Source organism: Arachis hypogaea, chromosome 12 (genome assembly GCF_003086295.3).
Source record: "Arachis hypogaea cultivar Tifrunner chromosome 12, arahy.Tifrunner.gnm2.J5K5, whole genome shotgun sequence".
In the NCBI taxonomy this organism is placed as follows: domain Eukaryota; kingdom Viridiplantae; phylum Streptophyta; class Magnoliopsida; order Fabales; family Fabaceae; genus Arachis; species Arachis hypogaea.
In genome coordinates, this window is record NC_092047.1 from 4,659,584 (window position 1) to 4,715,180 (window position 55,597).

A 55,597-nucleotide genomic window follows, 5' to 3' on the forward strand; every position below is an offset into this window, starting at 1 on the left:
CGGCCGTACATGGATCATCAGAGATCCAGAAAAGTGGTCTGGACCACTTGAAAACTTTCCTATATTATATATATCATGTTAACAAAAACCAACTCGATACGACTGTATATAGTACTTCATTATCGTCCTTTTTTTTTTCCTTTATAAATGTTAAAGTTATTATTTGATGTAAACAAAAAATGTTTTTTTTTATCTCTAAATGATTTAGCGCCATGTTATTTTTATACACAAAATTAAAGTATATATATTTGACAAGAATAATATCTAATGCCATGAAGGGCAGTTTTTCAAAGAATGGGTAGTTATATGAAGCAGTTTTTTTTTGAAGAAGTATAGGGAGCTAATGGAGTATCTCTACAATGTGTAGAATGGGATTTTAGAGATGTTCGATTCATATCATATGTTTATTATCCCTGGTATCCGGATGGTTATTCTGAATAATATGGGTGTATTGTGTTTGAGAAATTAATAGTATTTTATCCTGAATGTTCATTTTTTAACTCATATTAGACCAAATAAATAGTTTATTATACACATTGTACAAATATTTTATTGGCTCTCTAACGGGATTTTTTTTTTCATCCTTTGGTTGCCTATATTCACATTCCCTACAAGTTGCCACCATCGACATCTTATTAGTTATTAGATAACAAATAAAATGTGAATCTTGCAATGGTATCTACACATAGATACAACTTTTTAATGATTGAGCAATCAAGGTGCACTACTAGACATGATATCATGAAGGGGATGGAGTTGGAGTGTTCCTGCAAACTGGGCATGTTGAATTCATTCTAAGCCACTCATCAATGCAATCTGAATGGAAGCAATGTTTGCATTCAGGGATGCATCTAATGGTCTCTTTGGAGTTGTACTCTGCCAAGCATATCCAACATGTTCCATTATTGGGTCCTGGCACCCTCTTACTCTCACCTATGTTCCATAATAATACAAATATGATTATTTTCTTATATAAATAAAATGTAAACACCAATATTGCAATATTATTAAGTCGAGTTTAATCTTCATAGTACTGTTAATATAACAAAATTTTATATAATCATCCAATTAGATTCATATATTTAAGATAATTTTTTAAGTAATGTAGTTAAAAATTAGTTATATTCACTGAGGTGATAGTACATGATTAATTGTTTGTATAAAACTCTCCTACATTGACTGTATATAAAAGTTAAATTTTACTATGTAGCATGATATTGAATATTTATAATGTTCTTAATCAAGCTTTTATAGCATTGTCTTAATTAATAATTATGATATGTTATATATAATGAATTGTTCTAAATAATAGATATAATAACAAGAAAGCAAAAAATATTATCACTTTCCCTTTTATAATGTTATTTTCAAGTTCATAAGATGTTGTTATATACATATTTGTATTGAGTATAATATTTTTTAAGTTTAATTATTTTATCCGTTTTTATAATTTCATTAAATTTTTAGTTAGTTCTTTATATTTTTCTTTCTTTTCAATTGGATCCCTATACATTGAAACTAAAGAAATATTCCGTTAAACAAAACCAACTTGCTTAATACTTGATTGAATATTTAGTTTTGTTTAACAAAATATTCTATTAACATGTTTGTCATAATAAGGACTTAGTTACAAAATATAATATATTAAAAATTTGATGAAACTATAAAAATTAGGGACTGATAAATTAATTAAACCTAATTTTCAAATATACAATCTTAGAAAATGTCTAATGTAATTGTAACCTAGTAGCTAGTAACATATGAATACTGGGCAAAATTGAAATATTTATATATGCATTATTATATAAATTCTCACCCAGCACAAGCTTCTCATAAGAGTCAATTGTAGTTTCATCCAATCCCAAAGTTGTGGTAATGGGAGGTTCAGGAGGATGTGGTGTTATTGCTGCTAATTGTAGTGCTCTCCTTGCAGCATTAGCATTGGAAACTCTATCTCTGTAGTACACACAGCATGCTAACACAACAGCAAAGATACAAGCTGGTCCAATTATGCATAATGTGATTATTCTGAAGGCTAAAAGTCCCTTTGATGTACCACCTAATAAAGATTCAAACCAAATAAACATAATACATAAGGAAATGATATTTGCAACTTTAATCTTTAGGCATCATTTGGACACACATTTTAGGAATTGATATATGAATAAAACGGAAATATTTGGTAACCAAAGAAAATCAGCCAAAAATAGCCATAACTTGTCTTATTTAGCATTAATTAATTGTTGCGATAATTAATTAATGCTAAATAAGGCAAGTTCTGGCTATTTTTTTTTTTTTTGTCTCCCTAGCATTACCCTAAATAAAATTCGACAATTTAGTTGTATTTGTAAATAAATGTAATATTGTAACTATAAATGATTTTTTTTGGGTAATGCTAGGGAGACAAAAAAAACAGCCAGAATTTACCTTATTTAGCATTCATTAATTGTCGCAACAATTAATGAATGCTAAATAAGGCAAATTATGGCTGTTTTTGACTAATTTTCTTTGGTTACCAAACATTTCCATTTTTTTTTACACTATCAACTAAAGTTTAGATGGATACAGTAATGATTATTATTCTATCAAAATCTATTTAAAAATTAGCTGTTAATTTAGATAATGATTAGCAGTTATATTTTTTTTTTTTGGTGACGATTAGCAGTTATATTTAATAAAGTACTAAGTATTGTTATATTTTTATTGGAATTATTTCTTAATGCACGGACAGGTAAAAATTTTCAGTCAATCATCTAATCTATTTCATACATTTAGATAATTATTAAAGTAATAAATTTAATAATTATTAGTTACTTTTATTAATGCGATAGTACATAATTAACTGATCATGTAAATTTTTTTTATAGTGACAGTGTATGCAAATGAAATCATTCTTTTTATTGTATATACCTATTTTTTAAAATGAAATGAATAAATATCTGAGTATAGTAATTAGTAATGTATTCTCTTTCTGTCATAGGTTGAGTTACTCTTATATATATGATTCTTATATATCTGATTGTATATAACTTTAGAAAGCAATGTGATGGCTAGCCTTTCCTAATTATGATATCACCAATAGAATTTGGTTATTGTAAAATCTTATCATAAGAACGAAGTAACGTAGCTGATAGATACAGGCAAGTTTTTTATTGTATGCTTAGTAACTTGCAATCAAAATAATAATATAATAAAACACGGTAAGCAATAGAAAAGTATAGGATATCAATATATTATCTACTAACTTATTATTAATAATAATTAATTGTTATATTTTAAATACATATATAAAGAGATACATCTAGAAAAGTATTTTTATTAGATATATCTACAAAAACATTTTTATTAAATACAGTTATAAATAAGAGTTGACAAAAGTTAGCAGAAATGATGTTGATAACGTAGCGGAATTGGTAAGCAATAGGCTGGTGGGTTTAATGTTTAAATTACTAATCTGACTTTGTTACTTTGCTATTAAAAATTTAGTAATATAGTAGTACTGTACTACTGTGTATGTATAGGGATGAATTTGATTGAGAAAACAAATCAACATATTCATTAGCAGCGATGATTTGACTTTTTTTATTTGAATATGTACGGATGTCACTTTACCTAGCAATCTAGCATAATTTTTCATTAATTTAATGCCAACATGCAAATTAAATCATAAAGTCAACCGTTATAAACAAACCAACAAAAAAGAAAACTCCCATTGTTATCGTTAGTGATGGTAAACCATTGACCTAAATTTTTGGAATGGATGTTTGTAACTTGAGCATGTAAATGAATACCATGTTTATTCTTGCTCTCTTTATTAGGAGTTAAGTTAATTAAACATAAAACAACTAATCAACCACTAAAATCAACTACCATTATAAAATCAAAAATACTATTTGTACATCAAAATCAGTCACTAAAATCAGCCACTAATATATTTGTATATAAATATATGTGTGGTTTAATTTATTTTTAATGTATATTTATATTCTAACATGTATTTATTATTGATAGCTGATTTTGATGGTTAATTTTAATGTACATGTAACATTACTCGTATAAAATATATGTTAAAATATCAATATATATTGAAAATAAATGAAACTACCATATGTATTTATACACAAATATATTAGTGGCTGATTTTGGTGTACAAATAACATTTTTGAACATAAAAATAATGGTGGAAACTCATGTGCAGTCGACTTCACGTGAAGTTGATATCTAAGAGCGTTAGATGATTAGACTAATTTGACTAAATTTTAATCTAATGCTCTCACCTATCAACTTCACGTGAAGTCGACTGCACCTGAGTTTCCACAAAAAATAATTGGTAAAAATAATTCTCCTGTGTTAGTCCTATGAATATGTTATTTGATTCCTACGAGAATGAAGAATGAAGAACAGAAAATCTTTACCTGTATTGTAATCATCGGAGCAACGAATTCTATCACTGGTATTGTTCTCAAATTGACACAATTTTCCTTGTGATTCACATACTCTGCAATCAGGTTTATTCCATGTTAATTGAAGATCTTGGATAAGATCATCACCAAGATTTCTCACAACTGTTGTGCTTGAAAATGGAACTGAAAGCCTTCCAATAACTTTGCATGAAACTGGCAATGAATTATTGGCCAAGTCCCCTGAAGGCACAGCAGATACAAAATATGTTGAATTGCTAAGACAATCAATGGGAACGGACCGCGACGCTGCGTTGCGAGAATTGCAGCTTAAGAAAGTGTAGTTGCGACTCAACATGGCAATGAAGGGGGTACCCGAAAGATTGAGGCTTAGAAGACGTTTTGGAAGGCACTGATCAGGGTCATAGACTTGTATCTGCTGTGTTAGATAGTTTATGTTGCGTACATAGAATTCTCCAGAGAATGGAAGATCTAGAACTGTTTTGGCGTCATTGGTGCAGATTAATTTGAAACCAGGGTAACCACAATAAGGATGTTGAAGCTGGTTGCTTTGAAGTTGAAAGGGGAAACGAATGAGCATGCTTTCACACCAAGAAAATTCGCAGTCAGAAGCTAATATTACAGGGTAGATGAAGAAAAGAGAAAGAATCTTCTTCGTTAGGGTTCCCATTTGCTCTCTAACTTAAGGTGAACAAATTAGGCAATAGGAAAAGGACTTTATAAGAAGAGAAAGAAGAAGAAACTGTAGTCAAAACTCAATCGAATTTTATATAACAAACTTGAAAGTCAAATTATATTTTATATTGCGTATTAATGTAATAAAATAGACTGACAGTGAGTGACAGAGATATATAGAAGGTAAGAGTATGGCTTACGGCAGCTATGTGAAGAATTACTAATTCTTTTTTTTTTTACCAAAAATAGGAGACTCGAATTCACAACTTTTTAATTGAGTATGAAAAGACTATGTCATTTGAGCTATAACTCATCGGCGAATTACTAATTCAATGTCAACCTAAGTTAGTAAATTACTTGGAATTACTAATTCAAATCCTTCACATGATACCTTTCAACATTTCTTGATTTTCTTGTTAAGTCATCGTTAGAGCAAAGTGGAGGAATTGAAATGGATTTGATCCGAACGTGCTGCATCTTCTAGATTTCAATCCTCAGTACCAACCCATCGAGGATAATCATCTCCCAAATTTCTACTTAGGGGTGTGCATGGCCCGGCCCGGCCCGGTCCCGAACACTTTAGGGGCTAATTTGATGTGATTTCATCGGGTCTAGGGCCGGATATGGGTCTCAAAAGTAGACCCGGTCATTATTTCGGGTCGGGTCCGGGCCATAACTCGGGTCACCCGAAATCGGCCCGGTCATCATACACAATTAATATTTTGTGTTATTAGTGATGGATGATGGCTATTATTATGTGAAATTTAAGTATTGTAAACCTTAATATTTTGTGTTATTAGTCATTATATATAACACTATAAGTTAATATTTTATGTTTAAAATGCATAAGACTTTAGACTAATGCATAATTTTGTGTTATTTGTATTAATTTAAATATTTGGTGTTATTAGGCAATATCAGTATTGATTATGGTTATACTTTAATTTTAGAGATGAGTTACTTTTTATTATATTTTTCTAAGTGAATTTTACCATGTCAAATAATGGTTGGAGTCTTGGAAATTTGGATATTTTTACATGCTAACTTACAAGAAAGTATCAAGGTAATATAATGTTAACGGCCCGATTTTCACCTAGTTTTTACCTAGTATAATCGTGGCCCGAAAGTGTATAGGTTTCATCGGGTCTAGGGTCGGGTTCGGGTCTAACAAATAGGCCCGGTATATATTTCGAGCCGGGTCTGTGTCACATCAAATCCGGTTTCACCCGGTCCATGCACATCCCTATTTCTACGTGAATTTCTGTGAATTCTCACTGTGTGCGATGGCGGCATATGTAGAAGTGGGAGTTAACAGTAGCTGTCTCTTAGTTATGATTTAATATCCCATTAAGAAAGATGATTTGAACATGGTAAGTGTAACGATGATTCTAATGACGCAGCTGGAAAAGAATATAATAATAGTGTGAGGTCTTTTTTGAAATTGTTTATCCGGACCATAGTTTTTTCGGTCCGATGGCCCTGTACGAAGATGGCCGAGTTTGCTCAAATTGTGAGCATATACCGTCAGAAGGGATAACTTCTCGCCAATTTTTTTCGAAATGGATTCAATTCGGCGTGTTATGCAGCATTGTGAGTGAAGTATTGGTGTACTTTTTATATATAGAGATAGAGTTAATTTTGTTGAGAACAAATTACATAAATAAATCAAATTGATTTAAAATTTATGCAATTGCAACTTTTTAAAATAGGTTTGTGGCATGGGAAGAGGTTTGCGACATGGGAATCCATTGTCTTCATTTCTATTTGTTCTTGTTGCTGACGTTCTGCATAGGATGTTCAGGGAGGCGGTAAGAAATGGGCGAATCTCACCGTTATTGGTGGGTAGAGATCACGTTGAGCGGTCACATCTTCAGTTTGCGGATGATACTGTTCTGTTTTGTCTCCCGGAGGAAGAAACCATAAAAAATTACAGGAAAATCCTGCGTTGCTTTGAGCTCATGTCAGGGCTGACTATTAATTTTGATAAGTCTAGCCTGATTCTTGTTAATTGTGATGTTCAGTGGATACACCGTATGTCTAGAGTGCTGGGCTGTAAGGTGGCCTCCCTTCCGATAAAATATTTGGGGATCCAACTATGAGCGAACTTGAGGTTGATGAAGACTTGGAAGCCCGTTATAGAAAAAGTGGAGCAGAAGCTGAGCATTTGGAACTTGGAAGGCCAAGGTTCTAAATAAAGCCGGCAAGCTGGTGCTTATTAAATCTGTTTTGAATAGCCTACCAGTTTATTATTTGAGTTTGTATAAAATGTCAAAGGCTGTTGTAGAGAAACTGATTTCCCTACAGAGAAGGTTCCTATGGAGTAAGGAGGATGGTAGGTTTGGTATGGCAATGGTTAGGTGGGAGGTGGTGCAGGCCCCCCAAAAACTAGGGGGACTACGTGTCGGGGATGCCATGGTGCGTAACACAGCCCTTCTCTTTAAGTGGTGGTGGCGGTTTTCGAAGGAGGATTGCCCCTTATGGAAGAAGGTGATATGCTCTTGTAACAACCTCAACCCCAATGTGATGTTGTCATCCCAGGTGTTACCTACCCGGGGGCCATGGAAGGATATCTGTCAACTACAGTTCAAGGATCAACACTAAAACAGAAGATGATCAATGGGCTGTCTATAGAGATTGGCGATGAGAGAGGAACTCGGTTCTGGGAAGATGTATGGTTGCGTGGTGGGACCCTAAAAGATCATTTTTCCAAGGCTCTTCTCAGTTTCAAACCAAAGAGGATCCGTCATAAGGGATTGTGGGTTTTGGGACGGGTTAGAGTGGAGATGGAACTTCCAATGGAAGCGAGAGCCTTTCCAATGGAAGTTGGACTTAGTGAACCAGTTGCATGAAACATTAAGACTGGTTAATCTAGTATATGGGGAGAGGACAGAGTTGTGTGAAAATTTGATAAACAGGGTGTATTTTCTACTAACTCCTTTGTGCAACTGATGCAGGTGGAAATGCTTTTGGAGGATATAGCGAGCTACAGCTTTACTAGGACAGTTTGGAAGGGTTTAGTCCCACCTAGAGTTGAATTGTTCATATGGTTTGTCTTGACTGGAAAGGTCAATGCGAAGGAGAGGCTGAGTCGGCTGGGAGTGGTTAACCAGGAAGATGTTGTCTGTGTGTTGTGTAATGAAAGTGTTGAATCTGGTTACCACTTGTTTCTTGGTTGTGGATTTTCTTGGCAGGTGTGGTGTGCATGGATGTCTTTTGTTGGAAGGCAATGGTCATGCTCGGGAACGCTAAAGGAACATTTTCAATGTTGGACTAAGTTATCAACTAGTAAACAGGAGCGCAACAGGTAGATGGTATGTTTCTGTTGGAATATTTGGCTGGAAAGAAATAGGCGGATTTTTCAGAAGGAAGAAAAATGGGTTGACGATATCATCTACCAGTCCTCCATGAACTATAAGGATAGGTGTGGATCCCTTCTGTTGCTGATGACAATGTCAAAGATGACAGGGGCATCAATTAGTATTTCTTATATGGTACTCCTTTAGAATTGCGACTTTTCTGTTTGATATTTCTATGCTCCACTTGCTGTGTTGAGCTCTTCCTTTCAAAAAAAAATAGGTTACATAGTTATATTTTTTTAATCTATATGTAACCGATTATAATATGCATGTAATTCGCTATTGAAATGTGTGCAAAATAAAAACTACTACAAGTATTGTGATTTCTGAAAGAATTAGACCATAGATTATAAAATGCAGCAGTTTATATAAAAATAAGGTATAAAGTAATCCGTTGTAACAAATTATAAAAAAGGAGACATGTCGTATGAGCTTAACTCTTTAAAGAACAAAATCTCTAATATTAGATATTTTTCAAAATTTGCTTGTTGAATACAGGTTATAACTTAAATAAATAGGAGCATAACAAAGACTATGAATAGTAGAACAAGTTAGAGTAAATCACTGAATGCAAGAAACTCTATTATATAACAATTTGTCAAATATTTAGTAACAAAATATATATAGGGTTATAAAATGTGATTATTTTACATTAATATATAATTTTTTATTATAAAATATTATAAAATAAAATAAATTTAATCTTTTTATAATAATTTTGTTACTTTTGTTGTAAATATAACTGATTCGTATTCTCAATAGAGGGGAAGGTGAAAATAGGTTCCATAAAATTTCGAGAATTTATTATGCCAGTTATGAGCGCTTTTTCTCTCTTTCTTATTTCAACTTTTTCTTTCTTTTTCCTTCAATCGACTGAGGAGAATACTCATCTCTTGAGGGTCGTTTTTCAAATAGAAACCTACATAAAATTCAGATAAATTAAAAATTTTGAGAGAGCAGTGTTAGGTAATTAATGACCTTTTTGAACGATATGAACAACGGATGTTCAATTTATTAAGTGTATGGATGATTATCCTAATATTAAAATTTAGGTGAGTAATTTAAGAATGTAATGTATTTTTACTTTATTTAACTCATTATTCACATTGTTCACAGAAATTATTGTCTACTTATACTTTTTCATTTTGAGAATACAACTCTCAGAGACAAATTTAGACATTTTGACATGTAAAATTTATACAAATTTTTTAATTATTATTTATTTTTTTATTATATAAAGATAAAAATTTATACATGATATGTAAAAATTTTATGCATGATATGTAAACATTTATAACTAATGGATAACTTGCTAATTTTTTTCGTAATGAATCTGTGTATTATGGAGGATTACGAAGTGTTGGTATATTTCTTATATATGGAAATAGAATTAATTTTTTTTAATTTAGAAATCACAAATCAAAGACTCGATTTTGGATGGGTATAAAATTGATCTTCCATTTTTTAATTTTAAATTTTTACATGAGAAGGTAAGGTGTGATCTCTCATTTTTAAATTTTTTTCAATGTTCTGAAAATCGGATCGGATCGGCCGGTTCAATTGGATTAATCGAAAACCAGTCACCTAGCCAGTCCGGTCCATCTACAAAACCGCCCTATAAAAAATCGGTGGAAAAATCGGGCGAACCAGTGATTAACTGGCGAACCGGACAAACCGGTCCGGTTTTTGAAAGCACCGGTTCTCTCCCCCCATGTTATGAAAACGGCGTCGTTTGAATTTAAAAAAAATTAAAAAATGCTGAAGAGCTCCATCGATACAGCCACTTGCCCACTTCACGAAAATCCCTAATCCCCCAAAAGGCCAAAACCTTCCAAGACACTCACATTCCCAGTTTCCCACCCTAGGCTCGAGGCTGGAGCTGTTGCAGACGGCAGTCAACGGACGCCGTGTATCGAAACAGACGCCGGAGCAAGCGCCACCGTCGCGGGTCGTCGCTCACCGTCGCGGCCATGATCGAGCAGCCCCTCTTCGCCACCGCATCCCACCGCCATTGCCACCGCATCCCACGGCCACAGCAGCGACGGCGTTGACCACGGCAACCACCACGGCATCCCTTCTCCCTTCTCCCTTCTCCCTCACTCTCATCAGTCTCACCCACCCAAATCCCTAACCTACTACGGCGCTACTTCCCTCTCTCTCTCAGCCAGGCGCCAGCAGTCCCTCTCTCTCTCAGCCAACAGCATTCACCGCCTCCTCGTCTCTCTCTCAGCCAACAACAGCAGTTTCCGGCGACCCATCGTCCGGCAAGCTGACCACCATTCTTACCTTCCCTCTTCTCTTCTCGCCTCTCCTCCTCCCTTCGAACGCTTCTGCCCTCACTCAGCTCTCGTCACTGCCACAGAGAGAAGCTGAATCTCTCTGCCCTGCATTGTTCCGCCACTCGCGCCGCCCTCTGCGCCGCCGCGAGCTCAGCCGGCCACCACCAACTCTGGGCGGCACTACTTCTGCTCTTCTTCCCCTTTCTATTTCCCAGTCTGTCTCTGCTACATTCCAGGTCCCTGCCTCATCCCTGCTTCCTGCTCTGTTTCTTTATTTTCTTTTATTAATTCTGTTATTAATTTTTGTTAGATTGCTGATTAATTCTGTTTGTTAGGATAGATAGATATATATGCTGTTAGGAAGCTAGGTTGTGGTTAGAGGATTCTAGGCCGGATAATTGCTCAGTTCTTGATTATCCAACATGGCTTAATACTGCTTGTTTGCTGAATGATGTTGGTGTGATCATTACTGTGCTGTTTCTGTTTCATGTGACCTGATTCTACCTGCTGCCTTGCTGAATTGTACATGTGAAATTAAGTTTGATGCTGCCTCTGTACATGCAATCCATGCTTTTCTCATGTTAATTGCAATTTTTGGATTCATGTGCTTATATTTTGCTGCTACTTGCTACCCAAATTTCTAGAAATTGCTCTGTTTTTAAACTTGCTATTAAGAGTTGAACGTGGTACTTTTCAAATTCTTAGTATCACTATATTTCTCTTCCTTAATGATCTATGAAATTGTTTAGTTATAAACTTTGATATTTGAAGTTGTTTGTGAACCTCTAATATTAAGTTATGGATAATTTATTACGTGAAATTTTAAATTTTATTAAGTTATAAATTATTGAATTTATATATTTAAAATTATTTTTAGATTTTTTAATAATTTTATTTAATATTTAATTAAACCGGTTGAACTCCGGTCGAACCCCGGTCGAACCAGTGAACCATTGAACCAGTAACCTCATCGGTTTATTGACCGGTCCGGTTCTCGCAACCTTGATTTTTTTAGTCTCATTTATAAAATAAATAGTAAAAAATTATACTTTATTCTCTAAAATAAAATACAAAATTTAAAGTATCAAAATTCCAAATTTTTAACATGGTGAAATCAAATTCTTAGCACTAATTTAGATTTTTATAATTTAAAATTTTTTTAACTTCAAAACCATCTTACTCATTTGTTGCAACTTAAAAAAATTTACTCCGGCCCACACAAATTGAAGCCTCTAATCTATGCTAACCAAAAATTTAAATTCACCACACCCAAAATCTAAGTCTCTAATTTGTGATTTTTAAATTAAAAAAAATAATTTCATATCCATAAAAAAATATGGTGAAAACTCAGATGAAGTCGACTTTACGTGAAATTGATACCTAAGAGCCGTTAAATAAAAATTTAGTCAAATCAGTTAAATCATCTCACGGCTCTCAAATATTAACTTCACATGAAGTCCACTTTACTTGAGTTTTCACCAAAAAATATACCAATATTCTATAACGCTGCACAACATCCCATTGAATTCAGAACAAAATTAACTAATTAATTTTTAATTTAAAAAGAGTTGAACCATTATAAAACTATAAACTAATAAAAAAAATTAAAAAAGTTTAAACAGTTAATTAGTAATTACATTCTCACACTCTTCTATTATTCATCTAGTGCATATATATATATACACAAACAATCACACTTTATGACACACAATATTTTAACTAACTCTAATCACGCTCACACATTTTACGCATGATCTAACAAAATCCATCATACAAATATTTAATCTATATTTTTCAGTCACAGTATATACTTCACTAACATTTATAACATGAATATTTACTTAACCGACTTGGTACAATATCTGTCATACATTTCACAAAGAATTAACTCAAAAACATCATTTTATTAGATTAAGAACCACAAAAAATTTTATATTCATTTGAATTTATTTTATTTCCTAATATTATATTTATCTAAAGAATTGTATACACTAAATTTTATTTTAAATACTCTCTCTATTTTAAAAATTCTTAGTTAATTAATTATATATATCTCATTTTTTAAATCTAAATTTTTAGAACTTTTCGGATTATTGATAAGCTACGAAACACGGATACTTCGCTGAGTTATCGTATCTGCGTGTCGGACACATTTCGGACACGACACTCACCGACATTCGTCCAACACGTGTGTCTGCTGTGTCCAACCGTATCTTAACAAAAAAAAAAAAAAATTCTTCTCCGGATATGCATACGCCTGGACACACATAAATACAATCACGTGTCCGCGTGTCCAGTTTTATTCTTAACATATATTCTTAAAATAAATTTAGATATAGTATATATTATTATTTATTAAAACAAAATATTTTAAATACTTGATATAATTAAAATAAGACATTAAAAATAATTAAAAATTTTAATTTATATTTTAATATTAATAAAATATCAAAATATCATTACAATTTATCTAAAAAATACTTTATATTTTATATATATGTGTGTCCCCGTGTCATGTATGATTTTAAAATTCGCGTGTCGGTGTGTCCCGTGTCGTGTCGTGTCCCATGTCCGTGTCAGTGTCCGTGCATCATAGTTGATAAGTCTTAAGTTAAATTAACTCATTTTTTAATAAAGTCAATATTTAAAAAAAAAAACTAATATTTTTTATTTTTATTTTTATTTTTATTTTTCTTCTGAACATGAGGTAAATTTAGGCATTGATAATGAATTACTGAAATACAGTTAAACCTTCTAAATCAGAATGTAACCCTAAACTTGATCTTGGCACTAAACCACTAATCCTAACCACATTCTTAATCCTACCCTCTGAAAATTCTTTATGAATATACCCTAATTCTAAGCCCATCTCATATTTCTCCTATTCTCTAATTCTATGACAACTCTTTTCGTAAGTCCAATCATAACTGTAACCCTAAGTACAATCCTAACCTTAAATCTATCCACGGTCATAGCCGTTACTCTAACCCTGACTATAAACTTAATCCTAATCTTAATTTTAACCACAAGTGTAACCATAATCCGAATGTAATCCTAATTTTTTCCCAAATCAAACTAATTAATTGCTAAACCTAAACACTAAATCCAAATCCGAACATCGTCCCTAATTATAACTACAACCATAAACCTCTTTCCACTAAAATTTTTCATGACTACTCCAAAACTAATCTGTCGAATTGCTATGAAGTCACTAATTAGACTCACGTTAAAATATTTGATAACCAAATGTCCCAATATTTTAAAAATTGAAATAACCAAATGTCCCAATATTTTAAAAATTGAAATCACTTTAATTATACTCTTAATGCATCAATCATTGTGTCTGTCTTTTTCGACTTATGGCCCTTCACAAACCATCAAACTTTAAACCCAAATAAATTTATTGTAGCTATACACACCATGAATTGTAATAACTACAGTCACTTTTAATTGATAACTAAATAATAATGTCAGTTCCATTTGTTTTTAAATACATGCGTTTTAATTGGCAAATAAATGACAAACTCTTAGGAACTATTTACTTTGTCACAGGCTCATAGCCTTATTCAATTTTTTTTTTCTTTGGATCATAGGCTCATTCAGTTTTTAGAAACATATCTTCGGTGAAAAATTATTTAGTGTCTCATGTTGAAGGTTGTGGTAAGCTTAGAGAATAGGGGTTGAATCTATGCCTTCCTTTTAAGTTGCTGTTACTACCATTTTAAAACAAACTTTCAATTCAAGTTTTGTTTGAACTCAGCAGCGGAAATTTATGAGACAATTTATTTTTGTCTCATGAATATCAGAAAACAGAGCTCAGCAGAGAAGAGAAAAGCTAACACCAGCATGTATCCTGGTTCAGTTGCCTTGTGTTATGCAATCTACATCCAGTCTCCTAAGAATTTTACTATAGTTAACAGTATTACATACACCAATTTCACAGGATTGACTCAATCCTTTCACATTCAAATTCTAACCTAACTTGACATTGGCTATGCTAATACCTAACTATTCACTCTTAGTGCTAACCCAACTAAAAAAGAGATACCTCACAGGTACAAGATACAAGACATAAACATACCTAAAGAAATCTGAAAATAACTTTAGGCTTTTCTCTCAAGTGTTTCACTCAGCCTTTTTCCACTCATGGCTTTTACTTGAGCTTTCTCACAATGCCTTTTCTCTCAAGAAATTACAGAAAGATAAACATTGAAAAGTACATTACAATCTGTAAAACATGAAGGAGATTGATTTCATCAACAGCCTCTGTGCTATGCGAAAAACCAGATTGGCAAGCCTCTGATTCAGTTCTTCATACTGGCGGAATGCACCTTTGATTAAGTTACACTGTCCAGTTAGTTGAACTTCTTCAAAGAGCTCTCTCAGAACAAAACCTCTATTCACTGGTTTTCTCTCCTTGCTTCTAAATGAGCAGAAGGTCTTCTTTTATCTTCTTGCATGTTGCTTGGTTCTTCTTCTAAGGTCAACACCTTGAGCCTTGAGTTTCACCAACCCACAGATTCACTTTTTCACATTAAACCTTAGAGTAGAAACTTTGCTTCTGACTTCTTCATCTTGACCGAAAGCCATAAAACAGTAACTATAGAAATCTTCTCATAATCAACTTGATCTTAGCCATTGAGAAACTACTTGGTCCCCAAGTATCACTTGTGACCGTAGATGTACACCAGAATAGGGCAGAGAACAACTTTTCCTTGAATGCCATTTTCGGATATAGCAAAGAGTTGGGAAGAAGAGAAGAAGATCTGATGCATGCAAGATGAGATGGATTACCTTTAACCTAAGCTTGATTTGGTTTGGATTTTCTGTTTTAGCTTCTGTGTTTCAAGTTTAAACTTTATTTCTCTTGCTTCTTTGGTTACTAGCTTAGGGAAGAAGCTTTTTTCTCTCTTTCTCTTTCTTACTTTTCTGAAGCTTTGATTTGACTTGATCAGAGAGGAGAGTAACGTTACTTTTGGTAAGGCAAGATGGAGGGAATTGAAATTCACTTTGGACTTAGATCGGTTTGGTTCATGTAACCCGTTCAGCCCATCCGATTCCTTTGGCTTCTTTCTTTGCTTTTTTTCTTGGGCTTTTGATTTTTGCTTTCAGCCCATCATCCTTGCTATTTGTTTTGCATTTCATTTGGGCTGCTTAATATTGAATTAAGATCTGCAATAAATAATTAGAAATAAGTGATTAAAATTAAACAACACTAATTATTTATTTTGCCCAAAAATAATATTTGTCATCACTAATTAATTTAGTTAATTTCTTAATTCAACACATGTCATAATGAGTTTTTTTTATTATGGATCATCTTATGTCTTTCTTCCTATAGCGCCCAAAGAAAATTCTCTAAATAAATCTTTAATACAACATCTTAGGCCCACCTCACCAAAAAAAATTGTTAGGGTTCACTTGGTTTACACACACCACCTATTATTAAATTCATTTTTATAGGAATCATTAACACACTACAATGAATAAATTCAATCCTAATTACTTTTTTATAATGGATAATTCACTTGAATAAATTATTTAAAGATTAAAATTATATAGACATTCTAAATTTAAATTGATTATATGTCTGTGCTAAATAATTTTATGTAAATAGAATCTAGTTAAATAAAATTATATCAATACACATAAATTGAATCAATTGAGTTCGCTTTATATTTTTATATTATATAATACAATATGATGTATACATAAATACGAGTATTTAATAAATAAATACATATATTTGCATTGAAAGCAATTGAAGTGAAAAATAATATAATAATTAATTGAAGTTGAATTGAAGGATAGGTCTTACCATGTAAATTTGTTCCTTTGCTCTCTTTCCTTTTGTCTTACCGTCAGAAAAAAAAAATGTAAATCCATTCGATTTATATTTAGTGATATAAATTCAGCTAAATCGAATTTATTTGTGTCGATTTATTATAAAACTTTTTTCTTTTACCAAGTCAAGTTTAGTTATTTCAATTTAGCATAAAGTGTAAATTAAATTCAATTGATTCGATTTACTTGTATGGATATAATTCAATTACTAACTTCAATTTATATAGAATTATTTAGGATCTACCTGTAACTAATTTAAATTTAAGACATTTGCATAATTTTAATCTTTGAACAATTTATTCAAGTGAATTTCTTTTTTTTTTTTATCTACTGACAACAACTCTTTCTTGTGGGACCCTATACTAACACAACACTCAACACTTCTTACAGTCAAAATACCTATGGAACACGTCTGAAGTATAACATTGTGACACTACATCATTAGCATCAGCGGATGCTTTTCTCTTTCAGCACCGTAGAAAAATCCATACAAATAATTGTTCTCAGGTATAAGCCTATAGTAGTATAAAAAAATGTCAAGAAGCTAAGGCAGCTTAATGGCTAATGTAGAAACTATGGAGATTGAATCACAGGAGCTGCTGAGAGATTCTTATGGAGACAACTTCTCCATCAGGTCCTGCCCTCATGGCATGGTATTTCACATTAATACCTGCTTATATTAAAAGAAAGATGAAAAAGATCATGAAAATCAAGGTAAGTGTATTAAAAATAAAAATCAAATGAAACTGATAAATTGCTAAGGCCTAAGGACTAAGGACAATGTAATTAAGAAATTTGGGATTTTGGTTTTGCTGAGATTGAGATTCATTCCAGTGATAAATACAGGAATATATGAAATCTTAAGCCTCTTACCTTCATTTTCTTGTAAATTAGTGTTCACAGCAACTGCATGAAAAGCAATCATGGCCTTGGGCTGCCAGTCATTTGGTTTTCCAATCCATGACTTGTAATCAAATACCGCTGTCATATAATTTTGGAAATTAATTAAAAACAGATTGTTTGAGGCTAATAATATTCTTTTATTATGGATTATCTGTATATGAATTCACTCTTTTTCTGCAAAGTTAACTTTTGTAATTGAAACTGAAAATTTCCAAATAATTCTGGTCCTATAAACCGAATGTGATTTCCTTATGCACTAACATTAATTTATCCTTAAGAACACATTTGATGAGGCTTGAAGTATCAAAAGGCTACCAGATGTGGAAGAGTCCTCCAAGTGTTTGGCGTCAAAAATGGCGCCAGCAGCCCCATCTGCTCGCTTCTTGATATCATGAGATCCCACCAACTGGTAATCCCAGCTCCCATTTTTGTACCCTTCACAGAGGAATAGTTCTATGTGCCTTGCATCTAATGTCTGCATTGTTCCTATATCAAATAAGAAAAATCTGTCAAATTTATTTTTAATCTTGTCCACCCTAATGGCAGAACCTAAGTTTTCGTGAAGATTCTATTTATCATGTCCAAATTACAAAGACAATTGCAGTATAATAGGATGTGCAGTATTTCATTCATAATATTCAATTTACCATCACAAGTATTCAGATCACAAACTGGGCATCGTACAAGCTGCAGGTCTGAAAATTTAACCGTATCAACAAATATAAGTTCTTTTCAATAGGTATAAGAATGGCACCAACAAATATAAGTTAAGTTTTGGAACCTTTTTCAGCCAACAAAATAATGGATGAGTAAAGATTAAAGGGAGAAAAAAAATTAAAGGGAAAGATATCTTCAATGATTGTTGGCTGAAAAAAGTTCATTCTTAATTTTTTCCTGATGATTTATTTATTTATTTTGAAAATGATTTAATTTGGTTTCAATACTATAGTCCTGAGATATAGAAGTTGGCTTGGTTGGGAGGTACCAGCTATCCAGATTCCAGGTTTAACGTTTTCTACCACGCAACAACCTTGGGACCGCAACATCTTTTCCAAGGTTTCACGCTCCTTGATCTTCCCCGGAAAAGAAAGCCTCTCAGCCAGGATGGCTACTGAAGAATCAAAAGAAAAAGCGCCAATACGCATCCAATCTGATAGCACATTGGAAACAGTTAGTTACAAGATCAATAATTTTGCTTATGCTCCCTGTGAACACATTAACAATTGTGCATGGAATCTACTACAATTTGTTGTGAGTTACACGGCCTTTGCAATAATATTATCGTCTCCTACGTTTAATTCTTGTCTTCTTCTGTGGCAGTATTTTTCCATCGCTCCTTGAGAAAATTCAAACCTCTAGTTTCATTAAATAAATACAAAAATAGATAAATCCTTTGGCGACTGGCGTGGAGTGATGTCAGGGTAACATAGAACCGACTCACCAATGTGTTTCTCCTGCTGACGGAACATGTAGGAGTGGCTTCCATCTGCATAATTCATTTTAAAATCCAAGTAAATTGGGCAGTGACAATGCATTGTAACAGGTATTGGATCAATATAAGTTGACTTAGTTATAATAGGAAGTAGCAAATTTCCTTTTTCTAAAGAAATTTCCCTTTGACTGTACACATTCATATTTTCTCGAGTTCCCAGTTATCCTACTCTGAATTCCTTACCCATTCTTGGCCAATCGTAATTCACTCACTTAGTTCATTATATAGTAAAATTACAAATAGTAATACTATGACTCGTATAATATACACTATTTGTTAGTGTATTGAAAAAACTTTTTTGAACTTTCAAGAAGGGTAAGGGTTTTTAGATCTTACCGAATACTGATTTATACAGCTGACTCCAACTGAATGCCACGCGTTGAGGGGGTGGGACCTGAAGATCACGAATGCAAACGAACTTCCATATACCATCATCCATAATTGCGCGGCTGAACCATTGGTTTGTTGCTGCCAGCATAATAAGAGATTTTCCATCCAAAAACTTAGCAATTTCTGTCCAAATGTCCTCGTCATACCTTCACGTTAAGCATTGGGAATTGCAAAATACTAATTCAGAGAATAAAATAATAATAATAAATTGAAGTTATTCACAATCATTTATCGAAAAAATAATGATATTTATTATTTTTACAACGTTAACCAATCAAGAGTAGACATTAAAAAGTATACGCTATATACGTTAAAAGAAATGAAGTATTTAATTGTAGTGAGATTGGTATTTATTTTTAAGATTCAGCTAAGATGTATTTTTAAGACATACTAAGACTAAGGTTATCAATGAAAAACAGTTTTTATGAAAAAAATAAGAAATTTAAATTTTTAATATATTTATTTTATATTTATTAAAATAAAATATTTAAAACTCTTAATTATGATAATCTTAATATTTGTTTTAAAGATAAATATTAGTTAAGCTCTATTTTTATTGTATTAGTAAAAATCTCACAAAATTATTATTAACGAATAGTATTACTCTCAGGTAATAAAGATAAGTACAAGAAACTAATCTTTACTTAGGTAATATTATTAATTTTTTTATTATAAAATTATTTTTTTAAATTTTTAATTTTTTTTACAGAATTTAAAATTTAGAGTTTAAAATTTAATATTAAAAAAACATTAATGGGCGAAAAAAGATTGACTCGGTTAGTAGATTGCATGAATTATTTTGCTAAAAGTAGAAGCTATAGACAACGACGATTTGAACGTTTCTATTAGCATTTCTATTTAGAATGGAAAAAAAAAACTGCCACAACCAAACACAGATTCTAACACAAAAACAGAGTTTAACGGGATCAAGCAGTGTAAATTTTTCAAATATTCAAATATCCACAAACAAGATTTGGCAGAGTGATGGTCTAAAAAACGCGCGTGCATTATTGAGCAGATAGCTCTCACTGATAAGGGAGATGAACGATCTACACATTCGGAATGAAGCAAATGTTTCAAATCACAAAAATCATACACCAGCTACGGATGATGCGATCTCTCATCAATTCCTCTTCCCTCAAACAATCTCACAAGAACACGATATATTCAGCTAGTAATTTCAAAATCCGAATCCGATTTCCGGAATCCTATTCAAAATTTCATCGAGCAAAACGAGCACCATATCATAGATCAAAACACCGCATATTCAAAACCAACCGAGATATCAGAATTAACGTATATATATCATAAATGATATTTTGTAAGAGCGAATCTCATAAGTCATAACAAGCACAGTGGTTCGTTCTATTCAAAGCAGAAAAAACCAGCTAACAGAACAAGAACGATTGAGAATGACAGAAGCTAACTGAGCCAAACGGATCATCGCTACTAAGAAAAATCACAAACAGCAACAGATCCAGACGAAAATCCGATCGGTAACTCGGAGATGCATACATTGCAAGCAGCGACCACAGATCCACATTTATAATTCAAATTCCTATGAATATATAAACGCGCGAAGTTGCTGAAATAGAAATTTCGAAGTTGAAAAAGATTTTAGAGAGCGAAAGAGAGAACCATGAGAAAGTAGAATGAGCAGAGAGGAAGGGAGGACGAGGAGAGGAGCACGAGCAGATAGTCTTGCTTCGCCGGATTCTCTTTGCCGCCGGCACATCCACGGCGGGGGAAGTAGTGTCACTGCGAAGTTGCTTCCCCATGCTTGATCGGAAATCAAAGCTTAGCTCTCTCTCTCTCTATCTCTCTCTCTCTCTCTCTTCTCTCTTTCTCTGAACTTCACAGAAGTTGAAGCTGCGGAAGGAGAACCACCACTCTCTCTAAACACAACGGTTCTCAGAGCTTCCCACACTTTATATAGTCGCGCCAAAACCTCTCATTTCAAATGAATAAATAATTTCATAAGAGATATAACCGTAATTTGAAATCGCTACGTAAATAACCCTTTTTTTTTTCTTTTTGGTCGGAGATAGTATTTTATTTTAATTATTAAATGAATATTATTTTAGGTGGTGTAAAATTGAATATGCTTTTTATGCTCATCGTTTTAATTTAATTTAATTTTCTTTTTTGTAATTAACTTCCTGTATTATGCTTTGGTAATGTCATCACTTAAGTATTATGTTTTAACATACGACAACTCAATATTGATTCAAAAGCTGTAGAAAAATAATAACATAAAGATTATAAGATACCTGTCAAGAGAATTATGATAGTGATAATTAGTTGTACCGTTTGTCCAATAATATTAAGAGCATAATTTTATTGTACTTTTTTGGATATCCCAGAGTATACTAAGATTATATTACAACAAAAGCTGCAAAGTTTAATCAAATTAAACAATGAAATTAATTCAATCACACTTTAGTCACAATTAACCAAAAAATCTAAACCCTTAAATATTTAAACCAGACTTTTTCTTTTTAATCATTTCAAGCTCCATATCTTTCTTGCATTAGATAAATGTAAACTTTAGCCACACAATCACAAGAGTTCTGCATGCAAAAAATGCTGTATATTCATTATTGAGCCTGAAATGAATATACATAAGAATATGCTCTGTTCATGCATATTTTGTTTTCCAAATGTCATGTCAAAAATTTTGGAGAATATACAAGAATGGGAGAGGCAATTTACAAAAATGCCTCTAATTCATTGATCTGAATATCTTTTTCCTAATTTATGATGAGCAAAAGGATATACAATTATAATGAGATTGCAAAAACGATATACCTATCAATGGACTACTGTTTACTCTATACTATGGCCTATGGTTAGGAATCTGCTATTGCTCCAGTAAAAAAAAAAAAAGTTAAATGTCAACCCTAGTTCATAAATTTCCTACAATTGGAGGCTTTGCAAAGGCAGGGAACTTTCAGTTCATCCTGCTCATCTGGATCGAATAAGTAATCATACCTGTTGCAACATCAAAGAAAAGGGATTACATATCATATTAATCCAAAATATAATGCCAATGAAGAATAATGCCATTAACATAAATACGTAGAGACAGAACAAACTGTACGTTAATTCTTCGCCAGCAGAAACATTCGTCTTGGCAATGAGAACGATCCGACTCTCTTGATCACCCAAACTCATAATCCTTGCATAGCAATTTGGCATGCACTGCAGCAAGTCAGGATGAACATCAATACTTCATCTAGCAATCAAAATATAGAATAAAAGCCTTAGACTGTAGTGCGTTTGGTGTAAGTTTTTATTTTCTGTTTTCATTTTCAATATTTTCTGTTTCAGAATTTTGTAAAGAGAAAAGAGAAAACAGAAGGTAAAACTAAAAAAACAGGAAATTTTTTTTTATCATTTTTATTGTTTTCTCTTTTTTCTTCACAGAATCCCAAATTCAGAAAATAAAAACAAAAACCAAATGCACCCTAGGTTGCTGCGACGGCCTGCCCAACCACTCCGTTATTTACAAATAAGGATTAAGGTGTAGGGCAAATTGGGCAAATCCATGGGGCATTCCATTGATGAAGGAATACAGAGATAACATTTATAAAGTTACAGCAGTGTTTGATTATAACTTACAGAATGGTTTATTAGCCGTGCTATATTGCCCTTGTACGTTGCATCAATTACCACATCCTCGCTGATCTTGAACAGCTGCATTATTTATTGTTTCATGTTAAGATCAGAAATAAAAGAGTAACCTGTCTGAAACAGGCATTTCAAGCACAGAGAAAATAATGGAGGATGTTTCATAAATCACAAGAGACTCACATAGCAATCTTTTCCTTCTGCACGGTATTTCACTTCCCTTAAATCAGCAACACTTCGCCTTACCCGCTCACCGCGATACTCAACAACCTTCACACAAACGTAAACACAATTAAGGTGAAGCAACTATTCATCTAATATGTCATCCGCATTGACCATCTTAGAATAGTAAGTTACCATCTCTCCTTCTTGTATATCTCTACGAGCAAAAAGACCCCATCCATGGATACCCGATTTTCCAAAGCAAATTCGAAGCTTTTCCATTTTCTGAGATATCAAAGTGAAAACTTTTAAGACTTCACTAAAAAAACAGAATATAAATCCCCCCCCCCCCCTCTTCTGAAATTAAAATGAAGTAATTGACAGGAGCACACGGGGTTAACCTGTAAATGATGAAGTCGTTCCTTGAAAGAAGTAAATACTTTAGAATCTTCAGCATCCTATCAGATCAAGACATACAAAATTTACTTTTCATCACATAACACAATCACAATCAGAGGGACAAGAAGATCAAACACATAACCCCTTGACCATGAAAGATTACCTTATGGCTGTTCAACTGAGTTATTGCACTTAAAGAATGATGGCCGGGTCCCTTCAGCAAGTGAATTATTGGTATTTCAGCCTTCTGGCAATACGTGAGACAATAATTGAATCAGACCAAATTGAAAGAAAGTGGTTAATGAAAGTAATTAAATCCTTAGCACAGAATAATATTAGCAGCCTTAATGAAGGAATGGAACTGGGAAAAAGAAGACAGCATAGTAATAACAAAAGATTAGGCAAGTTTCAATATGTACACACATTATTACAGTCATAATTATATATCTAGAATCATCACCTTATTCAGTGATCTACGGTATACATGACATCTTGCAGCAGAAAATGGCTCAATCTTGTCACCTTCAGAGTTTGAAGATTGAATAAGCTCTACATTCTTTGATGAAACCAGCCTTGACCCCCGGAAGCATCTTCTATGATTTTCAAGAGAGGCTCTGGGAGAGAAAACCCCCAGGGGAGTATGTACAACCAATACAGATTCTGGATTTGGGACCCTGAAATCAAAGTAGCATAAACATACATAACTTAAAAGAACACCAAGATATCATTAAAGATGATTCAATCGCCAGAGCTCAAACCTGTGAACTGCACAGTATATTAGCTTCTTTGTTATTTGAGTCCCATTCTTCTCCACAGAATGCAACTGTAAGTTTAAACAACATTAATATATCAACTTAACATATTTCCACAGCTCTTCTAACCCTCATATAACTTAATTCAAACTGTAGAGGGTGCCCATGCCCTCCAAAAGAAAGCCCATGATTACAGTTTCAAATTAACCTACTCATATTTATCAGAAGTGTGAAACTTACTTCTGTGCTATATCCCGCTCTCGAAGCACACATCACATGAAAATAAGTAGCACACTTGCAACAACTTGTACAGGAACCATGGCTTTGTTTACAGATCACACAGGTCTGCAGTTACAATGACAAGAAACCATGTAAACATAATGTGAGTGAGAGAGAGAGAGAGCAATGTCGATGAATAATAATGTACTTTTAGCAGAAAAATATTTAGTTTTACATTTGGGAATACTCATCCAAAGTGATTTGGAAGGAATGAGCTATATGTCGATGGAAAAAATCAAAAGTAAAATTGAAGTGCCAATTTCAATAGTGATAAATAAATAAATAAATTATGCCAAAATGTCAAGATTACCAACATAATTTGGAATTAATGACTAATACAAAAGCCAAAATAACCTTTTTAGCTCAGAGTTCTACCTTAACAAAGGTATTAGGAGGAATTCTCAGTATTCCTACCGCAGGTTCCATGGCCTCATGATTTTGGAAAACCACTTGAGGTTGAAACCAAGCACATGTCACATGAACCCATAGCATCTCAACATCAGTTGGTTTTAGAGCACCACCTGCAAAGCATTTTCATCCCAAGAAGTAAAATATTGCATGACATAGAGGTCTTGCTTTTACAGGACTCAGAATACCCATAGAATGCACATAATACTGAGTAAATGCACAAAATACTAAGTATGACATACCTTTTACAGGACAGAGGCAACAATCTCTCTCCACATCTGGTGTTTCACATACTCTACAAACCCAAGAAGTAAAATCTTGAACATTCTTTGCCCCATAGCATTCTTGGTGGACTGCTATTTGGCACCTGCATAATGAAAAAGAAAACATATATCTTGATAGACGTTTCCATCTTTAAGCCTTGTAAGTTTTGAACAAAATACAAAGCATCCCCGATAATTCTGAATTAAGAACAAAGAGATGAACAATAATGGACGCACCTGTTACAAATAATAATTTTATTATCTTCCCAATCTTCTACCCATCTGCAAACTGCACATCTTTCTGTTGTCCATTTTGCATGAACTGGCTCATAATTTTCTGCGAGAATAAGGTAAAGGAAAAATAAATATTTGTTCTTCAAGATGTATTCTAGTGAAAGGATACATTGGCAAGTACCATAGGACCTGGGAAACTAAAAACTGACGCCTTCAATGTATAGAAGTTCATATGAAGTGCAAATTACCTTGCAAAAAGCTAAGCACCTGCTGCTGATCTAACTGCTGTGGAACTCCATCTTGTGAAATGTTTTCTGTGATCTGAAGTAATTATTTCCAATAAAAAATGAGCAAAAAGGCAAAATAATACATAAATACACCCCAATATGACACTGTATCATCATAGGCAAATCCAAGTGATACAGATCTACTTCATGACTATTAAATTAGTAATAGCCAACCACCTCACAGAATACCCATAGGAAATATTTGATGTCTCTAAGTCTAATGTAGCAAGAATACAAACCCATTTTTCTAGTGGGAGCATCATGCTTTTCACTTTCACACTATGTTTCCATTTTTTGGCTCTGCTACCTGTGTGCCTTTCCCATTCACTTGGTGTCTGCTTCCTTGAACCACAAGAGCTACACTTGCACATAATTCTGCATGCAACCACAAGCAACTCAATGAAATCTTCAAATAATTTGCTAACCTATGGTTCTTTTAAATTATGGGAGTCCGAACAGAAACTGTTTTGCACATACAAAGCCTAATTAGGTTGATAAAATATCTATATTAATTGTAGTATCTTAAAGGATCAAGATAATCCCGGGATCATGCCAATGCCATTGTCAACTAAATTTGTTTTTTGAGGGTACATGAGTGTCACAAAAATTCATACAGATAAAACAGATTTATTTGCACGGATTAGCTCTATGAAATTCCTGGTTGCAAATGATAAGATTTAAATAGAGAGAATCTCCAGAAATATGAATTTCAGGAAAAAAGGGACAGAACATAAAAATAAATTGCTTTAAACCATAAACAAGAAGAAATATTCAAATCAGATTATCAGCTCCAAGAAGCGCAAGGAATGCTTACAAATGAAGCTTTGGGAAGTAGAGTCCTTCCATGCCATTGCACACCACTGTTACCGTCTCAGGTACTATAGATTTTTGGCTATTCTCTACCAATCTGTCTTCCACATTATACTTCTTTTTTGACTTGCTTGTTTTGGGTATGGGTACTTTCTTATTGAAATTTCCCTTGCACGCTGGGCAATAGTAATCTGTGTTTTCAAGATCCTGCAACAAGAAACCATTCGTTTATCTTTCACTAGTTTATGTGAAAAAGAAATTGGTAAGAAAGTAATATTAGTTGAGGAGAAAGAGATATTAAATAACATAGTAATCATGGTACAGAACCTTGAAAAGTTCAATGGATATTTTATCGCACTCAGCATGCACCCAAACATTACAGCGATCACAGCACACCTAATTCAAGAAGTTCAGCCCCAGAAGATATTAAAATTTTGAGTTTATTCAAACAAACATATATTAGCAATTTAAAGAACATCCATCTAATTGAAAAGAAATGCATTATCTCACCCAATTCCCACCATGTGAATGGTGCCAAATCTTTTTGCAAATGCCACAATATTGTTTTGATTTTCGTAACTGTAACAAAAGGATAAAAGATTTTAAAAATTAACTTCTATAAATTATGGAGTCAAGACTTTCAAGCAATCAAAATGAGCCATTCTGCTTAACCTTAAAGCAATGTTTGCAATAAAATTGAGATGCACCACTTGGGTCCTTAATCTTCTTCATCGTTTTGCATGGCAACATCAAATAACAGCCAGCACAAGATATTGTATCCTGAAGAATATATTCAACAGATAAGAATTCACAATCAAAGAGAGTGTACATAAGAGGCATTTCTATGAACTTAGCTATTATCCAAATTTTAGTAGGAACGACTACTGCAGCCTTGGTCCAGTACATATCAACAAGAGTAAAATATCTCTTTCTTATTCAGAAAGTAAAACAAAGCTTATGAATGCTCTCCACTAACCATGATGTCGTTCAGCACAAAATGAAAAAACAAAAGAAATTAATCTTACTTGATCCTCGCAGTGGTATTCATCATCAACAGGCATGGCTGGGGCCTCTAAATGTCCATTCGGATAAGCATTTACATAAGTTACTTCCTCTACTTCCAGCTGTGAGTTGAGAAGACCATCTACAGCCAGCATTGCCTCCTCCAATGCCATGCGAAAGTCACTCGGTTTGCTCTTGTACAACTGTGTCTGACCCTGGAATCTGAACATAAGCAAAAATTTATAATGAGTAACCGCTCTGCATTCTTGCAGAAACAACCGCAGCCAAAACCATTCAACAACACACACCTTTCCATGAACTTAGAGAAAGGGAATATCATTCCCTGCTTCACCCAAGCATAGTCCTGCAAATCAACATTCATTCAATTCACTAAAAAATCACATAACCAACACATAAATTTACCACCACATGTAAAATTCCTAATAGAAAGCTTACCCTTTGGGTCCCATTTTTCGAAAAGCCAAAGAACATGACGCAGAGTGCACCAGGAACGCAGCAGCTGAGGACGGATTTCGGAGCCTGCAAGATAGGATCAATCACCACAGCAGGCCAAGCAGGGTACCTCTTCCCACACTTCGCCCAAACTATATCACCCAACGCGAAATCCTCCGGCCTGTAAACCTGTTTCCTCCTTTCACCACCATTCGCAGTAGTTTTAACCTTCTGCTCCACACCACCCTCAAAACTAAGCACAGAACTGTTACTCTCAGTTTTAACAAAACCATTCTTTTCCATCTCTATATTCACTTCAAGACGACAATAATTATCACCCTTCTTTTTCTTCTCTTCTTCTGCATCATCCTCAAAGCTGGAATCCGTGTCCTCCACTTTGACTCCTTGGTTCTTCCATGAATCAAGAACCGAGTCATTGAACCTCGACGGCAAGGACTGATGGCGGCCCCGTGTAGACCGCAACAATGGCGGCCGAGTCCCATCTCCGCCGCCGTCACGCGGTGCCATTTTACCGTTCAGCTGTACGGAATTTGAATTGGACTGAACCTCAGCACCACCATTCCAATACGCTCCTTCGCTGCACCAAGAGCCAGAACCACTGCTGAAATCTTCAGCATCGCGAGAGCATAATTCGTTAACCTTCCGCTTCTTCTGATTCCCGGAACAACCATAGCTCTCAGAATCATGCTCTGCTTCCTCTCCTTCTTCCAGCTTGCACCTTTTCAGGTTTGGCATTTCGGTTCTCACTGTCCGCTTGACCATCATACTGTCCACAAAAACCCTAATTTCACATCGAAACGATGTGCAACACAGAACCTCCAAGAATTCAGGACTTAACTTTCAAGCCAACATCAGTTTCCTAATTCCTATACCAACTAACACGTTGGAATCTCGCACCTCTGACGAATTAAAAAAACACTGAAAAACAACAAGAACGCGCGCAGAATTTCGATTCCAAAACCCTCGGAATCGAACAATGACGCGACCAACGAAAGGAGGAACGAGAAGGGGGAAAAATCAGCGAATTGCTGTTGTCGTTGTTGTTCTTTGGATTTTGCGAATCGCGTTGTGAGAGTTTGGAAGCGTTTGATTTGGATTTCGGCAACAGATTGGGACGAGAACGATGAAGAAAAAATCCCGGGAAAAAGGAAGCGTTAAAGAGAAATAAATTTTCCCCAGAAACAAACAATTTGAAATTGGCGTTTGAGAGAAGAAAAACGCATAAAGAAAACAGAAGCTTGTGTTGTGATATATTTATGTGTGTGTGTGTGTGTGGAGTATGCTATTGCTTGAGAATTAATTAATTGAATTTTTCTTAAATTTAATAAAAAAATTAAATAATTCCCTTTCATAAATGGATCTTATAATAATAACTGTAAAAGATATAAAATAACGGATGACGAATTTGAAGAAATATAAGTCAACTATTTCATAGTAAGCAGTAATAATGGTTTGAAGGGTTTTAATTAGTATCTGTTCTAAAAATACATATTAAAATTATTAATTAAAAAAATACAAAAAAATATGGACAAATTTAGTGTTTAATATTTTGATGTATATTTATTAAAATAAAAAGTTTAAAAAATATATACTAATAATAATCTTAACATATATCTAAAAAATATAGATTAATTAAATCATTGTTTAAAAAAAAGAATATATAGATCAAATAAATTAAAAAATACAAAGAATTTTGAGAAATAGAAATTTATGTGAAATAATAGAAAGAAACTACTATAATTGAAAAAAAATCTGTTTTAATTAATATTACGCGTATTTCCTTTCGCTTTGTTAAATACTCTTTTTGTTAACCGATGTTATTTTATTAGTTATATTTTTTATATAAAACAATAAAAATTAAAAAGAATTATGAGTTAATATACGAAGATATAACTTAACAAAATATGTTTGATTTATCATAATAATCAAATGTAATTGAGATTAAAACCCAAATAAAACTATTTAAATCATAATTTTTTTAAAAAATTGTGCATTGTATATAATATTTTTATTTTTTATTTTTTTTTTTTATCCATTGAAAAAAATAATCTTCACCTTTTTTATTAAAAAATACTCTTCCTACAATCCTACTTATTTATTTACATTTTCTGTTTTTGTCATAACTAGTGTATGATCCCGAGTTCAGCACGGAAAAATTTATAAAAGTAAAAAAAAAAATATATGTTTCGATATTTAAAACAAAAGTACAAAATAATTATTATTTTAAGAAATTTATAAAATTATTATTAAAATCAAAGTTTAACTTAAAAAAGGTAAGTAATAATTATTTTATATTTTTTAAGGTAAAATAATTATACACTGATACAGAATTTAAAATAAAATTAAAATATTTACATTAGAATACTATTTTTTCAAAGACTTCTCTATAAACAACATTGATGGTTGAATTTGCAGATATTCCTACATGATTCATAAGTAAAACTTTTAAACCTCTCTTACTTTTAACTCTTGAAAGTGCCACATATAGTTGGTCATGTGTAAAAACTGGTTTGGGCAAGCACAATCCAACATGAGATAAAGTTTGTCTCTGAAACTTGTTAATTGTCATGGCAAACGATACTATTATAGGAAACTGTCTTCGTTAGAATCTAACTGGGACGGTTTCATTTGTTGGTACCATATTCATTCTTGGAATCAAAGCAATATGACCAACATTGTTACCTGTTAAGACTTCACATTCTATGACATGATTTCCAAACTTCCTAACTTGTAGCCTTGTACCATTACAAAGACCACTGGATTAGTCAATATTCCTCAGTAACATCACCGGAATACCAATCTTGAGTATTAATTTATGTGGAGGCAAACCAAAGTAATTTATGCTATTCAGTAATTCAGAACTATAGAGATCTAGCTGACTCTCTATATTCCCTTCATCCATACAAATGGAATCCGAAAGATATAATTTTTTCTCTCCAGGAATGATAGCCATCAGATGGTTGTTGACCTCTTTAACGATGTCTAGTGTGGGAGCCAGTATAGTTCTTGCTTTGAAAAGATCTTTTGAGGACATATTTTCTAAAATATTTGGATAAGAAAAATGAACCAACTCATCAAATGTCTGGTCCGAAGAAGGAATAACAATATCTCCTGGAAGACATATCTCAGATTCACCATCCATATTGTCACCTATTAGACCATCACTAACTTTCTATAACCACTCACCAAATTGCTCTGTCTCATCTTGATCTGAAGCAGTCGTCCTTACAGAGAGTCTCATATTTTTTGTTAGTTTGAGCACCTGACAAAACTTCCAAAGGTAAGACGAATTCACGGTTGAATGAATGATATCTTGTCTCGATCCTTGTAAAATGACAGAAAGAATTTGTCTAAAGTCTCCACCTAGTACAACCACTTTTCCTCCAAATGGCAAATATTTGCTATATGTTGGAGAACACCTCATGATATCACCCAAGCATTTATCAGGCACTTCATAGCAGTACCTACTAATCATTGGAGCCTCATCCCAAATTATAAGTTTGGCTTTCAACAGCAACATTGCTTGAGGGAAACCAGGTTTAATGTTACATACAGAATCCTCAGTTATATTCAGCGGTATTTTGAACCTTGAGTGTGCCGTTCTTCTATTGGGAAGAAGTAAAGATGCAATACTACTCGAAGCAACGTTTAACACTATATCACCCCTTGAGCGAATCTCAGCAGACATAAGGTTCCAGAGAAATATTTTTCCAGTACCCCATGACCATACACAAAGAAAAAAACCCCTTCATCACAATATACAGCTGTAACAATTTTATCGAATGCATATCTCCGCTCAGGTGTTGCGATGGCTAACATGTCTGAGACATTTTTCTTTAAATCATCCCTGTTAAAGTTTAGCTCTTCCCTAATAACCCTTTCGGTTAACAAAGAACTATCAACTTCAGTTGCTAAAGGCATTGGAGGATAGTCTTTCAAGGTTTTACCATAGGAATGTAAGATCTTGTCTATATCCATTAAGCACAACTGCTTAATCTCATCATCTGATATTGTTAACTCTGCATATTATACGATACTGTAAAAATTCAATCAAACTAAAAATGATCAATAAGGAAGAACTTTTATCATTATAATTAATAAAAACTCACCCCTCATGTTCATCACAGCTCTTTGTCGATACAAAATATCATCTGAGAGTTCATGCCAACATCTATCCCAGACATGTTCTGGTCTTGAGATATTGTTGGATGTTAATAGAATGACAAATAATCTCCTAACATATGATCCTGAGGCCCATGAGCTTGCTTCCTTAATTGCATCAATGAATTATTTGTCATCTTGCAAGAGTCCAAGGGCGAAGCATGCATCTCTATACATAGCATAAATTGTTCCTCCTACTGTTCTTATATCTCGAAAACTCATACATCCTCTCTGAGTATTCAAGAGAAGTCGTTGGTAATATTCTTCAATATTTGCTGAAAAAAATTTGGTTAAAATTCCACTTTTAAGTTGTTAAATGGATTAAGCTATGCTATTTTAATTATTATGTAGCTACACATCCGCATAAGAATAATTTTCCTAAAAAATATAGAAAAAAAAAATTGTATAATCTACAGGTTATAACTGTTGAAAGTTATTTGAACATTTATTTTTTAGTGTAGATAAATCGAATAAAATGGACGTGGGGTATAGGCTGTTAAGATTTTAAATTTAAATCATTAAATAAGTAAGATCAAAATTGAATATAAACTCGTCATTACCTGTAGGTATATGAGTCTTCCAATTGCGAAACCTTTCTTTCGAAGAAACCACTTTGAAGAATCGTCCTTCCAAACAAACTTGGTTGGAAACTCAGCATAAGTCAGACTTTAAGCATAAGGATATGACATGTTTGCCGCCATCCATCACAAAAACATGGACTTATGAGATATTGCTCTTTCGACGATATCATTCACATTAGAAGTTTCACCATAAACCACAGGTTGCTCATTCACCAAATGGAATGGAAGTCTAATTACAAATGGTTCTTTCTCTTGGATTTCGTATCCAAATAGACGCCAGACTGCCTCACATGCTGAAATGTACCTACAATCATAGTAATTCCTAATTTCGTCAACAACTTGTGTGGCTTCTGACGGATCACCAGCATTGTATAGAGTAGCTGTTACGCGATCATTACCCTTGTGTACATACTTAAACAGATACTTAATAGAACTTGTTTGGCATGTGTATTCCACATTTATGTGGCACCCGAACTTGAGCAACAATTCTAGATTATACGAAACAATGAACTTATTGTCTAGTACACATTCCCTTTTCTTCACTGTTCGACTGTTATAAGTACGCCTATATTTGGAAAATTCAGCCTCATCAATGAGTGTTCGCTGTCTAAACTCTTTAGGATAGAACTTTGAACATGATCCATTCTTCATGCAAGGTGAATTCTTGTTGTACGGACCACATGGACCATGTACCATGTAATTTTGAATAGCTCCATGTAGATTTGGCCTTTCATTTTCATCAAGAATCTCAACTGTTATAGATTTGGCCTTTAATTTTCACATCAATTTCAGAGAGGAGAGGAGAGAAGTGTGGGAGTGGGAATGGGTTACGGGCTTAAGTCGTTGGGGATTCAGTTTTTTTTTTTAAGTCAAAACGACACCGTTTGGAGGAGTATTAACAAACCGGAAACCTTTTAAAAAAACCAACCAGTTCTAACGGTTCACCGATTAATCACATATACGACCGATTTTGTAATGAAATTTTTTGTCAGACGATTTACTCATAACATTTGTTAAGCCATTTTTAAATTTTATAAAATTATTTATAATAATTACAAAAAGTGCTCATAATAAAAAATTTTAAAATTTTATAAAAATATTTTATTTAAAATTATTAATAAAATCTTAGTTGTACTCTGTTTCAAAATAAATAATTATAATGATATTAGTATTTTATACAACAACCCATACAAAAAAAATCAAATTTCATATAATATTTTTTCGTTCATTTTTAATAGCTCATAAATACAAAAAAAAATATTGTACAGAATTTAAATTATTTTTGTATTAATTTTTATATAAAATGCCCATAACATTATAATTATTCAGAATTGCATATAATTCGAACCTTATGAATTTAATTTACCACGTATTTACCTAAATCGAATTTATTCAATTCGATTTATATAGAGATGCAAATTCGATTTATTTAATTTAATTTATTTTTGTATGTGGTATGATTTGATTGAAAGAGCAACAATTTATAATTTTATCTAGCATCAATAAATGCAAATTATGATTTGATTCTTCTGTAATTTTATCTAGCATCAATAAAATTCCGCTATCACTGGTTTTAAAGAAAATTAAAATCTAAAACGATGGTTAGAAATAAATAAAGAGGATAGATTTAATTCTTCTATAATTGTATGCGTTTTTTTCCTCCTGATTTGCGTTTTTATCACAATCCACAAGTTTTATGTTTTATAACTTAACCTTAATTCATATATAGTATATAAATAGATTTAATTAGAATAAATAACAATTTATTTATTTTATTTTAGACTTTATAAATGAAAAGACTAATTCACTAATATAACGAATTAATTGTAATATAATTAATTAAGTAATATAAATTATAATAAATTATATTAATATTTAAATATCTAATCAAATCAATTAGTTGATATAATTAAGTCAGTGCAATAAATTGTATTGAATGAGTTAAAATAATTAAATCGAGAAACATTCTCCAAAATATGCTACGTCAGTTTTATCATTAAGTGCAGACATCCGATTTTTATATAATAGAATAGATTATTGCAAGAATTGTAAACCTTTTTTTTTTGGTCTAGCAAGTATTATAAACTTAAAAATCAGAGATGGATACTTGTGTAAAAGGGTATTATACTTTTTTCTTTGAGAATGTTTGGGCCCATAGCCCATTAGACCAAAAAGCCCAATATAAACAAGGTCTTATATTTTAGGCCTGCAGAAAAACCCCAACACAACGTGTGCACTTCTACTTCATCACACTTCCATGGTTCAATCCTCAGTCCTGTGGCGGCGCTGTTTCTATCTTCTTCTTCTTCTTCTTCTTCTTTCCTCAACAACTCTCTACTTCTATGTTTCAATTTCTATTCCTTTAGTTCAAAATACTTTGTTTTCTTTCTTCTTTTTAATTGCTTTTGGTTTAGGGTTCTCTGTTTGGATTTTTGGGAACAACAAAATCAATCAAACTTCGACATGTTTGATGGTAAAGTTCAAATCTTTTTTCAATTGGGTATCTAAAAAGAGAAAAAGACTGGCATGGAAATGATGGTTATAGTAAAAGGTTTGAGCTGGAAGAACAAACATTGGGTAGTAATGGCAGTGTTTTTGAAGCAAAAAGGGCAATTTGGTCAATGATGAATGAAGAAGACCCCTGTTCCTTGCAAAGCTATTGCAATGTGACACTGCGCAACTTCTTCTAAATAAAAAAAAGGGTGTTAAGAAAAAGGCGTGGGTTGCATTCTAGTATGGATTGACAACCTAGACTTCTCCCAACACTTTTTGTCGATTGTGTTTTTTTGTTTTCAATGCACTGTCTAATGCTTCCAATGTAACTTCCAGCATTGATTAAAAGCCTTCATACTGATCCTTGCCACAATTCCTCTTGGGAATTATGTTTTGCATTTTGTAACTATTTCAATATGGGTTTAGGGTCATGTTTTTACATGGTTAGATTAGTGCTTTAGTTATCATCGAATGAAATTCATAGTTTAGAGTTGTTAGATGATGATTTAATTAAATTTATTAAATTATTTAATAATTTTAATTTTTAATTTTATGAGAAGTTGATAATTGAGTAACTCTTAATTATTAAATTTACATTAAAAGTACTAAGATTTCACCCTTAATCATAAGGTACTATGATTTTTAAAATTGATTTAGAGAAGGCATATGATAGGGTAGATTGGAGATTTCTTCAACATACTCTTACTAGTTTTGGCTTCCCTCAGACTATAACTAGCCTAATCATGAGGTGTGTTTGCTCTTCTTCTCTTTCAATCCTATGGAATGGCGAGAGATTACTGAATTTTAATCCTAAAAGAGGGCTAAGACAAGGTGACCCTCTATCTTCGTATCTCTTCGTTTTGTGTATGGAACGATTGGCGTGCCTTATCTCTCATTATGTGTCTAATGGATCTTGGGTGCCTGTTGCCATCTCCAAAGGGGGACCTAGGATTTCACACCTTATGTTTGCTGACGACCTTCTCCTTTTCTGCAAAGCAACAAGGTCGCAGGTTGAAATGGTTATACAGGTTCTTGAACTCTTTACAAAGGCATCTGGATTGAAAGTTAATCTGGCTAAATCTAAGGCTCAATGCTCTAAGAACATCACTCATCGGAGGAAGGAGGTCTTGTCAAGGGTTTCTCAGATTCACTTAACTCAGAACATAGACAGATATTTGGGGGTAAACATAGGCCATGATAGAGCGGCGAAAAAGATGGTGCAAGAGGTTATTGACAAGGTCCAAAGGAGGCTAGCTAGCTGGAAAGGTAGGCTTCTTAATAAGGCAGGAAGGTTATGTTTGGTTAAGTCGGTATTGACTTCCATTCCAGTGTATAATATGCAAGTAGCCTTTTTTCCCTCGTATGCTTGTGAAAAAATTGACTCGATGATGAGACAATTTCTTTGGAAGGGTCAGACTAATGGGAGGGGACTACCCCTTGTGAATTGGACTAAGGTTGTCGCTCCGAGAAAACATGGAGGCCTAGGGGTGAGGAACTCTAGGTGTGCAAACATTGCCCTTCTGGGAAAGCTTGTTTGACAACTTCTTCATTGCAAAGAGAAACTATGGGTACAACTCCTAACCAAGAAGTATCTGGCTGCTGGAAAAAGTTTTGTGGAGGTTATTGGGGCCTCTTACGTTTGGAAAAGTGTGATTAAAGCGTTCAATAGCTTGAAAGATGGCTTTGCGTGGTGCTGTGGTACTTTGGATCAATCTTTGTGGTTTGATGAATGGTCTCCTTTGGGTAAGCTTGCAGACTTAATTCCATATGTTCATATAACTGACCTCCACCTTTCTCTAGATAACGTTATTTGCAATGGTCGATGGGATCTTAGCAACCTCTATTCTCCTCTTCCTCATCATATCCGTTCGTCCCTAATTGAGTTGTCTGTTCCTGGTAACAACCACTATGGCCCAGGGTGGATTTGGGCTGCTGCCGCAACAAAAGAGTATTCTTCTAGAAGTGGATATATTTGGTTGGCGAAAAGAAAATTCCAATGGGATGAAAGCGAAGATTGGAATTGGATATGGAAGCCTTTCATCCCGGCGAAGATCAAATTCTTGCTTTGACTTTCTCTTCACAATGCTGTCCCTACTGATGCGATCCGGTTCAAGCGCAAGTTAACACCTAGTGATATTTGTAAGAGATGTGGTGCCCATTCGGAAACAATTCTGCATTGTTTTAGAGATTGCGATAGGGCCAAAGCTGTTTGGAATATCATTGATCCTTCGTTCAGCGAAACTAGAGGATTGTCCGATTTAACTCCTTGGCTTAAACAGGGCATATCTAGTATGGGCTGCCTTTTCGCATCCGGAATTTGGTGGATATGGAGGCATCGATGTCATGAGGTTTTCAACCCGGATGAAGTTTGGTCCGATAAGAAAGTGGCGATCCTAGCTAGAAATATGAGCTTTGATCTTAGAAACCTTCATTACAACCGGATTATCTATTCTGATATTGAAAGGAAATTTAAGTGGGAGCCTCCACTCAACGGCACCTACAAGGTCAACTGTGATGCGAGTGTTTTTCAGGGAGCCCAGCGAGCTGATTTTGGTTGTGTTCTGAGGGATGATAGAGGGAGATGGGTGTTGGGCCGTTCAGGTACTCTTCCTTTTTGGTCTGTTTGTCGTTGTGAGCTGCTGGCCTCTTGGCAGGGGCTGTTGTTAGCCTGGGAAGCTGGTTGCCAGAGGGTTATTTGTGAAACGGACTCGCTCGATGTTTATCTTGTGTTGAGTAACATCACCAGCCACACAACACATGAGGTGAAGGATATTGTGTTAAAACTCCAAGATCTTTTGTCCAAAGATTGGGAGGTCCAGTTCCGTCTGATTCGAAGGGAAGCTAATAGTGTCGCTGATTGGTTGGCTAAATCCGGAGCTAGAAGTGATTCAGCTCATGTTTTTTGAATCAAACCTGGTGCAGATTTGGAGCAATACCTAATGCAAGAGGCAACGGGTTCTAACTAGTTGGCTTGGTTGTGTTTTGTTTCTTTGTTTTTTAATATTTTCAGTCACCAAAAAAAAAAAAAACTTTGATAATGATCCGGTCCCATAAAATGAACACTATCTTTTGCTGCTATTCCAAACCTGTTCTTGAGAGTTTTTTAGTAGAACATTTTAATCAATCTCAAAATTTTTTATTTTATTAGACAAATTTATTTTTATATCAAAATATATATTTGTTTAAATAAAAAATTATATTTTAAAATTTTAAAATTTTTTAAGAGGTGTCAAATCTTTATTAAATAAACAATAAAAATTAATTTGTTTAATTTTTTATTAAAATTTAATATAAAATTATTGTCTTATAAATAAAAAATTAGAGATTAATTTCGTAATTAAAATTTATTGAAGATTAAACTGTCTTATTAAAATTTTTTAAGAGATTAATTTGATATATTACTCTTATTTTTTATTTTATCCAAATGAGTTAAAAAAACATATTGCCCCTTTTTTTGTTCTATGTGAAAGATTTTTTTTACTTTACTAATAATGAGATAATATTCAATTTGGTTTCTGGATTTGCATACGAGCCTTAATTTAGTTCTAAAGTTTTAATTGTATTTATTTAGTCGCTAAATTTTGTAAATATGACTCATGTTAGTCCTTGAAATAATTTTCAATGTATAGAAACTCTGTAAAATGATGTTGTTTTGGTTTTGACACTCAAATAAATCAAAAACAACATTATAAGTGGTGTTTATTGAAACTTTACCTAACAAAATAAGCGATGCGACATCATTTTTGAGTTATTTGAATGCCAAAACTAAAACTATATCATTTTACAAGTTTCAGTGTGACTTTTGATTGTCCATTTCAACGCTTTATTAATATTTTTGAATTAAAAATTATGTTAAGGACTAATATCAGACACATTTATAAAATTTAGAGATTAAATAAAAATAATTAAAATTTCAAGAACTAAATTGAGATTCGCGTATAACTTCATGACCAAATTGAATATTAACTATCTAACATAGTCAAACAATCTAACATTTTGCAATAAGGACAAAATCAACTCACAAAAGTCAAAATTATTTAAAATTAAAAAAAATAAAATAAGGTAGAACTTATCTATATTAAGATGAGTCATAAATGTTAGGTTGAAAAATAATTAAGTAAACTAAAACAGACGTTAGTATAATTTTGAGAACAATTTGAATATTATCTCAATGAATAACGCATGATCTTCACACTTTGTCATGTCATTGGTTCTGATCCTTTTATTTGGGTAGCAAATGAACTTTTTACTCTGGCTTATTAATTATTAGATAGATCAGATAAAGTATTTATATTTTAACTGAATCAGCAGGGACCACTCACCACACATATAAAATAATAATCAAAATCGTTATAAGTGTTAGTCGGTAATAATTATTTATGTCAATATTTTTGTAATTTGTTTAATTAGTACTTATTATGTTTTCTATATTTGATGATCTAGTCACTGCTGACCGCATTAGGCATTAATAGTGATGTAGAATACTCCATTTATTTGATTTGTCCCAAGTAAAATTACATAAGATCTATTGGTTTGTGTTGAAATAATTCTGGTTTAGTCATCGTGTTACATCCATTAATAAGTTGATAAAGTTGTTCATGATGCTTCATTTTCCATTGGTTTTCCACTTTTCCTGGACTTGAACTATTCTTTAATAATATTATGATGAAAGAGTTTTCTATATGAATTGAATCAGATAATGCAGGTATTAGAAGAGTTCATAAACTCCCATTTAGCAGGAATAATGACTAATGATTATTGGTGATATAGAGCTAATTATTGGTACTAGCTTCATAAATTTTATCCTCTAAAAGTCTTTAAATTACTTTTGTTATACAAACTAGTTTTTTTTTTATCATTTTAAAGAAAAATTAATTTATCTTATAATAATCTTTCTAGATATTTAAATTAGGTTATAATAAAATTTAATAAAGATTTATTTGTTCAGCACGCACTAAAAATACCACGGAACCAATATATTTGGTAAAAGTAATTTTCAAAAATTTTATAGAATAAAAATTTGCCAACAAAAAAAATGAGTAAAGTATCGTTTTTATGCCTAATGTTTGGAATAGGTTCTAAAGTTGTCCCTAACATTTCAATCGTCCTATTTAAGTTCCTAACGTTTCAAAATTGACTCAATGTTATCCTGTCGTTAGGGATCCGTTAACAGAATTGACGGCGGGACAAAATTGAGATGATTTTGAAACGTTAAGGACTTAAATAGGATGAAAACGTTAGAGACAAAAATGATACATAGAAATAAATTTTAGTTTTATCCTCCAATAATATCAATTTTTTACTGTACATAGTATTCAATTATTTTTTAATCACATCTAATAAGTAAATTACATTTAATCACATTACTTTCATTCTAAATAAATCTTTTTTTTTATTTTACACTTAAAGTTATAAGTTAATATAAAAATATAAAAAAAAATTATTTAGAATAAAAGTAAGGTGATTAAGTGTAATTTACTTATTAGATGTGATTAAAAAATAATTGAATATTACGTACAGTAAAAAATTGATATTATTGAAAGATAAAATTAAAATTTATTTCTATGTATCGTTTTTGTCCCCAATATTTTCGTTCTATTTAAGTCCCTGCTAACGTTTCAAAATAGTCTCAATTTTGTTTCACCGTCAATTCTGTTAACAGATCCCTAATGGCAGGACAACATTGAGCTAATTTTGAAACGTTAGAGACTTAAATAGGACGGTTAAAACGTTAGGAACAACTTTAGAATTTACCCCAAACGTTAAGGACAAAAACGATATTTACTAAAAAATTAATCTAAAATTCTTTGAAAATTGATTTTAATGTTTATTCTAATATTTATCATGCATCTGGGTACTGTATTTTGGTATTTTGTAAAATATAAGTTAATATTTATGTAAATATAACATCAAATAAATTAAAGGATATCATAATGAATTCATTAAACCTTGATGGAATTTAGTCTAATTTCACTTTGAAGCAAAAGTGCTTTTTGTGATCCATCTACCAAGATAAGCCTTAGTTATTGTTATCAAGAGTTATTGGGCATGCCAATGTTTAATGTAACCAAATTTAAGACTTTATTTAATCTTGAGAGTTGAAATAAATTTGAATCGAAAAATTCAATTTGTATATGATAATATTTTTTTTTTATATCGCTAATGTTATGAAATTATTTTTTTTCAAAAATTTAAATTGGAGAGACATATAAATAAATATAGTTGTATTCTTTAACATATATCTTCTTCATATAAGAATTTTTTTTTGAATTTGCATGAATTATGTATAATTTTTTTTTTGTCATATATACTAAATTTTTTTTTAGAGTTAATATGGATTGAATTTTAAATTTTTTTGTTATAAAAACTTTATAATACTATATCATAGAATTATTATTATTCTTAAAACTTTAAATTAATAAAAATAAACGAGACATACGAATGATTATATCTCTAGAGTAAAGACGACCTATAAAAAATTATGATATGATTGATGTATACCTTGGTGTTGGTCCAATGCATTAATCACATTATGCTATCTTAATACTATGTTTTTAGGGTTCTTGCATGGTGATGTTATGCCAAAATGCTTAATTAGTGCCCGACATTAGTGGAGACTAGAGAGCATGTAACAATCCAATTTTAATTTGAAAGAGAAGTTTCAACTCCTTCTAATTGCATTGTAAACCAGGTGGAGTGTATATATATAGCATCTTTGCAAGGATAAAATAAAGTAGTGTTTTTCTTTTCTAGGGTTCTAAGAAATTGAAAGTCAATTTTGTAGGGTAGAATAGTAGACCAACAATATAATTGTGATCATAACTATATTAACATTTGTTGCATCATCATGGTACCCTTTTGTAACACTTTGATGTAACAATTATTGAACACAACCCCACTTTGCAATGTTTTTTGTGTCACAATTATTCTTCGTAAGCATATATTATGTTAAAATAAAAAAAAAAAAATTCTAGATCCATAAATATAAAGTCTAATTTAATAACTAAATAAATAAAATTAAAATATATCAAATTAAATTGAACATTCTAAAAATATAAATTAAAATAATTTTAAATAATATTTAAATTTTTTATATCACGAATATTTAAAACACGCATCACCATTATTGAACACAACCCCACTTTACAATGTTTTTGTGTCACATTATTCCTCATAAGCAATTAAGCATATATATTTTGTGTTTCAATGTGTTTGTGGGGCTCCCATATAAGGGAAAAGAGTTTTGGTCATATAAGGAATGAAGCAAAAAGAAGTTAACAAAGAAAGAAGTAGTAGAGAACTAGAGATTCTCATGACCAAAAGTTTTTTTGTTCCAAAACCATACTCTAGTGGTTGCACAAAAAAAGGAACCTAATGTTGGAGAAAATTATGACTCATGGAGTTGAAATGTTGAGTGGCAAAGTATTTAGAAGAAATTCATTTTTGTTACTAAAATTATTATGTAAATAAGCTCCTAGTTAGAAAAATAATAAAATAAAAAATAAGAAAGGAATTTAACCCATTATTTATTAAGTCAATTTTAGAATATGAAATCCACCCAAGATAAAAATGTCAAAAATGTATGAAGTAAAAAATATAACTTATCATTAATTTTATTAAATATGTTGATTTCAAGAAGTAAGTTAATTAATTAAGCAACATTGTTTATATTTTTGAATTTTTTAATTTATCATATCTCTCAATTTAAAAAATTAAAAATTAATTCGTTATAAATACGAATTTTATTTGTTGGTCAACAAATTATTATATATACAAGATAAAATTTAAATTATTATCACTTATTTAAATAAATGGTAAAGTATATTTTTTGTCCCTGAAGTTTGACAAAAATTTTAAAAATATCCCTAAGTTTTATTTTGTTTCAATTTTGTCCCAAAAGTTTTCGATTTGCATCAAATATACCCCTAACAGCTAATTTTTCAAAAAATTTAAGACCAATTCAACAATAATTTCATAAGAACAACCCTCAACACAAGCAAATCAAGCATAATTTTCATACATTATTGTTAGATTGGTCTTAATTTTTTTGAAAATTTAGCCGGTAGGGATATATTTGATGCAAATCGAAAACTTTTGGGACAAAATTGAAACAAAATAAAACTTAGGGATATTTTTGAAATTTTTTTCAAACTTCAAGGACAAAAAATATACTTTACCCTTAAATAAATAAGTGAGTTAATTGTTTGAATAACTCAAATTAGTTAAATACCCTTGAAATTAAAATAAGAGAGAGCCTTAATTAAAAAAAAGTGGGTTTGGTTTTGATGATGAAAGGTCATTCCAATATTTTTGCAATAAATTAGAGAATTTGGGTTGGACAAGAGTTTTGAACTCCTCAACTCAAAAACTCACTAGATTCTCCAGCAAAAATAGATTGATTTTATTGGCTAGGCTTGGCCAATCACAACATAGGCACTTAGCATTGGTAAAAAGGTTTAATAATTAATTAATTAATTAAACTTTGTACCAATAGCAAAACATAGTTAATTAAGCAAAGGCACGTGTAGTACACTATACATACAAGAATGTCTAGTAACAACTATACCATGAAATAATGGTCTTAAAAGTTATATAAAAGAACCATATTTTTAATCAATAAAACCCTTTCTATGTATAGAAAAAATGTTGTTACATAATCTACACCGCCCCATAAAATTTGCATAGTGGAAATTATAGGTCTTGGAATGTCTATCCTTTAGTGGCCACTGTCCTTTAGTTGGCACTTTGTTGTTACATGGTTATCTCTTGCTAAAAGGGTATTAAAATATTAAAGGGTGAAAAATATCATAATACAGATAATTTTCTTAGATATTTGCTATGTATGTTGTTGTATATTTTTAATATTTTGTGGACATTTTGGAAAGGAAAATTAAAAAAAAAATAACCGTGTGAAAACCATTAATTAATTAATTAATATCATTTATAATATAAAAAAAATAAGATTATACATGTCATTGTTCAACTTTTTATATATATTGATCCATTTGTTATAACTCGGCCTCAATAAGAGCCTATGAACTCGAAAACCGAACGAAATACAAATAACCTTGCGTAAGTCCAAATCAGCGCAAGAATCACTCTTCGTAAATATTTTTACACAAATTTAAACGAATCATTAAAACACAATTACCATATAATTGGCAAAAGCTTCTTAACGGTTTCGAAAATAATGATAATTGTCTACAGATGCAACAACTTTATAAATATAACAAGACTTAATTGATAGAGGTACGTGATTCATTCTAAATATCATTCTTACTACTTTACAATCTTATTAACTTGAACGTTGAAGTACTTTTACAGTATCTATCACCGCTATTTTTAAAAGAGTCGACGTATAATTTATCCACTCCAAGAAAACAAATAATCATGAAAAAGTAATTATCATAATTTATCTTTCTAACTACTAAACGAAAAAGAAAAAATTAGCTAGTTAATTTTTAATTAAGACTTCAAGACATATAATTGTATATGTAACATTTAATAATATGAGAATGTATAATTATTAAATATATAACTAAAATGCAATTATTTGGAAAAAGTATTCATTTTTAAGTTGTATTTTATTAGAAAATAAATACTAGAAAGAAAGGTATATATGGAGTTCTGTATTTAAAATAACCTGAATAATTATTTGTAATTATTAATTAAAAATTTTCGCCTATTTATTTTTTACATATATACGACTAATGGATTAATAATAAGCATTACTTTCTGTGTGTTATTGATTCACATTTCTGTTTATATTATAATTTAAATACAATTTGTAATGATAATAATTAATTTGAAATTAGTTGATAAACGATAAACTTTTTTAGTATCATAAGCAATAAGATTGAGCTTAAATATTGGAAAAAATATTTATTAAAAAGAACAAATAAATGATTAAAAAAGATATAGGTTATTAGAAACAGAAGAAATCAAACCAATTAATTAAATATCCCAAAATTAGACTAGCTCTACTCTTGACGATGTTTTATTATTGTTTCTTTCTTTTAAAAAAAAAGAAAAAAAAATGTCCTAAGTGGCAAAATAGCTGATGACATTGTTCAACTTTGTGCTTTTCTATCTTCACAATAATATAATTCGCATATGACATTACACATCTTCTTTAATTTAATTTCAGATTACATTTAATTCAATTGTATATTAATTTTATATGTTTCAGTCAATCAACTTTGATCTATGCAAATTACAAAAGGATGATTCTAACGGAAAACAAATTTTAGGGATGATTTTTTATTAAAAAAAAAATTATGGACAAATTTAATTTCCACTCTAAATTATAAAGACCAAAAGAAGATTTATCTCTAAAATTACTTTTTTAGGGTTGGTAAAGTATTTTTAAAGGAAGGCGAATTATAAAGAAAGATATTAATTAAAAAGTAAGTTCTGGTGATATTCGAATCTTTGTTGAACCATGGCTCCCTCTTCCTTACTCTTTCACTGTACCATTATTTGCGGCATTATTATCAGATAGTTACTATCTATTATGAGTGAAAGATCTGTTTTTATCAAATAAACAGCAGAACTAAATATTAATCTCAAATTTTTTTCTCTAGAAATTACTAAGGAAATCTTTTCCATAACTTTAAGAGAAGGTAAAGACACAATTCAATGGGTGATAAACAAAGAAAAAACATATGATGTTGTATCAGGGTACAAGATTGCTTATCAATTTTACCATACTTAGTCCATTGAATTTTGTCCGAACTTCATGCAACAGAAGCCAGTTTGAAGCCATTTATAAAAATTGAAAATCTCTCATAAGATTTTATTCTTTGCGTAAAAAATCCTACATAGTAAGCTTCCTGTTCTGCTTCTTATCCAGCAACAGTTCCCATCCACTCCGCCAACTTGTCCAATCTGCAAGTCAGTCCCAGAATCACTTATGCATTGTCTATGTGGAGACGCTAATCTATTGTGGAAGAAGAGTTCTTTGTCTTACCTCATTTCAGATTCTAGATGTTCCCTGTTCTTCAATTGGTGGAGGGATTCGGTGTTACTATACAAACTAGATTTCAAGGAACAAGCTCTCAAAGAACTCGACTAGTTTTGATATAACTTGGAATATTTGAAAGGAGAGGTGTCGACCAGTTTTTGAACATGTCCAAGAGCCTCCGAAAAAAGTGCTAGTAATATCGCTTAAGTTAAACCAGGAGTTATATATCTATTTTGCTTTATGTATAGTGCCCTAATATTTCTTCTATATTTTTTTTATATTATTTTTTTCTTACAATTTCACCTATTCACGAATAGTTGAGAATTCCTTTTTTATTTCTTTTATCCTGATTTTTAGATATTATATTTATTTTTTTATTGAATAAAATATCACTATTATCTTTAAAAAAAAATGCTATATGACAGTATACATATCCAGAACATACTGGTGTTCAAACTTATCTACTATACTATGTTTTTACAAATTAATGTTCATGAACAAACAAAAAGATCAGACTCAAAAATATGGAACCGAAGTGACCGCAATTGATTTTCTTTTGGGGATTAATATTACAATTATTGCTGGAAAACTATGAACCATGTAAATTGTGATAAAAACAAAATATTCAAAAATTAGAGAAGACAGTGAAAGTTTGTCATTACCTTTTTTATTAAATCAAATTAATTAGTTAGTTTGTTTTTCATTTCAATTGTTTCAAAGTTATGATGTACACGCTTTTATGTTTTCTCTAAAATGAGCTTTAAATAAGAACCCTAGCTAGTGTTTTTAAAACAGCGTATTCATCTTTGATTTGTATATGAATATCATTATCATATATATTTTGATATTATCCAACCTTTAAAAACATTATTATTATTATTTTATAATTATATACAATAGGCATTAACGTTAATATTGACATGCATACATAAATTATTGTATGTATCACTTATAATTAGATCAATAAAAAAGACTTCTAAACAGTTAGCTAACCGCCGCAAAAGATAATGCTATGGTGATCAGTGAATTTTTAATGAAAAGTGAAAATTATTTTTTTTAGAAAAAAAATTTTACACAAAAAAAAAATGTGCAATATATATATTTTTTATAAATTTAATAAAAAATTTACTTTTAATTCAATTTTTTTTACGAAAAAAATTCTTCTCTGCAAATTCCAAAAAAACCGCCGCTATTTATAACAAGTGTTATAGTGATGAAATATAAAATAAGCTGATTTGAATATTTAACTGCAATTTCCTCCTACCAGCTTAAAATTTTCGTTTATGATGTCTGTAATAAGTGTAGTTCTTTAATTTACTAAGTGTTGATGTCAATAATTTGTAAGAAAATAGGGTTATATAATTCTAGTAATTACAATTTTTTGTCTAACAACAAATTGAAAGAATTATACTTCTTAATAATTATTTCTAATTTAATTAAGATTATATGAAAAGATAATGTGGTTGAAGAAAATTAATTTAACAATTTAAGGAATCAAAACATAAAATATAATAGTATATGTCAAAATTATCGACACATGATACCCGACTATCTTTTTATTTATTTTTTTAGTAAAATCACACAGAAAATAGTTAAAATATCAATTAATAAGTTCTTAAAAATTTTTATTGGATATTTGAAAATTATTAATTAATATAAAGTAATATATATCTCTCTTTGGACCTATGATGCATGGACACTGACACGGACACGAGACATGACACGGGGACACGCATACATATAAAATATAAAGTATTTTTTAGATAAATCGTAATGATATTTTTATATTTTATTGATATTAAAATATAAATTAATTTTTAAATTGTTTTTAATGTCTTATTTTAATTATATCAAGTATTTAAAATATTTTTTGTTTTAATAAATAATAATATATACTATATCTAAATTTATTTTAAGAATATATATTAAGAATAAGACCGGACACACTGACACGTGATGGTATTTAGGTGTGTCCAAATGTGTCCGGAGAAGAATTTTTTATTTTTTATTGAGACACGGTTTGGACACAGCAGACACACGTGTCGGACGAGTGTCAGTGAGTGTCGTGTCCAAAATGTGTCCGACACACAGACACGACAATTCAGCAAAGTGATTATTTAGCAAGCTGACGTATAAGATTGAAACTAACCCTAGATTGTTTCATTGACTTCTACTTGAGAAATGTTTTTCACAAAATTAGTATTACACTACAAGAGTCTCTAATTTAGGGTTTAGGGTTTATATATATATGTTTTTACGGATTCAACTACTCGTATATCACAAAATCACATTGAGAAATAGTTAATTTGTATACTTTTGGTAATGTTTATTAGTTCTGAGTTTTGCTTTGCCTTTCCGTTATATTGGTTACTCAATCCTTATTCTTGGATTAAAGGCCATTTGAAAAGCTTTAAAATTATTTTCTTGAGCTTTTAATTTATAAAAGGTAATAATATTAATATTTGGTATAATTTTTAAAATTAAATTGTAGTTTTTTAAAAAGTTATTTAAATGTTTATGAAGAAGTTAAAAAAATAAATTTTTTATAATAAATTTTTTTATCATATTTATTTTAAAATAAGCACTTTTAGAATTAAAAAATCAAATACAAACAATTTATTTATAATCTATTTTTAATATTATTTAAGTTATTTTTTTAAAAGGAGTTTAATTAAATTGTTTACCAAACTAAACCTAATATATTTACGCAATATCATAAAAATTTCAATGATAATTTCAAATAAGATTAGTTAGCTTATTAAGACGTATAAGATTGAAACCCTACCTAAGTTAGCTAAATTTTAGTATTTATTATTAATGGTTGTAACAATTAATGAATGTTAAATAAAGTAAGTTTGGACTATTTTTTCGTTTACTTAGCATTACAGTATTGGAAAATATTTTTCACAAATTTGTATGTTATTAATTATAAAACGGTAATAATGTTAGAGAAACAAAAAAAAAAACTAGAATTAAATGTCTTATTTAATATTTATAACAATTAATAAATATTAAATAAAATAAATTATGTTTATTTTTGGCTAATATTTTTAGTTACCAAATTTTTTTGTTATAAACTTAGGACTATAATCTCTAAAATTAAAATAAAATAGCTAGAAAATATGACAAAAAAGATAGTAATTTTTTTTTTAGTGACCGAAAAGAACAAAAGATAAAGAAACAAAATACAAGCCAAGCCAAACTAATTAGAAATGATAGCCTCAAGCACTAGAATTTGCTTTTCAAATCTATACTAGGCTTGATCCAGGAAACATGAGTTGATTCACTTCTTGCTCCAGATTCAGCCAACCAGTCAATAATACTGTTAGCTTCTCTTAGAATTAGATGGAACTGGACCTCCCAGTCTTTGGACAAAAGATCTTGGGGTTTTAACACAATATTCTTCTCCCATTTGTTTTGTGACTGGTTATATTACTCAACACAAGATAAGCATGAATCGAGTCCGTATCACGAATAACATGCGTGCATCCAACTTCTCAGGCTATCATCAGCCCGTGCCAAGATGCCAACAGCTCACAACGACAAATAGACCAAAAAAGAAGAGCACCTGAATGGCCCACCACCCATCTCCCTTTATCATCTCTTAGAACAAAACCAAAACCAGCTCGCTGAGCTCCCTAAAGAACGCTAGCATCGCAATTGACCTTGAAAGTGCCGTTGGATGGAGACTCCCACTTGAATTTTTATTGAATATTTGAATAGATAAATTGGTTGTACCGAAGATTTCTAAGATCAAAACTCATATTTCTAGTTAGTATTGCCACTTTATCGAATCAAACTTCATGCGGGTTAAAAACCTCATGACATCAACTAATGCCTCTATATCCATCATATTCTCGATGCGAAGAGATAGTCTTTACTCGATATGTTCTGTTTGAGCTACGGAGTTAAATCGGACGATTTTTTAATCTCAATGAACAAAGAATAGAGGATATTCCAAACTACTTTAACCCTATCGCAATCTTTAAAATAGTACAGAATTAATTCAGAATAGACACCGCACCTCTTACAAATAAATATCACTGTTGAATGTTAACTTGCGATTGAACCGAAGCGCATAAGGAGGGATAGCATTGTGAAAGGAAAGCCAAAAACAAAAGCTTTATTTTTTTCGGGATGAAAGTCTTCCAGAATTAACTCTAGTCTTCACTTTTCTCCCATTGGAATTTTCTTTTTGCCAGCCAAAGACAAAGAAGATACTAAGATAGTACTTAACATATGAAACAAGACGTCTCTTTTGTTTTTGTGCATCCATTATATGAAACAAGACTTGACCAACATGCAACACCATTTGGTTCAATTCATTATATTATTTTAAGCTATTTTTTGGCTAGCTCCTACTTCCTCCTAGGTTACACAAATAATGAACAAATTATTGTGACAATTCAAAGTGGTGTTTTCACCAACACTATCCATTGCAACCATGCTTTTTGATGGATTTACAATCACACACATATTACAATTTTACATAGTATATAAAGGTATGCTCTTCTTTTTTTTTTTTTTCCTAAAAGAAGGATCTACATGTATCATTGTTTCTCTTTCTCTCTCTCTCTTTTTTTTTTTTTTCTCTATACGTCTTTGTACTCTTACTATGTGTTACCTAATGTTCCCGCTTAGCAAGTAGTTAGTTGAATTATTAATTGTAGTAACAAGTTTAGTTAGACAAGTAACCTAGCACTAATTGATTAGTTAGTCATAATGGGTATAACAGAATTCAGTTAGCCCCTAATTATTCTAACTCGGTTGGTTAGATGAACACTATATATAGCTAATTGTTGTAACAATGTTAATTTAGATTCATCATTCTGTACATTGAGCAAATTAGAATTCTCTCTTTTTTTTTTTTTCTGTCTCTACTTCTATACTCTGTTCTCCCACTCTCTCTACGCACCTTTAATATTATGTGATCCAAAATTTAAAAAGATTAAATTTTTAAAATTAATTTATTCTGTATTTTTGAAAAATAACATTATTCGGTGAATAAAAAAATAAAAAAAATATTCTTAAAAAAAAATTTAGGATTTCAAAAGACAAAAGTTTTCATTTTTTTTTAAAAAATTATCATTTGAAATCTTAATTTTTTTTTTTATATATAATGACACTCGGATGAATAATGTGTGTGTATATATATAATATAATGACACTTGTGGACGTTTCACTCCATGTCATATTGTGGAATAATTTCTTATATTTAAATAGTTTTATGCAAAATCTATCATTGGCTTAGAAGTTTGTATAATGTGATCGATCATTATGGTTATAAAATTTCATATCAATCTAAAATAATTTGATCACCCTTTTATAAATCAATATTGATCGTAATATAGAAGTTTAAAATGTACATGAAAATGAAAATGAAATGTTGGAATATAGTCTTTTGATTTGAATGTTCAAATTTTATATAAAAAGATCTTTAATTTATAATAAGTGATTGTAGTTCAACAGTTAGATCGATATAAAAGCTAACTTTTATAGAATGATAAACAATATAATCTTATTTAAATTTGGAGGGGAGCAACTAAAAAATGGGCTAATTCTTACTTAATAACAAGTGTGAGGGATATATCTCACATTAGAGAAAATAAAAAGAAATAGAATCTATAAGATAAGAAACTTATAAACAAGGGCAAAATTTGAAAGAAAAAAAAAACTAGGGGGTAAAATACTTCTGTCAAAGTCTATTCTAATTCATTAGTCACTAGTCCAAGATGTTGAATTTGAAAACTAAAATATTTATGGACGAGATGAGAGTTGAATTGGATAAAATTAAGATAACTTAGTCAATTGACTAATTATTCTTATAAAAAATTTAGGAAGTCTTTTTGGTTTCTTACGGTATTTCCCAATCCGGTAGGTTAAAGACTAATTTGCCGCAGTACTGAGTTTCATTTAAGGGTTTGCTGTTGGCCAATGGGTTGCTGCATGCATAAGGCGGATAAAAAATAAGGCCGCTTCATTTGCGAGCCATAATTTTTCAGTCCAGATCGTTTATGGTCAGGCTGATGGGTTAATCGACTTGACCTATTTACTTTTTTATTTTATTTTTTGAAAAATATTTTGATAAAAAATTATCACTTTTAGATAAAAAAACCTTAAATAAACTGTATTTTCTTAATTGATGAGTCGAATTTTTGGATCAAATTGAAAGAAATATTGACTAAAAGTGTTACTTTAACCCATCACTTTTTTCGGATGAATCAGACTCGCCCGTTTAGTCCGAAATTTAAACGGGTTTAATTTTAGAAGTAAAGTCTACCTATTTAAATAGATAAATAGTCTGACCTGAAAAGTTTGTCCCATTTTAACGGTTTTATTATTGATAAATCTAAACTCTATCACTGCTTATAAACTTAATATTTTTAAATATTAAGTTAATATGATATTCTTTCTTCTTGTATTTTTTCACTTAAAAATAGTCTAACAGTCAATTTTTTTTTTATATAGTTCTAATTTTCAAGCATTCCTCGGAGAAAAAACGTTTCTAATTTTGGATACGTTCTAAAGAGAAAGTGTAGAATTCTTAAAAACTTTCAAGGAATAGAAAAATAGCTAGCTTAGGCCAAAGCAGCAATTCCTACGTTGAAAATCCACATATTTTTCTTTGGAAAAAAAAAATATGATGGAGATTTATACAAGAAGAGTTCCTTGGTTCAAAAATTTCAAGTGCAAATGGAATGAATTTTGGAAATTGGAAAACCAAATTTTTCATGGATTCACTATGGTTAGAAGAAAACATTTAATTTCGGTTCACCCATAAAAATAATGAATTAATCAACTGATCACTCGCGTTTAATTTATTCTCTTGTTAAATTTTTTTTTTTTTTTTGTATTTTATAAGTTATTGTAGGGATAAATGCACGTTTGAACTTCTTTATTTTTAAAGTTTGAAACTTAACTCGGCAACGTGGACCAAATTTCATCAACTTTTAATAATGCTCATAAATTTATTTGAAATTATCGAAAAATTAATCGAAATTATTTTTTTGGTCCCGAAAATAAAATTACAAGTGACATAGCATATGAGACATGTGAGACGCATGTAGCGATGTACGTCACTTACACTTTTACATAAATATTGAAAGGGAAATCATTGAAATCTCTAGAAATATAAACATTTATTCTTGAAAAGTTTTAAATGTGTTGGAGTTATTTATAGAAGTTAAGAAAAGGAAGCAGTCAATTATGGAGAAAGGAATTTGTGTTTTACAGAACGGAAATGGTGGCTGCTGAAATTCATTACCGTTTTATTTTGATTAAGGAACATAAAATTAAGGAAAAAAAAATCCTAAAGGTCCCTTATAATAATCTTGAAAGATAATAAGGTTCTTAACAAAAAAAATTTAACCTGATCTCTGAACGTTATTTTTATGGGACTAATTAGTCTCTGTGCAAAAAAATTTAATGTTATTTTTTTTTATAAAGACTAATCAGTCCTAAAAAAAGGATCAGTAACCAGGTTAGATGTTTTTTCTCTTGGGGGGTCTCGTTTCGAAATAATTATCAGAGGTCGAATGGGGTATTCGCTCTAAAATTAAAAATTTAAAAATTGAAACAAGTCATAATACATTAATATAATATTAAATATATGCAATTTCAAAAAAAAATATTTATTACCATCAAATACCGTCGCATTTTTTTTAAATAGTAACAGTTTGTTAGATTTGTCAACCTAATTATTATTACGGTCAATTCGACAATAATTAGCGTCGATTAAAAAAATCTATTAGTAATTATTTTTTTATGAGAATTTTTCTTTTGGATTAAATATTTTAGATTGTAATAGTAAATCCGACAATAATGTCAACGATTTTGGACAAATTTTTGATAATGTTAAATACTTAGTGTATAGACTCTTACTCTTGTTATACATTTAATATCTTTTGAAACATCAAAATTTTATCTTTTCTATAAAAAATATTTCTAAATTGTTCTTAAGAAACTGGTTAAACAAAACTCATGTAATATTATTAGAATATTAAATATTTTAAATCTTTTAATATGTAAGAACATAATTTTTCTTTTCACTTTTTATAAAGCTGTCCTGAAATTTAGCTGGGGAATAGTTTAGAATACCAAAATCGATTTTTTGGGTGAAATAAAATCTGAACAGGATAAATTAAATCTTAATTGTTCATATTCATTAATTAAATCAACCCTACGAAATTTAAATAAACTCCACTAATTAAACAATAAAGTAATTTATTAATTTTTAAAGGATAAATTGTAAAAAATATATTCAAATTATGAGAATGGATCTTTTTAATTGTTAAAAAAAATTAAGAGTATAAAGTATAATTTTTAACCTTTTATTATTTTCTCTCTCATATTTATTCTTGATCTCACTTATAAAATTAATAATAAGAGATCACACTTTACTCCCTCAATTATTAAAAAAATTGAAAAAATTCATTTCCTCAAATTATCTTAAACCTGACAAGAATTTTTTGAATTTTATTATCAACAAAAATATTTTCAAATATTTTTAAAACATACAAAAAAAATATTCAATTGTAATTAAAGACTTATTCCATGAATGGAAAAAAATATGATGTGGCTAACAAAAAAAATATAACGTGGCTAACAGAAAAAAATGTAACGTGGCTAATGAAACAGTCAACACTTGTCAAGTAAGACTCTAACATTCTCTGTTTATCACAAAAAAAATGTAACGTGGCTAGCGGAACAGTCAACAGGTGGCAAGTGAAACTCTAACATTCTCTGTTTATCACATCATTTTTTTCTATTAACGTAAAACATTTTAGTAGATAAATGTGTATTTTTATTATATTTTTAAATAATTTAAAGATATTTTTATCAATAACAAATGTTAGAGGGAGTAAAGTATCATTTTTGTCCCCAACATTTGGGGTAAGTCTTATTTGTGTCCCTAACGTTTAAATCGTCCTATTGGTATCCTTAACGTTTATAAAAGTGATTCAATGTTATCCTACTATCAATTATACTAACAAATCAGATTATATTTTTTAATTATTCTCACTTGGATGTATTCATTATCAATTAGATCTCAATTGGATATGATCGATTTTAATATTATACCCACTATTTGTGTTTAAATTCAATTATGTCCCTAGAAAAGTGAATTATGTAAATGTTGTAGGAATTAGTTTCAACATTTGATGAGCTATTTTTCGGAGTAGATCATTGATTCTATCCCAGACATTTGTATTCTAATTTCAAGAAGAGATTTTTAAAACTCAAACTAAAGCGTTCATGATGTGTAATTGACGGCAGGATAACATTGAATCACTTTTACAAATGTTAGGGATACAAATAGGACGATTTAAACGTTAGGGA

The 55,597-nt window shown here is 31.1% G+C and overlaps 3 protein-coding genes across 8 annotated transcripts; all 3 read right to left on the minus strand.

Annotated features, from left to right (window-relative positions):
- Window positions 1-474: 474 nt before the first annotated feature.
- On the minus strand, window positions 475-5,153 carry LOC112729112 (putative RING-H2 finger protein ATL21A). The gene is made up of 3 exons (XM_025779475.2): window positions 4,416-5,153; window positions 1,817-2,059; window positions 475-933 (listed from the first exon to the last, which is right to left on the minus strand). Exons 1-3 carry the CDS (start codon window positions 5,089-5,091, stop codon window positions 740-742), a joined length of 1,113 nt encoding a protein of 370 aa, XP_025635260.1. The 5' UTR covers window positions 5,092-5,153; the 3' UTR covers window positions 475-739.
- Window positions 5,154-16,956: 11,803 nt separating this feature from the next.
- LOC112729544 (probable F-box protein At3g61730) lies at window positions 16,957-21,138 on the minus strand. Its single transcript, XM_025779717.2, has 8 exons — window positions 20,999-21,138; window positions 19,307-19,506; window positions 18,920-18,964; window positions 18,464-18,628; window positions 18,126-18,173; window positions 17,794-17,964; window positions 17,449-17,556; window positions 16,957-17,245 (listed from the first exon to the last, which is right to left on the minus strand). Exons 1-8 carry the CDS (start codon window positions 21,136-21,138, stop codon window positions 17,163-17,165), a joined length of 960 nt encoding a protein of 319 aa, XP_025635502.1. The 3' UTR covers window positions 16,957-17,162.
- Window positions 21,139-21,935: 797 nt separating this feature from the next.
- Window positions 21,936-29,332, minus strand: LOC112726497 (histone-lysine N-methyltransferase ATX3). 6 transcript variants are annotated; one of them, XR_011868196.1, is made up of 22 exons: window positions 28,043-29,332; window positions 27,895-27,950; window positions 27,610-27,808; window positions 27,257-27,364; window positions 27,095-27,163; window positions 26,912-26,980; window positions 26,589-26,791; window positions 26,014-26,149; window positions 25,736-25,808; window positions 25,491-25,590; window positions 25,233-25,357; window positions 24,958-25,103; window positions 24,544-24,648; window positions 24,310-24,374; window positions 24,012-24,225; window positions 23,715-23,795; window positions 23,554-23,610; window positions 23,348-23,437; window positions 23,174-23,260; window positions 22,982-23,056; window positions 22,461-22,595; window positions 21,936-22,351 (listed from the first exon to the last, which is right to left on the minus strand). XR_011868196.1 is itself a non-coding variant. In XM_025775900.3 (22 exons), exons 1-22 carry the CDS (start codon window positions 28,823-28,825, stop codon window positions 22,261-22,263), a joined length of 3,033 nt encoding a protein of 1,010 aa, XP_025631685.1. In that variant the 5' UTR covers window positions 28,826-29,332; the 3' UTR covers window positions 21,936-22,260. The 6 variants fall into 6 exon arrangements, 4 of the variants coding, with proteins under 4 accessions (XP_025631685.1, XP_025631684.1, XP_072064670.1 ...); XR_011868195.1 differs by having other exon boundaries at window positions 23,715-23,798; XM_025775900.3 differs by having other exon boundaries at window positions 22,461-22,561.
- Window positions 29,333-55,597: the final 26,265 nt, after the last annotated feature.

Excerpts from the sequence above, each read along its gene's own strand:
- LOC112729112 (XM_025779475.2), bottom strand. The coding sequence starts at position 5,091 with ATGGGAACCCTAACGAAGAAGATTCTTTCTCTTTTCTTCATCTACCCT. Across the intron at positions 2,060-4,415 it reads CTCCGATGATTACAATACAG|GTGGTACATCAAAGGGACTT; the intron begins GTAAAGATTTTC and ends AATCTTTATTAG. Across the intron at positions 934-1,816 it reads TTATGAGAAGCTTGTGCTGG|GTGAGAGTAAGAGGGTGCCA; the intron begins GTGAGAATTTAT and ends TATGGAACATAG.
- LOC112729544 (XM_025779717.2), bottom strand. The coding sequence starts at position 21,138 with ATGGGGAAGCAACTTCGCAGTGACACTACTTCCCCCGCCGTGGATGTG. Across the intron at positions 18,174-18,463 it reads ACCTGGAATCTGGATAGCTG|ACCTGCAGCTTGTACGATGC; the intron begins GTACCTCCCAAC and ends TTAAATTTTCAG. Across the intron at positions 17,557-17,793 it reads GGAGGACTCTTCCACATCTG|CGGTATTTGATTACAAGTCA; the intron begins GTAGCCTTTTGA and ends ATTATATGACAG.
- LOC112726497 (XM_025775899.3), bottom strand. The coding sequence starts at position 28,825 with ATGATGGTCAAGCGGACAGTGAGAACCGAAATGCCAAACCTGAAAAGG. Across the intron at positions 24,649-24,957 it reads CTCCTAATACCTTTGTTAAG|ACCTGTGTGATCTGTAAACA; the intron begins GTAGAACTCTGA and ends TTGTAACTGCAG. Across the intron at positions 23,611-23,714 it reads CTCAGTTGAACAGCCATAAG|GATGCTGAAGATTCTAAAGT; the intron begins GTAATCTTTCAT and ends TTGATCTGATAG.